Here is a 72,089-nt window from a genome sequence, read left to right as displayed (position 1 = left end):
ACTGTCCAATGAGGTTTGAGGCTTTTGTTTGGGTCTGAGCAGATAAAATGTTTCTGTACATATCATAATTCATCATCAATGAAGCGAGCCAGTTCTTGTGGCGGTCATACATGCCCAAGCCATTTAATGTACTTTTTCATTAGCTTTTTCATGAGTTTGCATCTTGCAGTGAACCCTCTGAAGTCATCCTGGTGTAGTCTTCTCTTTATGGTAGTTTTTGGCACATGCCTACATCCTGGAAAATGCTCTTGATTTATTTCACAGTTGAAAATGGGCTTTTCTTCACAATTGAAAGTATTTGGTCAGAGTGGCCCACTACAGTGGACTTCTGTGGTCTACCAGGTTGTTGAGCTCACCAGTGCATTATTGCTTCCTAACAGTGTATCAGACAGTTGATTTTGACACACCTAATGCTTTGGCTATGTCTCTGATAGATGTATTCTGAATTTTCAGCCTCATAATGGCATTGACACTTCTTTGCTCCTCATGTTGAGAGGCAACAGTGACATAAAAACAAACGCCTCACCTAGAATCAACTCTAGTGCCTTTTTTTTTTTTAGCTTTTTTGTGCATGAACTAATGATGCAAAGGCACTTAGTTGGCCAACAAATATCCGTACAGCTAATTGTCCCAGTTCTTTTGCTCCCCTGTAATTGGTGGGTGCTGGTAAAAAAAGGCTTCAATTCTTACATGATCATCTTATATGGATGTAAATTACCTCAAATTATTCATTGCTTTATTGCAAAAATAATGTGCTGGAGAGCAGAGCCAAAACAACTAAAATTGTGGCACTGTCCCAATACTTTTGTATTTAAGTGTATTTGAGCTTTGCTCGTACATCTTGACTAAGACTTTTGAAAACCAGGCTTAAACTTTGTGTCAAGAAAGACATGTGTGAGTGAGAACAGATTATAAGTACAAAATGAAAAGACGTTGATGCTTTTATTTATGTAACATTTAAACATTCTTTAATTAAAAACTGCTGAGGTGTGGCTGGTATCAGGCGAAATGGTCAATGGTGTTGTTCAACAGGGGAGTTGCACATTTCTCATTTTTAAATGGAAAGATACAGTAGATTTACTAGTATATTTGCTTGTTTGAGATAAAGCCAGCGATAGGACTGAAACTTCATAACCATCTGTTATGAATCTCCTGTTGCAAAGAAGACTGTAAAATCAGAGGAAAGCCAGAGAAAGACATTCCCTGTCCATAAATTCAGGCGCTTGTCAAATAAATCTAAATGGCACTTGGCAATATCTATGAATCACTCGGTGAAGTGTATCGCTGTGAACACACTGCTTCCATGGCTAACAGCGGCAGTCAGCGGCAGCAGTGGGCGGGGCTTGGGCTCTCTGGTCACGCCTCCTGGGAGGGAAGGAAAAAAAAAAAACTGGAAACAGCCCAAGATGCATCACAATCTTATCAACTAAGGATGAAACGCAGTACAGTACGCAGAAGTGTCCCGGGGTCCTGTACCCAGACTAGGTTGAACATGGTCTCATAAGCACCTTTATGTGCAGTTTGGGGTCAGTAATGACAGACCTGCTGTTATGATACTCTGGGTTCCACCTGGCGTTGACTTCACCTTCCTTTCCTCTTGTCATAAGTGCCACAAGCTCGTATGACCCCTGACCCCCAGCGACTGAGTGCTACTGCTGAGTGAGTCCAGTGCACACGTGGCAGTTCTGGCCCCTCAACGCTGATCTCAGATCAGTTTGGCCTTTTGTCTCATTAGTGACAGGTATAGATATGTACAGAGAGCCTGATCTCAAATCAGTTTGGCCTTTTGTCTCATTAGTGACAGGTATAGGATATGTACAGAGAGCCTGATCTCAAATCAGTTTGGCCTTTTGTCTCATTAGTGACAGGTATAGGATATGTACAGAGAGCCGGATTTCAGATCAGCGCTCCTAATCCGTGTCTCACAGGGCTCTTTGCTCTCCTGTAGGCACCAAAGGCTTATTTCCCTGACATTTGAAGCCTGCATCTGACAGCAGACGAAACGGCTTCATAATGCAAGCAGATGACATACCAATGCAGTCATATAATATGTGCTCTTGAGTTTTCACTGACACATGAGCAAACCCTGAGGCTGCACTGTAATAATTGCCTTGTTGTTGACCTGGAAAGAAAAAAAAAATGGTGGTGGGGAGAGAAGAGTGGCTGTGACTTGGCTCTTCCCTAAGAGTGGCCCTATATCTCTTCCCTCAGTGTGACCCTATGGCTCTTCCCTCAGAGTGACCCTATGGCTCTTCCCTCAGAGTGGCCCTATATCACTTTCCTCAGAGTGGCGCTACGTTTCTTCCCTCAGAGTGGCTGTGATTTGGCTGTTCTCTAAGAGAGGCCCTATGGCTCTTCCCTCAGTGTGACCTTATGTCTCTTCCCTAAGAGTGGCTGTGATTAGCTCTTCCCTCTGTGTGGCCCGATCTCTATTCTCTAAGAGTGGCCCGATCTCTATTCTCTAAGAGTGGCCCAATCTCTATTCTCTAAGAGTAGCCCTATGCCTCTTCCCTAAGAGTGGCCCTATGTCTCTTCCCTCAGAGTGGCCCGATCTCTCTGCTTTCAGAGTGGCCCAATATCTCTTCTCTCAGAGTGTCCCTATGTCTCTTCCCAAAGAGTGGCCCTATGTATCTTCCCTAAGAGTGGCCCTATGTATCTTCCCTCAGTGTGGCCCTATGTCTCTTTCCGCAGAGTGGCCCTATGTCTCTTCCCTCAGCGTGGCCCTATGTTTCTTCCCTCAGTGTGGCCCTATGTCTCTTCCCTCAGAGTGGCCCTATATCTCTTCCCTCTGTGTGACCCTATATCTCTTCCCTCAGTGTGGCCCTATATGTGACAGGTGCTGGTGTTTTGGTCCTCAAGTAGGGCAAGGTCATTTTTCAGTTTTTTACAGATTATGAAAATTCAGATTATAAACTTTCAAATGATGTGTCATACATTGAAATAGTTGAAGAAGATATGCTTATTTGAATGTTGGTACTCCTAAAATCAAGTAGCAGAGAAAATCCCCTTGAAAGATCTTGAACTTTTCACACTTCTCACAGGGAGATAATGGGTGGGAACAATAGCTAGTTAACTCCACCCCAACCCCTCCCCCGCTAGAGTACCTGTAAATCCTTGTCCATTTAGGGATTACCCTATTTAAAGCTTTATAACTCCAGATGTGAACACCACAGAGACTAGAAAAATGTCTTAAATGAAGCAAAACATTTGTACCATTATAATACTAGCTTAGATTACTTTATATTCATAATTTTGTAAGAAATAAAATCTAAAATGAATTTGCTCCTTTTTTAGTTCGCAATGAAATACTGTGTGATTGCGGGTTAAAGTATACATGTCCTGGATCAAAAACTTCTTGACCACAAGTTCATAAAATCTAAGGGTGGATATGTAGAACTACTAAAGATCTATGAAGCAAAAACTAAGCAGTGTACCCAGCATCTCCAAATCTACCCAAAATGTCTATAGCTAAGGGTCCAGAAACAAATCCAAAATCTCTCCAAAATAATGGAATATAATGCTTTTTGTCCATTGTAAAGCATATGAGCCCCTTATGAAGGTTTAAGATGAAACATAGATATAATTTAAACATTACATAATATCACTAACCTATTTAAAGACACTCAATTTCTAAAATAACGTATATAACCGAAATATTTTGAGCAGTAATACTTACATAGCAATGATGAAATCTTATCTATGTTCAGTAGATGGAGACAGACAGTAAATCAATGACAGTTCTATCCGCTTCTGTTTTGCTCCAGAAAACGATGTCAGATAGGTCTATCAGCAAACATATGGCTTAGCTATGCCCAGAAGTCCTCAATAATAATGGTATTTTCCAAGGAATTACGAAAAATCGTTGACAATGTTTCGTTAGGTGCAACGTCTTTTAATGCTACCATATATAGAGCGAATGCCATGGTAAGAAAATGTTCGGTTACGCTAACCCAGGGGTCCTCAATCTCATCCAGAAAGGGCCGGTGTGGGTGCAGGCTTTTGTTCCAACTCGGCAGTTACACACCTGATTCTACTAATCAAGGTGCTTAGCAAAGATTCCGAGGGGTTGATTAGTAGAATCAGGTGTGTAATTGCTTGGTTGGAACAAAAGCCTGCACCCACACCGGCCTTTTCTGGATAAGATTGAGGACCCCTGTGCTAACCTATAAAACGCTATTCCAAAAGCAAAATTAGATATGTTATACATCGTTAGAAAGCTTATACTCTCACCTACTGATTGAGCATCCGCCATTGTAGCAACCTCACAGAGTAAACAAACATAGGCTACTACCACACGGCTTTATTTATGGGCGGTGCCTTGACTGAAACAAAGTGACAATAGCCAACAAAATCAAACATGCTAATTAAACTGCACCCCCATCACGCCTCCAAAACCCGGCTGTAAGAATCACTAAAACAAGCCGACTTTGCTGACAAATTATAAGTATTTAGTGACCCTAAAAATGTTGTTTATTCTATTGAGTGACTTCTTCAACACTTTAACTTTCGTAATATTCCCTCAGTGTGTCCGTATGGCTCTTCTTCACAGCGCCCCTATTTCTTTCCCCTCACAGGGGCCCTATGGATGCGGGTAATGAACAAAGGACCAGAGACGTTGGCAGCAGCCCCACGGCCATGTTCTGCATCACATCATTATTTATAATGGCCATTGTCACCGGAGAGAAGCAGCACACACTTTCTCCTGAGCCTGGAGCAAAGCTTTTTTGCACATATTCTTTCTCACATGGGAACAGGCAGATATTCTCAGTACAGCTGAATCACTCATAGTGGGAGGGAGTACAAAACATGTGTCATTGCTCTTTGAATCATAACATATTTTAACTTCAGAGCGCACATGGTATTCTACTGTTGTGTAATATTCCAGCAGAAGTTTATTCACTTACTATTCATTTAAAAGGCAGAATGGCTATAAAGTAAAACATTATGGAGAGACAAAACAGATATATTATGTCTTACGAACATGACATATCCAAAGAGCAACTATCACAGTAAAAAATGGGTACATTTCTTTCCATTAAGATAAGAGCTTATACACAGCGTGTTTAGTCAATGTTTAAACACTTGTGTTATGAAAGAACTGCCAAAGTCAAGTGGTGACATCACTCTCCGGGATGGGTTGTCCCTCAATTTATGTGTGCAATAAATCAGACATGGCACCCTTCCTAGCACTGGGCCAATAACAGGTCACCGCAGACCGCACCACCCTGGCCTAAACTCTCTCACACCCCTTCCTACAGCTAAGGAGTCTCCCCATTGTTCTGTGGAGTGTGAGCATTCCAAGCCGGCCCTCTTCTTTACTGTTTTTTTTTTCTTCTCTTTTTTTTTGATGAACGCGCACCAGATGTGTGCTTTGAACCTCGTCATGCCCGGCCGGTCTTCTCGTGTGAATTCCATGCCCCTTTGACGGGATATCAGGCAGACGGCGGTCGATGATTGGAAACACAGCACTGTTCTGGCATTGCATGTTAGAGGCTGCTCAATGGCTGCGATTCTAACCGCATATGTCTTTAACTTTGACTGGTAAATAAATGCAAATGTTTGTTTTCTTCAGTTTGTGGAGTTCAGAAAAATTGTCTTGCCATTCTGCATTCTTGCCATTGAATTGTCTGTTAAACCTAAGGTTGTTTGGCTGGGATTTAATCAATATAGGCAGGCTTCATAATTTTTCTTCACAAACCAGGGCCGGTTTTAGCCTGCTAAGTGGCGTCTCTAGGGTTGGTGTCACCCAGCGCGGTGGACCGGGGGGGGGGGGGGTGGGGGGTGCTGTTGGATGCTGTTGACGAGGGGGGGGGGTGTTTGTGAGGAATTGCGTGTTATGCATTCAAATACATTCAAATGACAAAGCGCTTCTCGTCGTATTAATACCGTTAATTAAATCAACTGGCAGTACACTGCATCAGAGAAACTAGCTGTTTCAACCCGTGGCTGCCCACCCAGTCAGAAGTTACGATACTGGTATTTTCTGTGCTATTTTTCCATTGGCTGAACAAAAAAAAACATTTCTTAACTTTTGACTGGGTGGGCAAGGCGCACGTTTGGGTGGGCCCACCCGGGTGGGCCCACCCCTGCCCATAGTCACCGCCGGCCGTGTCACAAACTCAGTTTGGCTAGTGTTTTTTCGATTGCAGAACTTGCCAAAAACTGTTTGTGAAGAAAAAAATGTTTGTGTTTTTTAAGTCAAAGTCAAGGACAAGTGTTGGTCGAATTCTGGATAAAGTGCCAGCATTGCGTCCATTTGCAGCATCCACATCAGAACCGGTCACGCCATCTTCCTGCCTGTCATGGTGCCAGTGAAGCATACTGAATTGTGTGACTGCAATATAATCATCCTGCATTGTGTAACTGCAGTACAGTCATCCTGCATTGTGTAGCTACAGTACAGTCATCCTGCATTGTGCACCTGCAGTACAGTCATCCTGCATTGTGTAACTGCAGTACAGTCATCCTGCATTGTGTAGCTGTAGTCATCCTGCACTGTGTAGCTGCAGTCATCCTGCATTGTGTAGCTGCAGTCATCCTGCATTGTGTAGCTGTAGTACAGTCATTCTGCATTGTGTAGTTGCAGTACAGTCATCCTGCATTGTGTAGCTGCAGTACAGTCACCCTGCATTGTGTAGCTGCAGTACAGTCACCCTGCATTGTGTAGCTGCAGTCATCCTGCATTGTGTAACTGCAGTCATCCTGCATTGTGTAACTGCAGTACAGTCATCCTGCATTGTGTAACTGCAGTACAGTCATCCTGCATTGTGTAGCTGCAGTACAGTCATCCTGCATTGTGTAGCTGCAGTACAGTCATCAAGCATTGTGTACCTGCAGTCATCCTGCATTGTGTAGCTGCAGTACAGTCATGCTGCATTGTGTAACTGCAGTACAGTCATCCTGCATTGTGTACCTGCAGTCATCCTGCATTGTGTAGCTGCAGTACAGTCATCCTGCATTGTGTAACTGCAGTCATCCTGCATTGTGTAGCTGCAGTACAGTCATCCTGCATTGTGTACCTGCAGTCATCTTGCATTGTGTAGCTGCAGTACAGTCATCCTGCATTGTGTAGCTGCAGTACAGTCATCCTGCATTGTGTAGCTGCAGCTGTTTCTTCAGCTGCTCATCACATTGTTGAATAGCTGCAGGTATTGTTTCAGCAGTGGTCATTATTAATCCATCATCCCTTGTTTTGTCTGCTGTATCCTATAAAAAAGAACATAGCCTGTTCTAATTAGTAGCCCCATTGTACTGTTAGTGCTACACCACAGATCCTTTTATAAATCTTTTCCTTTTCTTCAGATCAGGCCGTGGGAACACATTAGGAGATGCAACTCAGCTCAACCACATCAATTCTCCGCGATCAGATCCATACTGCACCGAATATGCTTTCGGGGGGGGGGGGGGAAACTTAATCCATCACTGGGACATCTGCTCTGTGTCACCCGTGTTATGACTGAAACAAAGTCATATGGCAGATTTTCCAAGGTCTAATAAATTGGGTTTTATTTTGTTTCTGTGACCTACGACACTGAAGCAGAGCGAGGCTCCATCTCCCGCTCTGCTGGGAAAGAGGACTGCTGATCTTTCCCAGGTCCTGCTGTGGGTCTGTATGCGGTGGCAGGTCCTGCTGTGGGTCTGTATGCGGTGGCAGGTCCTGCTGTGGGTCTGTATGCGGTGGCAGGTCGTGCTGTGGGTCTGTATGCGGTGGCAGGTCCTGCTGTGGGTCTGTATGCGGTGGCAGGTCCTGCTGTGGGTCTGTATGCGGACGCAGGTCCTGCTGTGGGTCTGTATGCGGTGGCAGGTCCTGCTGTGGGTCTGTATGCGGTGGCAGGTCCTGCTGTGGGTCTGTATGCGGTGGCAGGTCCTGCTGTGGGTCTGTATGCGGTGGCAGGTCCTGCTGTGGGTCTGTATGCGGACGCAGGTCCTGCTGTGGGTCTGTATGCGGTGGCAGGTCCTGCTGTGGGTCTGTATGCGGTGGCAGGTCCTGCTGTGGGTCTGTATGCGGTGGCATGTTCTGCTGTGGGTCCCGTATGTCGGTGGCAGGTCCTGCTGTGGGTCTATATGCGGTGGCAGGTCCTGCTGTGGGTCTGTATGCGGTGGCAGGTCCTGCTGTGGGTCTGTATGCGGTGGCAGGTCCTGCTGTGGGTCTGTATGCGGTGGCAGGTCCTGCTGTGGGTCTGTATGCGGTGGCAGGTCCTGCTGTGGGTCTGTATGCGGTGGCAGGTCCTGCTGTGGGTCTGTATGCGGACGCAGGTCCTGCTGTGCGTCTGTATGCGGTGGCAGGTCCTGCTGTGGGTCTGTATGCGGACGCAGATCCTGCTGTGGGTCTGTATGCGGTGGCAGGTCCTGCTGTGGGTCTGTATGCGGACGCAGGTCCTGTTGTGGGTCTGTATGCTGTGGCAGGTCCTGCTGTGGGTCTGTATGCAGTCGCAGGTCTTGCTGTGGGTCTGTATCCTACCGGCATAATCCTTCTTTTACATGTTATTCATTTTCTTTTTGTCGGGGAACTTCACTCTATGGCGTGAGTGAACATTATGAATTTGCTTCACACTCTGGCATGTACATATGTGAAAAGGGTGGTATATGAGGTTCTAGTGTTGTATTTTTGTGTACCTTCGAGAAAAATGCTATAAACATGACTAACCATGACTAAATATGGACAGTCAGCTTTGTGAGCGCAGTTAAAGCACACACAAACACAGGCTGACTGCTTGACCATCAGCACAGCCGAAGTTCATGCGTTCCTCCAAAAGGCACATCTTGTGTGCCGAAACCATGCCCATACCACAGAACAATAACATAATGTACTGTTTGGGGAATGTACTGTAGAGTGCACACGGCATGTGTGTGTGTGTGTGTGTGTGTGTGTCTGTGATTCTGCTGTCTGGACACTCAAAATAAATATGGGTAAAAAATTAATTCTGTTCTGACGTATTTTTGCTTTGTTCCTTAAATATCTGGGTGTACCTTTAAATGAGCTCATATCCTGTACAGGTGCATTTTGGACCTCAGTTCTGATTGATCCACATAACACTGTCGTAGCCCTGTTAGCTGCTAGCTAACCCAGCAGGACCGAGATGAGCTCTACCCCTGTTAGTTTAGGATCTAAATGATGGCACATCCAATACCTCTTGCTGCACCTTCATAGTCTGCCCATGTCCAGGAAAACCTGCAGTGTTGCTGTTCTGTTAGGTCCACACTATTGGTTGTAGTTTGGGACCCTTATGTAATATCTCTTTTGTGCAACCCAGTATACATGTACTGCATATGATCTCCTTGGAAACAAGAAGCAATCTCAGTGTCAACAGATGTACGGAAAACTTGGTCTAATGGCAGTGTCATAAGATACACGACACTACAGCGTGCGTCATCTCTTCCCTTCACTCATAATTAAAAGTGAAAAAACATTAGCATGTAAACACTAGAAAGGATGAAGTCCCCATGAACCACAAATATACCCTCGGCATATAGGTTATTCCTGGCCGGCACGGTGTGTGAACTTGTAATGGCGGAAGGGCCTTAGGGAGCCGTGAAGCACTTAGTAAGCGGCTTAATGCAGGGTTTAGGAGCCGGAAGGCTGGATGTATGGACAGCTGTGGCCTACGTACGCTCGCTGTGGTGTTTAGCCACAGTATCAGGGTAACTGCTCTCATTTCACTGACACACGAAGCAAAGCCACAGCAATAATTCCTTAAGGAGATGCAATATCGGGTCAGTAATGTTTGTTTACTCACTTGGCCGATGTTGCTGATATGAAACAAAAACAAACATTTTGCTTTCGTTGCCTTTCTCCTGGGAATTTTTTTAATTAGCCTTCTGGCAAATGCCCAGCTTGTGTATTTACATGCAATCGCAAATACTGCTCTTCATGAAAAAAAGAAAAAACTAAAAAATACATAATATCTGTACATAAATAAAAACACTAAAACTCACCCTGGAACTATAAAAAACTTTCCAAATGTAGCTTAGGTGATGAATTATTATTATTATTATTTTTGCCATGCAGTAAATGAGATTAAAGGAAATGGCTATACCATCTACAGTTTAACAAGAAGACCTAGATAGTAAATGATTAAATATGGTACAGATGCTCTTTCTCCATTTGAACTGTTATCTTGTATTTCTGGAGAGGAGGTTTTACAGCCTTATATGTTAGTCTCTAAAGCTGAGGTGGAGGGGGCGGGCGGGAGGGTGGGGAGGTGGAGGGGTTGGAGGGATCTGGGTCGGGCATGGTGGCAGGGGCGAGGGGGGTTGGAGGGGTCGGGTGGGTGGGGGGGCGAGGTGGTTGGAGGGATCGGCGGCAGGTCGGCGGGGTTGGGATTCCTGAGCAGGCACTACAGGCCGGTGATTTCTCACAATCACAGGAAGGCTGGGCCGAGCCTATGGCCTTCTTGCTTCACTTTAACTCAACAGAAATTTCCTCTCCTGATATGTATCTGCTGCAGACGCTGCTGGGGAGTCTGCCGGACATCGCATTCCCAGCCTGTTTACAGAGCGAGGGAAAAAACCCCCCGCTTGTTTACCTCTCTAGTGTACGGACGACACATCCTCATGTCCAAATGGGTCCGGCTGTCCAGGGATTTGTGATTGGTGTTATTCATGTATGTGGATGCTTGTGACTGAAGAACTATAGTTAAATGATCAATGCGACTTTCAGTGAAAAGTAGCTTAATTTACAAATGTTTGTATACTGTGTGAGCAGGAAAAATGATGGAAATATCCGTGTAAATGTTCATCTTTGCACCTCCAACTGTGGAGCTTACCTAATGACCACAGGAATCAGGCAACAGTATTCATTTCTGTTACAGAGAGAGTTTTAGAAAATTCCTTGACAAACTCAAAATTTCGCCCTCGCAGGAACTTTCACTGAGTCACTACTCTTTCTGGTTTGTCACCACTGACAGATATGCATTAACATCAAAGCAGACTCATGTACCATATAGAGCAGATATGAAAAATAAAAAAAAGGCAGTTATGGCTTTTTTTACGTTGCATGTCTCTGTGTCCTGGAGTGTATTTGTTTGCTCTGTATGTATGTGCTGATTGTGACTGGTTTCAGGTTTATTCCAGGAAGCATTAGCTGTGTCGCTCATGGGGTCTGCTCTGCTGACAAGCTCTTTGTGAATGATCTTTGGCACGGAAGTGGAGCTCCAGCAATTTTAAGAGGACTTTGCTGTTGGGTGTCAAGTTAGTTATGCATCCGGTGCCCTGTGCGTGTTTTTATACACTGTGTGGGACAGTTCACATGCGCGCACACACACACGCACGGACACTCATACACACACGTACGCACTCAAGTACACACACATGCGCACACACATGCACACACGCACGTGCGCATGCACTCACGCACACACTTATGCACACACACACACCCACTCACGCACACACACACAGACACACGCACGCACTTACACACATGCATGCATTTAAGCACATATGTATGCACATAGACGCACACACATTTGCACACACAGGCACACATACACACATACACACACACGCGTACACACACTGGTTACTGCAGTACAGTGCTGCCTGTTGCCATACACCTTTTTTTAGCACGTTGTGAGGACGCCTGTTTTAGCACGTTGTGAGGACGTCACTCCTGTGTAGCCTGACGCACATTAGCTGCCATTGGAATCACACTTGGCGAGATGTGGGCAGATGTGAGACTGGCTGGCCGCACTGGGAACGGCAGAGCACGCAAGGCTGGGTACATGTGTCAGAAAATGGTCCCTCATTTATTTTCAGATCACAGCAGTGCCAGCGTATTTTTGGGGTGGTAGTGTAGTATAACAGTTGGGGCCCTGGCTTATAACTTAGAGGCTGCAGATTTAATTCCCAAGTGGGGGCACTGCAGTTGCGCCCTTAAACAAGGTACTAAGCTTGAAATACCTGAAGTAAACTGTGTGACACTGGGGGAGAGCTTTTACTACATGCCTAAAAGTAAAGCTTTATGTAGTGAGCTGCATAATGTTGGGGACAAAGACATATTTTTTCTTTATTTGGCTCAGTACTCCACAATTTTATTTTATATTTGTAATCAAACAATTCACATGTGGTTAAAGTGCACATTATTTAATACACATTCTGTATTAAAGGGTATTTTTTTATGTACTTTGGTTTTCCCGTGTTGAAATTACAGCACGTTTTATACATAGCCCCCCATTTCAGGGTACCATAATGTTTGAGACATATTAATATTATGTAAATGAAAGTAGTCCTGTTTAATACTTTTTACATATCCTTTGTATGCAATGATTGCTTGAAGTCTGTGACCCATAAACATCACAAGAGGTTGGGTATCTTATTTGGTGATGCTCTGACAGGCCTTTACTGCAGCCATCTTAAGCTCCTGCTTGTTTCAGGTGCTAATTGCCTAGTTTGCTCTTCATCAAATGAAATGCATGTTCAGTTGGACTCAGATTAGGTCAGTTGACATACCCAGTCAACTTTCCAGTTTTTAGCTTTGGAAAACTCCTTTGTTGCTTTAGCAGTATGTTTGGATGGCACTTCAATGAGTTTGGAGGCATTTGGTTGAACTTGAGCAGAAAAGATGCATCTGAACACTTCAGAATTCATTCTGCTGCTGCTGTCAGCAGTTCCATCATCACTGAAGAGAAGTGAGATAGTACCCGTGGCAGCCATACATGCCTAAACCATGTAACTCCCACCACCATGTTTCACAGATGAGCAAAGGTGCTCTGGATCTTGAGCAGTTCCTTCGGTCATTTTTCTCTTGCCACCACTCTGATACAAGTGAATCTTGGTCTCATCTGTCCTCTAGACCTGTTTTCTGGGGCCGTATGTATCAAGCCGCTCAAAGTAAAAAATTAGTCTCAAGTGTAACTTAAGTCTAAGAATGGGTGACTTTTACTCCTACACTCAGATTTAAGAATAAAAGTGATTTAACAAATTTCTCTTGACTTAAGAATACTCTTAACCTGTCAGGTGTTTAAGAGACCTCTGGGGCTCTCTTAATTTGGCTAGGAGTAGGCAAGATGGCTGAGCTGCGAGGACGGAGACGCGCACGCACCTTCCGAGACAGGAAGAATGTTTTACAAATGTTTGATGATGCACAGTTAATCAAACGTTATCGCTTAGATCATCAGGGAATCATCTTTGTCACCGATCTTGTGCGGGATGTAATATCACCATCAACTTTGAGAAGTAGTAATTACGGCAGAGATGCAAGGCATTTTAACGCTGGGCTTCCTAGCCACAGGAAAAATGCAGTTATGCAATGCTGATGATTTGGGACCATCACAATCCACCATCAGCAGGGTAGTGGCAAAAACTGTGTCAGCCCTTGCAGCACCTCACATAGTGAGGAGGTTTATAGAATTTCCAGCCTCTCCTCCGTTAATCTGCCAGAAGCAAGCTGCATTTATGCGTCTAGCGGGCTTCCCGGGGTTGGTTGGAGTAATTGATGGCACCCACATCCGTATAATTGCTCCCAGCGTAGATGAAGAGACTTTTGTAAACAGGAAGAGGTACCACAGCATCAACACCCAGGTAGTCTTTGACGCAGATTACAACATTTTAGATGTTGTGTCCAAGTGGCCAGGATCTACCCATGACGCACGCATCCTGAATGAAAGTGGATTGCAACGGCTGTTTGACAGGAACATTGTTCCACCCGGGTGCCATCTCCTTGGAGATAAAGGCTACCCAAAACGACGCTGGCTTCTCACACCATTCCCAAGACCACAACCAGGGGCCCAAGAAAATTACAACAGGTACAAATTAACTAAGCCTGTGAATTATAATAATGAATCATCTCACCATTATAGAGTTATTTTTGACGGTCATCTAAACATAATTGGACTTTTCAGGGCTCACCAATGCACCCGAAGCGTTGTAGAGGGGCATCATGCGGCCAATGGAAACTCCGGTTCCATGTCCTTCATGGGGAAATCCGCCAAACACCACAGAAGGCCAGCGATATTATAATGGCATGTGCAGTCTCGCATAACATATGCATAATGTGCAACATTCCTCTCCCCCCTGATGAGGGAGATCATAATAATGATGATGATGATAATGATGATGATGACAACCACCCTCCTAGCATCCCATTTGCCTCTGATGCCACTGTGTTTAGGCAGCACTTTGCCAACTTTCATTTTGGGTAAGAAATACATTTTTATTTTGCTCCTGTCACACTCCCGCCCCCAATCTATTGATTATAAGTGCTGAGTGGATTTTAAAAAAAAAGACAGCAATAGGCAAGATTTCATCTTTTTTTATTTTTAGTTCATAATAATGCTCCTTCAGCCTTAAAACCTTTATGCTCATCCGCAGCTCTTCTCTCTGCAGTGCATCCATGTCCCCCACCTCGTCCGGCTTGAGCCGTGGAGTGGCAGTGGCCAGTGGGGGCTCAGGGAGCAGGGGCTCTGGGCCTGCTGCTGGAGAGGGAATGCCAGATGGGCCTGGAAGCAGTGCTGTTGCAGCTGGGAGTTCCTCTACAGGCAGCTCATGAGGGGACGAGATGGTGTTTTCATCTGCATTACTGAAAAACAGAATTCATTTTGTTAAGTTAGTTGATTCTTGTGAATATGCATTTGTATCAATAAAATAAGTATTGAGTATTGAGCTACAGTTCTTTTATAATAGCATGCCAACCTTACTACGGTCTGCAGTTTGAGTAGTGCAGCATCCTGACAGTCGCCCCCTCCACTGATTGTGGCATCTTCTCTGAGGATGCGGAGAACTACTTCTGCCACTGCACTTAAAGGTTTAGGCCTCCACCTGAATAAAAAAAATATAACTACATTAATGTTCACCAGCAATATGTAACAAACGTGTGTCATAAGTAAGTAGATCAATAAATAAATAAACAAATAGATACATAACTAACGTAGACTACGAACCAGTGCCAGATGTTGCCTTCTTGAAAGTGGAGATTTCCTGATGCGCTTTTGACAAAACATTGTGCCATTTCTTTTTGCATTCCTCCGAATGCTGGAGGAGAAGCTCGCATTAATGCTGTCTGCGATCTGCTTCCAAACTTCCTTTTTGTGTCGACTTGTAAGTGTGGGGCTTAATTTTCCCTTAATTATTTCCTTCTTTGCCTCCACCTCCTCTACCAACATCACCGTTTTTTCCACAGTCCAATTCGGCTTTCTTTTCACATCCATTTTGCTTAGACTAACATTAGACAACAAGGGAGCTTTCATAATGAGGGTGTGTTTAACTTTATTGAAAACTTCTGTTGACCCATCAGTAGAACACAGATTTCCCAAAAGCTGATTGGTTCTTGTCTCTTAGCAATTTCGGCAATTGATGACATCATCTTAATCCTTTTGTTTGCAGAACCTGTGATTGTCGCAGAAACACACTTTGCGTTACTCTTGAGAATGTCTCAAGACTTACCTATGAGAAAGTGTGAGCTGCTTGATAACTATGTTTTACCGACCACTTTAAGCGAAGAATGATTTCACTCCAAAGTAAGCTCTTATGAGATTCTTAAGTGTAATTATTAAGATGTTTGATACATATGGCCCCTGAACTGCAGGCTCTTTTTGGTACTTCTTAGCAAGCTGTAACCTGGCCGTCCTGTTCTCCCAGCTCACTGGTGATGTGTGAGGAGCAGGGGGTCACAGCCGAGGGGTTTTGAATGTCAGCACCTGTGCTTGGTTTGTCCAGGGTGCTACTCATGAGAAACTGTGGTGGCGCAACTTCTCAGCACCCTACTCCCAGCACAATGGAGCTTTCTTACTCAGTACAGCACAATGGGGTTTTCTTACTCAGTACTGCACAATGGGGTTTTCTTACTTAGTACTGCACACTTGGGCTTTCGCACTTAGTGCAGCACAATGGGGGTTTCTCACTTAGTGCAGCACAATGGGGGTTTCTCACTTAGTGCAGCACAATGGGGGTTTCTCACTTAGTGCAGCACAATGGGGGTTTCTCACTTAGGGCAGCACAATTGGGCTTTCTTAGCTAGTACTGAACAATGGGGCTTTCTTAGCTAGTACTGTACAACATGACCTTCTTCTCCCCTGCTTAAAATTCCAGCTAAAACCAGCTGGGATTCTAAGCTGGTTCAAGATGGTTTCAGCTTTCAGGTTTTTTTTCAGGTTTTCAACGCTTCTAGCTGGTCATAGCTAGTCTGTAGCTGGTCAAAGCTGCTCTCTAGCTGGACGAAGCTGGTCAAAGCTGGTTAAGCTAGTGGAGTAAGCCGGTGGTCAAACTGGTGGACTAGCTCATTATATAGACTGGTTAGCTGGTGAAGACCTGGTTGATCAGATTAAAGTATCAAAAACAGAGCATTCACTAGGATGACCAGCATAGGTTGGTTTAATTTTCAGCAAGGTAGTACAGCACAACAGGACTTTCTTAAATTGTCGAGCCATGGTGTAAAATGATCACCTGTTTATATGCTTATATCCACTTTAGGCAAAAGGTAACTTCATGAGAAGACTTGTTGATCCTGTAAATGACTCCTGTGCTGTTTCTACTCAGGAAACATTCAAGGCACCTTGCTCACATACTTTAGAAGTTCTTGGTAAGCTAATCAACTGCACCCCAAGAAGGAAGTGGACCATTACCGGAGTCCACAGGAAGACAGCAAATGCTTTGTTTATAGCGTTTTATGCTTTTATCATTCTCCGATACCGTAAAATATTATCATGCATTGCACATGAAAATAATTACTTCTGTATTACATTGAGCGTAGTCAAATCTTTTGCAAAATCTTTAAGCATAGTCCAGTATTTCGCTCATAGCAATGCCTTAATCACATTAATTTGTGCAAGTTAAGCTAACTATTGTAATTGACATTCTAAGCCCATATTTATTACTTCTAGCTCTGGTTTCATAAAGCGAACATAATTGAGAATGTTTATTTACATTGGCCCGATGCTGGCCTGATATGCTGACTGTGTTTGTAAACATGCAGCCATCTTAAGGAACTGCAGTGGCACATAATTGAGAATGTGTATTTACATTGGCCCGACGCTGGCCTGAAATGCTGACTGTGTTTGTGAACATGCAGCCATCTTAAGAAACTGTAGTGGCACATAATTGAGAATGTGTATTTACATTGGCCCGACGCTGGCCTGATATGCTGACTGTGTTTGTAAACATGCAGCCATCTTAAGGAACTGCAGTGGCACATAACTGAGCTGGCGGAGGTCCTAAAGCCACACGGCACTATCAGTGCACTCACTGCGACTGTTTTATTAACGGGAGAACCTCCCTTTCCCACATTTCCTCTTTCACCACAGGCAGGGGCGATTAGATAGGAAAGCACTCGGCTAGGCGCCTTCCCATCCTGTGTTATGCTGCCCCGAAGAGAATGCAGCGGGTGGAGCCCTTAGCCAAACACCTCAGCCTTCATCCCCCGACTGTTCCTCCTCTGCTGCTGTGGGGCCAGAACACTTCATCATCATCCTCACCATCACCATCATCAACGTTACAGATGAATCCATTGGATTGCTGTACATATTTTTACATATGGCATCAACGATGCCATATGTAAAAAGTCTGGACGAGGTTTCCACACCTGTTTAACTGTGCTGCAAGCCCATTGGTTCCTGCATACCGTGTCACAGCAGAATCATCATCACTAATAATTAGGGCCACCAGCAGAGGTGGGGGACTCGAGTCGCATGACTTGACTCGAGTCAGACTCGAGTCGCAAATTTGAGGACTTGCGACTTGCTTGACTAACGTTGATAAAAGACTCGACTTGACTTTGACTTGGTATTCATGACTTGAGACTTGACTTTGACTTGAGGCAGATGACTCAAAAGGACTTGACAGTTTTTATTAAGCTGAATAGCCTATTTGCAGTTTTCCCATGGCGTGCAGGACTGCCTGCCACCGTGGGCTATGCGTGGCAAATTGTGGTCACTCACACACACGGACGACCTGAGAGGGACGTTTGGTAGGACGCATGCGCAGGTGGTGCTTCGTTTAGTAGGACGCATGCGCAGGTGCATCTCCCAAAATTACTACTTCGAACGGCATGATGTTTTAAAGCACAGCTTTATCGCCTAACGTTACTTTAGCTAACCCTTTAGTTAACCTAGTTAGCGTGTACCACCGATACAGATGTATGGACACACGGAGGACAACAAATAACGTTACAGGTTAACGTTGAGGACATGCCATAGCTAGCTAGCTATATAGTTAGCCAAGTTTTACTCATGACACTTTGTACAGATGCGCCGTGGGTCTGGACGGTTTCGTGCTTGTTCTAGATATTGAGCATGAACAGTTACCGTTTTGGGTGACTTTTAGTGCAGTGCACGCAACCCAGGCTTAAAAGACAGTGTCTAGCAGGACCTAGAAAACAAGGCAAGACAGGATCGAGCTGAAAGCATGTTGAAAGGATTCTCCCATACCTGCGTTGATTTTCTCTCGAGCCTTATATTACCAGACAGAGCTTCATCATTCTGTTCATGGTCCCTCACTAGTTCAAAGTCAGTGTAACTCAACCACAGCAGAATGGTCTCTCCCTGATCAACTGTGTGACAAAGGCTATCCTGCGAGATCAGGCAAACCAGATGGTATTTTTCCTTGATGAGGATTAAAATTTCAGTGTTCTAAATTAATGGATGTATTAGTCTACACAATCTACAGCAGAAAATAGTAATCATCAGATAGAATACTACGTTTTGTTTTTGCGCAATTTGAACAATTGCCTATACAGTAGGTACTCACGTGTGCCGCATAATAAATACAAAGTGGGAAACTGTTGCGTGTATAATAATCTATTTCGGCATTCAAAGGGTCTTAGATACAGATTTAAAAACGGCCATGATCATCCAGACATGCTAGTCACCCTCCACACCATAATATCAGTCATTTCAACTCTAGTTTAACGTCACTCACTATCCTCTATGTTGAAAACCGTCAATGGAAGTCCTAATTAAAGGAAAAAATGACAAAATGCTTAGAGATGAAATAGCATACCAATATTATATGGTATCATATATGTCTGTTTTAATGTAATAAGTGATTTTAAAATGTCAGTAGTGTTACCTAATGTAACCAGAGCAGCCTATATTTTTAGGAAGGAGGTTGAAAAGAAAAACAGACCTGCAGCTCACAAAGGTAGCAATAACTAGTGATTGGTGGACACAAACTATATTACAGTCATATTCCCATTAAGTTAGTGAAGACCAACAGAAACAGAAATTTCTCAAGTATCAACAACTACCAGACATTTACAGTATCTATACCAATTGGTCCCATCATCATGTTTTGTCTGAGATAACAATCTATTTCATTTTATCAACAAAACTATTTTGTTAAATATTTTTTGCCCAAACTAATATAAATATAGTACTGATAATTATTTTAACAACATGTATTTTGCGCTCAAAATGAAGAAGTATCGATAAGAGTATTGATAAGTATTGGTATCGATAAGCAGTATCAATAGTGGTATTGGTATTGATAAAATCCTAACCATACCCATCCCCAGTTGTAGAGACTATCTGACTACCTAACTAACAGGTGCAGATTCCTCATGACATGGCGTGCCATTGTACCTCTTCTCTCTTGTTTTAAGCGCTTCTTTCATGCTGACTTGACTTGTGACTTGCTTGGCCTGAGCAATGACTTGACTTGTTTTACTTGACGTTTAGCAGTGACTCGACTTGACTTGCTTAAGTCTAAACACAGTGACTTGGGACTTGCTTGGAACTTGAAGGTTAACACTGAGACTTGCTTGTGACTTGCACATTTGTGACTTACTTCCCACCTCTGTCCACCAGTTTGTCTCCCCTTGATTTTTCACATTGTACTCCAGTTATCTGGCTACTGTGATAGACTCTTTGTCAAGCCCATTATCACATTTGCACCACACCAATCATCATAAAATAATTGCCACAAATTAAAGACAGATCTCAACAAGCGACGCTCACGTGTTAAATTCAGTTTAATTACTGACTATTATGGACATGTTATATGGGCAGTATTTTTAAATGATGTATAGGGACATAACAGATTTTGTTAGATACAGTGGCAAGTGCCCACATTAAAAATGAATGCTGTTATATAACTTTTAACTTGCACAAATACATTTAAAAAAAAAAAAAAAAAAAACTTAATTCATGATTAAGCTAATTAACTAATCATGATCTTCAATCATTAAGTAGAATCAGGTGTGTTATTGCGCTATACAAATACAAAATAAAATAAATAAATAAAATAAATTGCTGGGCGAATACTTTTTGGATTAGATTAGACATCTCTGCTCTATATGGATGCATAACTGATAAATTTCTTTGCCACTCAAGTACTGCATGCATGCTGCAGGAGGTCTGCCCGCACGCTACAGGAGGTCTGCACGCATACTACAGGAGGTCTGCCCGCACGCTACAGGAGGTCTGCACGCATACTACAGGAGGTCTGCCCGCACGCTACAGGAGGTCTGCATGCATGCTGCAGGAGGTCTGCACGCACGCTACAGGAGGTCTGCATGCATACTACAGGAGGTCTGCCCGCACGCTACAGGAGGTCTGCCCGCACGCTACAGGAGGTCTGCATGCATACTACAGGAGGTCTGCCCGCACGCTACAGGAGGTCTGCCTGCACGCTACAGGAGGTCTGCACGCATACTACAGGAGGTCTGCCCGCACGCTACAGGAGGTCTGCCCGCACGCTGCAGGAGGTCTGCATGCATACTACAGGAGGTCTGCCCGCACGCTACAGGAGGTCTGCACGCACGCTACAGGAGGTCTGCATGCATGCTGCAGGAGGTCTGCACGCATACTACAGGAGGTCTGCCCGCACGCTACAGGAGGTCTGCACGCATACTACAGGAGGTCTGCCCGCACGCTACAGGAGGTCTGCCCGCACGATGCAGGAGGTCTGCATCCATGCTGCAGGAGGTCTGCCCGCACGCTACAGGAGGTCTGCACATATGCTACAGGGCTACATTTAGTTGATTTAGCTGGCTAGCTGGATGATTGTGTCAAGGATGTATATAAATGGAGCAGTTTTAAATAAGTATGACACCTGACCGCATTCCGTACCATGGCAAACACGGTGTTTCATTTATTCCATATTCTGCCATTTATTAAAAATTATTTGTAATTTTTAATATTTATTTTATGACATGGGCTATGTCAGTTGGTAGTGTATTGTAATTAGTTTCGACAGCTTTGATTGCTAATATGAAGATAGCATGAGGCCATTTTATAGGGCCAGCTTGTTAGCCAGTTATTACCACCAGTCTGTTTAGAAAATCTGGAAAGACCAGAGTTTTTCTGCAATGTAACGTCAGCTCCCGGGAGAGTCAGAGGCAAGGGCTAGCTCATCATTCTGTACTTGGAATAAAGTCTCTACTTCGTAATCGGGGATTTTTGGGCTCCCCTCCAGAGACGGCGTGTGACTCTTGCCCTGCGTGTGACGGTCGCAGATGAGGTTATTAAAAGAACAGGCTGTAGCCGTCTTTCGCAATGAGGAAGCGTCTCATCCACTCTGTCCGAAAGCAACCGAAAGGTTTCCATTGTTTACTGAGAAACCACTGCCATGGCGGTAAACACAGCCGACCTGGCCTACATGCAGCGGTGTTTGCGGTATTTCTGCAGCGTCTGCACGCAGTCGGGGATTGCACACATCGAGTAAGAGCTGAGCAGCGCTGGTGGGAATCAGTTAACAGCACCTGGGGGTAGGAGAGTGGGTCATTGTGAGGTAGGGGGTGACAATGTTCTCAATAGTAGTAAGTAGTCTGCCATCACCCTACACACAACAGGGCCCCGTCAGCATCCACAGTCTCAACTTTCTGCGACTTGACATTCAGCGCTGTTACAGTTAAAACGGACTTCAGCGTTTGTGTTATCATGAATGTAACCCTGATGTGGCAAAGGAAGGCCATTTTATAATGCGTGCTCAACAAGCAACGGCTACGAAGACGGGACACGGCTCATTTCAATCTGACACAATACCAATCATTTCCGTTCACCCATGGCCAGGCGTATGAAGTATTGATCACTGATTATTAACAATTGATTGCTCCCAAGCTATTTTTAGGCAATAAATTACATACATCATTTTGGTCATAATAATGAATAGTGTGACAAAATAAATGCATTTACAGTTGAGACCAAAAGTTTACATACAGCTAGGCTAAAGACATTCAAACTCAATTTTTCAGTACACCACACATTTCTTGTTACCATACATTTACTGTGTTAAGTCAATGAGGGTATTTACTTTATTTCCATAAGAGATTTTCAGCTGGTCAAAAGTTTACATACACTTTGTTAGTATTTGGTCGCATTGCCATTTAATTGCTTAACTTAAATCAAACACTTGGGGTAGCCTTCCCCAAGCTTCTCCCAATACTTTGCCAGAATCTTTGCCCATTCCTCAGACAGAACTGGTGTAACTCAGTAACGTTTGCGGGTTTCCTTGCTCAGCCATACTTTTTCAGTTCAGTCCACAATTTTTCTATGTGATTCAGGTCAGGGCTTTGTGATGGCTACTCCAATACTATCACTTTGTTGTCTTTAAGCCATTTTGTTACTTTGGAGGTATGCTTAGAATCATTGTCCTGCTGGGAGACCCAGTTGCAACCACGTTTTAACTTTCTAGCTGATGTCTTGAGGTGTAGCTTCAGTATTTCTAGATAATCCTCCTTCCTCATGATGCCATCTGTGTTCTGAAGTGCACCAGTCCCTTTTCCAGAAAAACACCCCCACAACATGATGCTGCCGCCCTCATGCTTCACAATTGGGATGGTGTTCTTCGGATTAATAGCCTCACCCTTTTTCCTCCATACATAGTGCTGATCATTATGGTCAAACAGTTCAATTTTTGTTTCCTCTGACCAGAGAACACTCCTCCAAATGGTTAAGTCTTCATGGAGCAACATAGCCCAGGAGGTAAGTCTGGCAGTCGGAGGGTTGCCGGTTCGACCCCCTCCGTGGGCGTGTCGATGTGTCCCTGAGCAAGACACCTAACCCCTAAATGCTCTGGTGAATGAGAGGTTTCAATTGTAAAGTGCTTTGGAGAAAAGCGCTATATAAAATGCAGTCCATTCATCCTGGTGATCACCTGCAAACTTCATCCTGGCTTTTTTATGCCGGTCTTGGAGTAGGGGCTTCTTCCTTGTGTGACAGCATGTCAGGCCATGACCATGTAGGATTCTCTTAATGGTGGATATAGATACTTTGGTACCTGATGCATCCAGCTCCTTCACCAGTTCCTTTGTTGTTGTCTTGGGGTTCATTTGAACCTTTTAGCCAAAGTTCACTCCTTCCTGAACAATGCAGTGTCTGTGTGATCCCAAGTTTTTTTTATATTTGCATAAAATTGTTTGTACAGATGCTTGTGGTACCTTCAGTTGTTTGAAAATTGCCCCTAAGGAAGAACCGGACTTGTGGAGGTCCACAGTTATATCTCTGAGGTTTTGGCTGAGTTGCTTGGATTTTTCGATGGTATCAAGGGCAAAAAAGCAGTGGCTCTGAAGGTAGGCCTTTAATACAGCCACAGGTGCCAATTAACAGAAGCCTCTGAAAAGTCATTACTTCAATTTCTGGAATCTTCCAGACTGTTTAAAGAGACAGTCAACTTGGTGTATGTAAACGTTTGACCCACTGGAATTCTGATATAGTGAATTAAAGCTGAAATAAAACTGTCTATCGATTGTTTTAAAAATACCTTGATGGACAAAGTAGATTTCCTAATTGACTTGCCAAAAGAAATGTATGGTAACATGAAATGTGCAGAGTTGTGGAAAAACCGAGTTTGAATATCTTTAGCCTAGGTGTACGTAAACTTTTGGCCTCAACTGTAAATGTTGGCTTGCAATTTAATTGCTCATTCTGTAATCTAATGATAAATTATATCCCCATGCATCGTTTGTGCGGTTCAGCTAGCGGGTCTATATTGGTCTGCTAGCGGCCCGTCATGGGCAAAGCTTGAGTCTGTCCCCATGACAGATGGTCTGTTTTGCAAATGGCCTCTACAGCATTCCAGCAGCTCGTGCAGAGTAGCAGAGATGTGGTTAAGCTGATAAATGCATAGTAGCTGGGGAAAGAGTATCTGGGGGAAGAGGAGCTGGGGATGAAGAGTAGCTGGGGGAAGAGTAGCTGAGGATGAAGAGTAGCTGGGGAGAAAGTATCTAGGGACGGAGTATCTGGGGAAAGAGTAGCTGGGGGAAGAGTATCTAGAGAAAGAGTAGCTGGGGATGAAGAGTAGCTGGGGAAATAGTATCTGGGGAAAGAATATCCGGAGATGAAGAGTAGCTATGGATGAAGAGTAGCTGTAGGGAAGCATAAATGGGGAAGAAGTAGCTGGGGGAAGAGAAGCTGGAGAAAGAGTAGCTGGGGATGAAGAGTAGCAGGGGAAAGAGTAGCTGGGGATGAAGGGTAGCTGGAGACAGAGTAGCTGGGGTAAAGAGTAGCTGGGGAAAAAGTATCTGGAGAAAGAGTAGCAGGGGGAAGAGTAGCTGGGGATAAGGAGTAGCTGGGGAAAGAGTAGCTGGAGATGTAGAGTAGCTGGGGATGAATAGTAGATCTTGGTGTTACCTTTGATCCAGATCTTGCATTATCAAATTAATATTACATATTAAAAACATCTCTAGGGTTGCTTTTTATCACTTGAGAAATATCTCAAAAATTCAGAAAATACCGTCCTTACATGATGCAGAAACGCTAGTTCATGCTTTTGTTACTTCAAGATTAGATTACTGCAATGCTTTTTTGTCTGGATGTGCAAATTCCTCTCTGAAAGGGCTCCAGCTAATTCAAAATGCAGCAGCTCGTATTCTCAACAGAGCAAGGAGATTCGAGCACATCAGCCCAGTGTTAGCATCGCTTCACTGGTTGCCAGTTAAATTCTGAATAGACTATAAGATACTACTTCTTACCTTTAAAGCCTTACATGGGCTTGCCCCTTTGTACTTAAATGATTTACTTCTTCCTTATATTCCCTCACGAACGCTCTGTTCGCAGGGTGCAGGCCTCCTTGCTATTCCTATAATAGCTAAAAGTACCATAGGTGGTAGAGCCTTCTCCTATCGTGCTCCCCTCCTGTGGAACAAGTTGCCTGCCCATGTTCGGGGCGCAGACACTATCATCTTATTTAAAGCTAGGCTCAAAACATATCTTTTTAGTCTCTCCTATATTTGAGGGGCAGGAGTGGGTGGTGGGCATAGCTATAGAGTCTCTGGTGGACTGAGCGGTTAGTGCTGTCACTGGATCATCACTGGTAGTGCTGTGTTAAGCTGAACCAGTCATGGTCTGGTGATGACTGTCTTAAGCCTGCCCTCATGGCTGCATTGGCCCCTGCCTCTGTTTCCCTTAGCTATGCTGCCATAGGCTTATTCTGCCGGGGTTTTCCTTATCGCACGCATGCACCTCTGTCTCTTCTGCTCTGCTTGCTAATCTACCTTTTGAACCTCCTAACAATGTTTTTTTCTCATTTTCCTTGACTCTGGGCACCTGCCTGCAGCTCTAGCCCAAGTTTGCTGAGCACCACCCCCGGGCCCGGAGCTCCAGCCCTAGAACGGCGAGACCAGCTGGGCACCCCCGCCTCCTGCCACTATCCATAACAAACCGGTGCCTCAGTCCCGGGCCCAGTGCTCACCCAGGGGGCTCCAGTCCCAGGCCCAGTGCTCACCCAGGGGGCCCCAGTCCCAGTGCTCACCCAGGGGGCCCCAGTCCCAGCGCTCACCCAGAAGGCCCCAGTCCCAGGCCCAGTGCTCACCCAGGGGGCCCCAGTCTCGGACCCAGTGCTCACCCAGGGGGCCCCGGGCCCTGTTACTCAGAACAACAACAAAAAAAAGCAATTGATCAACTAAAGCAGTTGGTTGCACAGTTAATTCAGGTCACCTGATTCCTTGGGTCTGAATCAATCACTGATGTAAAAATAAAAAAAACCCAGAAAAAACAGCAGACTCTGTGGCCCACCAGGACCAGAATTATCGCTGTAGTAAAAAGAAAAATGATCTGTATAAGGGAGGTTTTTGTTTTAGCCCAGCGCTAAGACCTTTGATTCTACTTACAATCTTGATTGAAGGTAATGATTAGTTAATTAGTTGAATCAAGAAGTTATTTTGTATTGAAATTTTCTGTGCAAGTTAAATGTTGTAGTGCAGTTATGTTACTGCATTACAGGGCTTATTATGATACTGGCAGGGGTCTTGGCTCCAGTCCCTCTCCAGTTGGCCTGGCATAGGCACTTGCAGGGAACAGCCTGTGATTGGCCAGGCATGTTGAGAGGCGGCTGTGACGGACAGGGACCAGGCAGAGCAGAGATGTGGAGTGCATGATTGAGCTGATGTCTGGCGCTGGTGCTAATGGATTTGGCCTGTCATGTCTGTTTAACATTCGTCGATAAGGAAGCAGGTGATGATGGCCGATTGAGCAGACCAGCAGAGTGTAATTTCCCTCCAGAAACAGAGCCATGCATGAGCTAGATTATTACCAACTTATTTTGTTCAAATTCATTTTATTTAGAAAAATTCTCTCTCTTTCTTGTTTTTCTTATTTTATTAATTTTGAACAACAAGATTAATTTCCTTGTTTAAGTATTGCTGTTTTTTTATTCTGTTATTTCATTTTATTGTTTTTAATTATTATTTAACAAGCCAAGCCCTTGCACTGTTGGTTGCAAGGTTGCAATTACAATGGCTAATAAGAATAATATGCAACCTGAGCTGTGATGGAGAGATTGCAGTACCCATCTTAGTGGGATACTCAGTTGAGGAGGAGAAAGAGTCTGGAAAGTGTTCGGGTGGCGTCTGGCTCCTGGTGGAAAGCTTTTCCGTTTCTGCCTCTCCGCATTGGATCAAATCTGGGCCCCCTGGGTGAGCACTGGGCCTGGGACTGGAGCCCCTGGGTGAGCACTGGGCCTGGGACTGAGGCCCCTGGGTGAGCACTGGGCCTGGGGCGCCCTGGGTGAGCACTGGGCCCGAGACTGGGGCCCCCTGGGTGAGCACTGGGCCCGGGACTGAGGCCCCCTGGGTGAGCACTGGGCCTGGGGCCCCCTGGGTGAGCACTGGGCCCGAGACTGGGGCCCCCTGGGTGAGCACTGGGCCCGGGACTGAGGCCCTTGGGTGAGCACTGGGCCTGGGGCCCCCTGGGTGAGCACTGGGCCCGAGACTGGGGCCCCCTGGGTGAGCACTGGGCCTGGGACTGGGGCCTTCTGGGTGAGCGCTGGGCCTGGGACTGGGGCCCCTGGGTGAGCACTGGGACTGGGACTGGAGCCCCTGGGTGAGCACTGGGCCCGGGACTGGAGCCTCTGGGTGAGCGCTGGGCCTGGGGCCCCCTGGGTGAGCACTGGGACTGGGATTGGGGCCCCTGGGTGAGTGCTGGGACTGGGGCCCCCTGGGTAAGCGCTGGGCCCGGGACTGGGGCCCCTGGGTGAGCACTGGGCCTGGGACTGGGGCCCCTGGGTGAGCACTGGGCCTGGGACTGGAGCCCCTGGGTGAGCACTGGGCCTGGGACTGGGGCCCCTGGGTGAGCACTGGGCCTGGGGCCCCCTGGGTGAGCACTGGGCCTGGGACTGGAACCCCTGGGTGAGCACTGGGCCTGGGACTGGAGCCCCTGGGTAAGCACTGGGCCTGGGACTGGGGCCCCTGGGTGAGCACTGGGCCTGGGATTGGGGCCCCTGGGTGAGCGCTGGGCCTGGGACTGGGGCCCCTGGGTGAGCACTGGGCCTGGGACTGGGGCCCCTGGGTGAGCACTGGGCCTGGGACTGGAGCCCCTGGGTGAGCACTGGGCCTGGGATTGGGGCCCCTGGGTGAGTGCTGGGACTGGGGCCCCCTGGGTAAGCGCTGGGCCCGGGACTGGGGCCCCTGGGTGAGCACTGGGCCTGGGACTGGGGCCCCTGGGTGAGCACTGGGCCTGGGACTGGGGCCCCTGGGTGAGCACTGGGCCTGGGACTGGGGCCCCTGGGTGAGCACTGGGCCTGGGGCCCCCTGGGTGAGCACTGGGCCTGGGGCCCCCTGGGTGAGCACTGGGCCTGGGGCCCCCTGGGTGAGCACTGGGCCCGGGACTGGGGCCCCTGGGTGAGCACTGGGCCTGGGACTGGAACCCCTGGGTGAGCACTGGGCCTGGGACTGGAGCCCCTGGGTAAGCACTGGGCCTGGGACTGGAGCCCCTGGGTGAGCACTGGGCCTGGGATTGGGGCCCCTGGGTGAGTGCTGGGACTGGGGCCCCCTGGGTAAGCGCTGGGCCCGGGACTGGGGCCCCTGGGTGAGCACTGGGCCTGGGACTGGGGCCCCTGGGTGAGCACTGGGCCTGGGACTGGAGCCCCTGGGTGAGCACTGGGCCTGGGACTGGGGCCCCTGGGTGAGTGCTGGGACTGGGGCCCCCTGGGTAAGCGCTGGGCCCGGGACTGGGGCCCCTGGGTGAGCACTGGGCCTAGGACTGGGGCCCCTGGGTGAGCACTGGGCCTGGGACTGGAGCCCCTGGGTGAGCACTGGGCCTGGGACTGGGGCCCCTGGGTGAGCACTGGGCCTGGGGCCCCTGGGTGAGCACTGGCCTGGGGCCCCCTGGGTGAGCACTGGGCCTGGGGCCCCCTGGGTGAGCACTGGGACTAGAGCCCCCTGGGTGAGCATTGGGCCTGGGACTGGAACCCCTGGGTGAGCACTGGGCCTGGGACTGGAGCCCCTGGGTAAGCACTGGGCCTGGGACTGGAGCCCCTGGGTGAGCACTGGGCCTGGGATTGGGGCCCCTGGGTTAGTGCTGGGACTGGGGCCCCCTGGGTAAGCGCTGGGCCCGGGACTGGGGCCCCTGGGTGAGCACTGGGCCTCGGACTGGGGCCCCTGGGTGAGCACTGGGCCTGGGACTGGAGCCCCTGTGTGAGCACTGGGCCTGGGACTGGGGCCCCTGGGTGAGCACTGGGCCTGGGGCCCCCTGGGTGAGCACTGGGCCTGGGGCCCCCTGGGTGAGCACTGGGACTAGAGCCCCCTGGGTGAGCATTGGGCCTGGGACTGGAACCCCTGGGTGAGCACTGGGCCTGGGACTGGAGCCCCTGGGTAAGCACTGGGCCTGGGACTGGGGTCCCTGGGTGAGCACTGGGCCTGGGATTGGGGCCCCTGGGTGAGCACTGGGCCTGGGACAGGGGCCCCTGGGTGAACATTGGGCCTGGGGCCCCCTGGGTGAGGACTGGGCCTGGGACCTTCTGGGTGAGCACTGGGACTGGGGCCCCTGGATGAGCACTGGGCCTGGGACTGGGGCCCCTGGGTGAGCACTGGGCCTGGGCCTGGGGCCCCCTGGGTTTGCCCTGGGCCTGGTAACCTGACCTCAGAAGAGGGAAGAGGTGTTCCTATTTGTCCCGGGCATCTTCTAGGGCTGGCTGACCGGCAAACGCTTCTAAAGAAGTGTTATTTTAATAGGAACATTTCACTCTGAGGTGCCCTGAGTTGTTTGTTCATTCATTTATTTATTTAATTCTCCATGTTACCTCACAGAAAGGCGAGTTTATTAACTGTATATTTTTCTGAGCAGATGGTAGGCGAGCCTAGCCATGATTGCAATAATGTGTACATTGCAATGTGCCTATCTTTATAAAACATCTGATAAGTATACCTCATTGATGGCAGTACGATAATACTGTCTTACCTGATGCATGATCACTCATACCAGTTTGAGCAGCAATGTTTTATTGGCTCAGCCTTTACTGAACGGCACGTCTCTTTCAGTTAGAACACAAACTTTTACTTTCCTAGGTGTGTGTTTTGTGTGCACGTGTTTGCACGTGCCTGTGCCTGTGTGTGTGTGCGCGCGCGTGCAAGTACCTGTGCATGTGCTTGTGTGTGTGTGTGTGTGTCCACGCACATGCCTGTGTATATGTGTATGTTTGTGTCATGTAGGGTTATCTGCTGAAAGAAGAGCGAGACTTTATTTTCAAAAATAATCTTTGATACTTCAGTACATTTTCATTTTGAATACAGAAATCACAAATATTACTCTTTTTTTTAACCTTTTCTCCCAAAGCATTGCTAAAGGAAATTTTCACCTGGGTGTACTACTCTTAAATAAAACCTTACAACTTTCTGGCAACACACAGCATAGAGCTTGTGGCATTATTTGAAGGGCACATGTGTGCCATCAAGACTGTATCAAAATTTTGGAAATATGGAAAGAATTAACTAGTGGCATTGCTGGCCAGAAAGGAGTCTGTTGCCGGCGCTGACCTCAAATTTGCGCCGTGTTTGTGGCCCATTTTTTAATAAATTGTGGATATTTGCTTTGTTACCATTCTGTGGACAGCAGCGTCCATACCACTAGGGGGCAGGAGGGATAGGGCTACAAAAAATGTATATTTTCTGGTCTAGTTAAACAAAAGTTAATGACAAAATACAATTATAAAATAAATAATTCTCATAAATAATTATTGTATAAATATTTGATTCCAATGAAATGTACTGTTTGTGACACTCAAATTCAAAGCAGTTTAAAATGTTTCTCAGGCTCTGTTTCTGTAGGACATCGCTATGACTCTTGCAAAAACACTGTCAAAAAGCAAAAGTGCAGAAGTGCACGGGGTTGTGTCGTTTCAGTAGACCACAATATGACACAAATGCATAGAAATAATCCCACGAAAGCCAATTTGAACATCAACTGAACTGCAACACTTTAAAAAGTGACCACTAGTTTGTTTCAGGAAAATTCTGAAAAGCACTTTTAAGCAAAATAATGCATCTTCTTTCAACATATGGTGTGTATTACCATCACATTTTAGCTGGCTGTTGATTACGCAAGAAGCATAAATAAGCAGGAAGGATGATAAATGATAGCAAAGCACTATACAGAGCAGCAGACTGCTCTCTTGGCTCTGATTCTGATTGGTTTCAATTCATGCTCTTTGATTCTGAGTAAGAGAGCCAGATGTCCAAACAGACTTCACCATTAGGACAGATTCCAATAAATAATGCCTCAGTAAAATGCACCAGACTGTCAGATCTGTGCATTTGTACTTTACAGAGAGATTACCCAATAAAAAGGAATACAAATTGAAACACATAAATGCTATGTTATAAATTCGAGACATCTCACTGGCTATTAGGCATGAGGCCCGAAATGACTTAAACTTATATTACCACATAAATCCCCATGGCTGCTGTAGGTATTGGATTGTCACATTTCTACCTTTACTAATTAAAAATGAGTGATCAACTGTGACCCTCATAAATGCAATTAGCTGAGGTAATACTGAGGAGGGAATGAGACAGGGACTGAATGTCAAACACAAAATGGCTGCATCAGTATCCCCCTGGTACACTGCACACCAAGTGAGTCTTTTTATTTTACACATTTTACAACACATTCATAACAGGCATAAAAACAAGAAGACACTGTGTTGCATTCCAGAGTCCACTTGTGTTACAATAGCCAGGTGTACGCTATTGGGCATAACGCTAAGCCACTTCAACAATGACCACAACCATGAGACAAGACATGAGACAATCAAAGTGATATGTAAACAGACAACCAAGCGTTTACTGTACAGCAAAGCAGGGATGTGTATCTATTTTAAAGCTGTTAAAAGCACATACACCAGCTCAGCGCAGGTTGCAGAGTCTCACAGAGCAGCCAGGGGGGAGATGGAACACATGGCGGAGTGGAACATGGTCCTCGGTTCAGAAGTCCGGACACAAGATTTGCCAAATGCTTTTCTGAGGGCAAACATTCCACCAGAAAAGTGTACTTCACTAATTCTAAATTACGAGCATTAAAAAAATAAAAAAATTTAAAAAAGCATGTAAGAAATGCCAGAGCTGGTCAAATCAGGTGACTACATGCCTGTGGTCACTGAGGAGTCAACAGATGGCACAGGCTATTATTAGCACATTATGCGTGTTCCACAAGGAAAATCAATTAAATCCAATTTAAAAGTTATTCTTGCCATCACTGACAATGCACGCTACAGGCTGGAAGCATACAATGGCACATTTAATGGCTTGACGCCAAATGCAGCTTGTGTAATACACGCATGGTGCCATTTTGGCTAGTTCACAAATTCATCAGGCTAGTCTAAAAGGTTTCCAAGAAGAATGGGTTTTAGCGCCTCCGCTCCGAAAGTGTGGTTGAAATGATCCACTGTTCAAAAGTCAAGACGTTAGATTACCTGAAACATGATAAGGCTGAAGACTGAACTGAAAAATGAATACCAAATACTGGCTTAACAGACATACAGTGCAGTCAAATTAGTAAATATTACATCAAAACATTAAAAGAAGTTGCTTAGAAATTCCAAAAGAAACAACCAAATTATTAGCATACAAACAAGGCACCGAGTTGGTACTGGGTTCTGGGATAGAGACAAAGCAATTGTTACTAATATCATACAGACGGCAAAACAAGAATTGTCCTTCCAAAGCAACTCTTCTCCTTTCGACATGTTTACACTCAGCACTGCCAAATAATGATGGAGGAGACTGTTAAACAACTGATTGTAATCAAATTTAATCACAAATTTTAAATCCTGCATTTAGTTGAGTTTTTAGACTTTCATTTTTTAAGCTGATAACACTGTTAATTGTTTTTATGATTAATCTTATTTACCTTTTTTTTTTTTGGTCCAGGTACTATAGTTGCCCTTTTTGTGTGAAGTCCTGCTTCCTATTGCTTGGAAAGACAGACAAAATACATTACAAATGCGTGTCTCTGATTCTATGGACTGAAAGCAGCATGTACTTATTAGTGACAACTGATGTAGATTAAAGAGGACGGGAAATATGATAACTGACTTGCCAGAAGGCGAGGTAGGCCGTCAGGCAAACTATTTGAGTTGAGTCCCTGTTTATAAATGCTGTTATTCTGTGCATTTATTTTTAAAGCTCAAACATAGGCTTGTTCTGTATACCTGTGAAAAGTGGTGTTACACTGTAAAGACCATAGGACACCATGATTAACACTAGAATGGGAAAGCCAGATTTATGATGTACTGTACAACAGGAAATTCCACAAAGGAGAAGGCTTTGCTTTGAAGCAGTGATCTTTTCACAGGTACTCACATACAGTCGGAATAAAAAGCTGGGAAAGGTCTGGGTAGTCCATAGAGAGCGAGAAACTGTGGCAGTGGAGTGTTTGTTAACGTGAGAGAATCTGTATCCTAGATTCAACCTTTATTCTTCCTTATCTTCCACCCCCCAAGCCCCCCAACCCCTCTGACCTGTACTCATGTGTAAAATTAAAGGCAGATACTGGCTGAGAGCAGCTCCGGTTGACTCTGTCTGGGGTGGAGATCTGCCGCTCTGGCTCGGTCCGAGCGGATCTGCCACTCTGGCTCGGTCCGAGCGGATCTGCCGCTCTGGCTCGGGCCGAGCGGATCTGCCGCACTGGCTCGGTCCGAGCGGTGACACGCTGATTTCCGTCTCTCCCCGGGGCGGCGCTGCGGCTTTTTCCGCTGGAGAATTCCTGGATGTTCTGTGCACTGCGAGCAGCGGGACAGGAAGAGGGGCATCCGGTCCATTTTGGGAAGCCGTGCCCAGGGAGAGGTACCACGTTCTGGCCTTTTCATGATGAGCAGGAATGGCTCTTTGTGTTTGCTTCTCATTTTAATTTTTTTCTTTTTTTTTGGGGGGGGGGGTGGTGGGAAGGTGAACATAACACTAGAATCCAAATTATATCAAAATTTACAGTCGGGATTTAAATAAATCTTATTTTTTGTGTGATGAATTTTTTTAATCAACATGAACAAAAGTTAACCTGTTTTTCACTCTTCCCCACCAATCAGGGATTGATTTACACCTATGACATCAGATGAATGGAATCCCTGGCCAATCAGTGACGTTAATCAATCATTAAATGAACTAGGTTGAATAGAAAGTTATCAGTACTATTGTGTCAAGGGCCAGATTTGAGAATCTGTGCTCTAGAACAGGGAGTGGAGAACCCCTTGCGCTGTTTTTTTCCAACCGTTACTGCATATATGTAGTAAAACATCCAGTGTGAAATCAACTGTGACTGGGCACATACGGTCCCTATTGAATTCATATGTATACTATCAGAGTTTAACTAGCACTGAACATTTTACTGTGCATGCCGTATATATCCTTTAACAAACCTGACCAGTCTTTTCCCGTGAACACATTTAAAAACAGAAGTTAATCACCTTTATGAATTGAAACATCAAAGGCATATCTTTGGTGGGGTTTCTTTGTGTTCACTCACTGTTACAAGTAAGAATATGGCTATATTCTTTCCTACACCCCATTAAAATTGGGATTATGAGAACCACTGTAATGTTTGAAGTAATAATCCTTTTCTGTTAGGGTGTCAATGAACACTGCATTTTTTGGAAAGTTCTGTTTGTGGAATCCTGCTTTGTGTTCCACTGCACCTGAACAGTAGAAGTGCTGCATGTCCTACAGCTTCTCCATGGAAACGACCTCATGGTCACATGAGCAACGTGGCTCAAAGGTGATCTGTGAAGTTCAATACTAAGTAACTACAGCAGGTGTGCTTTTTATGTTGTTGGATACCTTGTACATGATATTATTTTCAAAGCATTAAAACATGTATTAATTTTATTTTGCCAAGCCTTATAACAGCAACGAGATTCAGACGGGGTAGAAAACTCACACCAAGTGCGGTTGTCAAGCAGTTGAATTCATTGAGGCCTGATTGGTCAAAGGAAAAACCAGAAAAACACTTCCTGATGAGCAGCAAATGTCCTGCTCTCCTCTCTAAAATGGAGACAGGAAGGGAAAGAGCTTAAGGGAGTGAGCAGGGAAGAGGCGCATCTGCGTCAGGCTGTGAGGTGGGTCCACTCTATTTTCTGGGAGTCTTCACTGCAGCTTTACAGCACCACACCACTCATATGCTGTTATAATTTTTATTTCAGTGCTGCCATTATCCATACACTTTTAGCATTAAAAGCTGCTTCTGAAGAGCAGGGGTATGTGGTAGTGTAGTATAACACTGCTTTCTGTACACTACTCCTCAACTCCTGGTCTAGCAATAATTCTTCTTCCCTTTTTTTTCTTCTTCTTCTTATTATTGTTGTTGTTATTATTATTATTATTATAACACAAGCCACTGATAATCTAAGATCCTCTAGAACTTCTGGAAGTTCTTAATTTGCAGTTGAATTCAGAAAAACCTTAGATAACCCAAGATGCATCAGATGCGTGAATCGATAAAATGGGGTACTACTTGGTTTGTAACTACGCTGAAACTACCACAGCTACAGCCAAAATAAATAAATAAATAAATAAATGAGCCAGTCAAAGGTTTTCACTATAAAGAGTCTGTTGGGGACAAATCTCAAAAAGACCCCATTGTTTCTAGAGATATCGCTATAGGGGATTCCCTGGTGATTGTTTCTCTATAAGGGATTCCCTAATGATTACTTCACTATATGGGATTCCCTGATGATTATTTCACTATATGGGATTCCCTGATGATTATTTCACTATATGGGATTCCCTGAGGATTATTTCACTATATGGGATTCCCTGATGATTATTTCACTATATGGGATTCCCTGAGGATTATTTCACTATAAGGGATTCCCTAATGATTACTTCACTATATGGGATTCCCTAATGATTATTTCACTATATGGGATTCCCTGATGATTATTTCACTATATGGGATTCCCTGAGGATTATTTCACTATATGGGATTCCCTGATGATTATTTCACTATATGGGATTCCCTGAGGATTATTTCACTATATGTGATTCCCTGATGATTACTTCACGATATGTGATTCCCTGATGATTACTTCACTATATGGGATTCCCTGATGATTATTTCACTATATGTGATTCCCTGATGATTAAGTCGACGATAATGACTTGCGTCTCTCCTTGCTCTGTTGACCCTTATATGAACGTTTAAATTCTTTAATATCAGCAAGAGCTGCGTTCTTCCCAATGTAAACTGTGTGCATGAGATATGGCACTGCTACTAAACACATTAGCCTGGCAGTATGGCATATACATTATGGGACTGGCTAAGTCTAGGGATAAGGTACTACATGTGCACATGTACTGTACATGCTGCATTCTGTTATACAACTGGATAATATACAAGCTGACCTCATAAAGGGTACGATGAGCAGGTTTTGTAATATGATTGTGTAATTAAACGTGATTCTGAGAGAGTTAGCTGCAATGACTGGCTATGGGACCATTTAGAAAATTAAACGTTGGACAAAATTCTATGAATGTCTATATAACTGGGACAGCTTTACACACAGGTGACTGTCATTCAGTTACACTGCTTAACTGAATAGGTTAAATAACTCAAACAGATGCTGAAACACAAGAAGAAAAGAAAAAACCCCATGAGATGCACGTTTGCTGATAATGATCTATATTTGCAAGATTGCCCACATTCAGTAATAAACAGTTGGCCAGAAATATATGTCAACATCTACAGAATAAAAGACACGTTTTAAATTCACACATTGCGGAGAAGAGTCCAAGCATCAGGATCTGAATAAAATAGAGTACAGTATCATACTGATGTTATTTCAACATCATCTATAAACAGGTTTGCTCTTCGATGAGCTGCAAGGTGTACACAAATGCAAACACCTATGAAAACGTTTCAGAAAAAAAAGCAACATGGTCTACAAGCCTTGTGGTGATATAAAAGTAGATTACACACTTTATCACTAAATTTACCATAAAAATGTAACAATGTTAACTTCAGCTGAATCGGTACACACTGCACTTGTTGCAAGTAGCACTTTCCATTCATATTTCATATCATTAGCTTTTTATTTTCCTTCTTTTGAAAAAAAAAACAAAAAACTAAAAATTGATAATGCCGTTTTCTTAGTCTAACTATGTTAAGTCCTAAATATACAAAAGATTATGACACTTCCTGGAAAGATACCAATGTTGAAAGCCATCGTGCCGAAGCTGATTGGTCTTACAGAGTTGATTACGAAACCCTGCCATCTTTCTGTAATTAAACCCAGTTCACTACACTGAGTCCCCATACAAACATTTGTACAGTAAAGTTTTCCGCATTAGCATCACTCTTAGGCCTGGTGTCTGCCAGTAGGGAGACCCCTCATCTTCTTTTACAGAAAAAAACACACTCCAAAGCACTTCCATTCAGTCTCCCATAGTCTCATAAATAAAAACGATAACTCATACTTGAATGTATTTCTATCTGTATACACATATACGCATACACATATAAATATGTTACACACAAATAACCTTTGCAGTCCTTGATTTACAAACGTATTTACAATTTCTGAGTGTAAGCAGATTTCTTTCCAGCATTTGAACATGAAATGACTTGAATGCTCAAAGAAAAGATTTTCTGAAAGTACTTAATGGAAACAAGATAAATATATGTGCCAGACATAAAAATGACATATATTTATAGGGCATACATCTAAGTCCTGAGGGAATGTAAGAAGATTAATTTCATATTTAAGATTGTAGTTTACAGCCAGCGGTAGAATAAAGTAGGCCAATTGTATCTGAAGGCTGAATGTGCTGTCATGAATATGAAATGATTAAATACAGATATTTTAATTCATCTTCAGTTGAGACCCATCGGCCATCTTTCTTTCCCCCTTGAGCCTGCTCTGCAAGACTTGTCGAATTTACCTCATATACACAGGATCCATGGATACACTGCTAAGGCTAGAAATATCTGTCATGGTTTATGAATATTAACGCAATCATAAATTCAGGGCTTGAATTATGTTAGCTATATTGCAATGTCATTTCACTTCAGCTGAATACATAACATGTGTACCTTTTTTGTAATTGGATGCAAAAATATTTTGAGAAATTCTAATGCCTTAACAATGCCATGGATCTGAAAAATGTAAAACAATGTATTTATTATAGTATGGGAATTAGAAAGAAATCCTTATATTTAGACAAGGTCATAAAAAGGCCTGTCAAAACTGTTTAGAATCAAAAGGGCACCAACTTCTCTTAAAACGGAATAAAACTGGATTCATAAAACATAAATGACTCACCGTAAGGAGGAGCCACATTTCCTAGAAGACTGCAGTGGTAGGCCTTACACATTCAGTACACGTCATACAATTTTTACAATCAAATAAAATCACTTTATAATTACACCACAATGCATTTGTGGAGATTGAGTTTATCTGATGTATCCTGCAGCATCTGATATAGTACTCACCATGTCATCTCTCGTGGAAGATTATTCAGGCTAACATTTCTCCCCACGTAATGATAAAAAAAGTCAAGTACACTTGAAGACTTGTTTTTGCAGTGCTTTGTCTAATATTACATAATCAGAAATCATATAACTCACTGAAAGTGGAAAAAAATAAAATAAGAACTGATTAAGCACAGCATGATAATTGGTCTTGAAGATAAAGGATAATGGGTAATAATGACAGTGAAGACAGTGAGAGGTTATTAAACTGTGTAAGTGTAGATCCAGTGCTTCAAGATGTCTGCCTCCTCTTTCTCTTGGACTCCTCTTCACAGTCCATAGCGGCCATGTTTTTTTTGTTATTATTATTTTATTAAAGCATGAACAAGCATTAGGGGACCAGTCTGAATGTTGGTATCAAGCTCTTGACAAAAGCACTAATGTATTTTTTTCACAAGCAAAATGGTTCCTTTCAAATGAACCTGAAAAGTTGTAATGTGGATGGGTGATGGTGCCTTTTTCATGTTTTTATGAGGAGAGGAGGGTACAGCGCTTTGCTTTGAGACAGACATCCAGAGTGTGTGCATGTTTTTCAGAGATAAGGAGTAAAGGAGCAGCTAATGATGTCTTACAATCCCTACAATCTGCCGGGAAGAATCCTCAGGGATCCCCAGTCAAAATGAAGCGCCCATTTCTATTACAGACAGTGAAACCATTTCTGGCTCATACAGAGTAACGGGGACTTCCTGGTCTGCTGCGTGACATCAGCACGGAACCCTCTGACTTCCTGCGCTGCGGTAGGCCCCTCGGCCAGAGGGGCGGGGCCTCAGGCGAACGGGTGCTCCGTTCTCAGGATGGTGGTCTCGATGTCGTGGCAGCTCTTGCCATTCAAGTGTTCCGAGTGTCCGTCGATGCTGTAGCAGCCCTGCACCTCAGTGATGGAGGAGGCCGTGTAGGAGGTGGACCTGGCGTCCGCGTGGGCAAAGTTTCCCCCAAACTGCATGCGGTACTGGTTCCAGTGTCGCCTCAGTACGCCTTGCACCTGCACCGACAGGGACAGGGACCGTGAGCTTACACTTCAATTCAGGACCTTCCCATTTAACAACAAAGATTTCCAACGGATGTTTTTCTTCAATGACCACGTTTACATGCACACGTTCTGCTGAAGAATGATCCTCATTCCGGTCAGGGTCATATTCCGATTATGCCCTTCACATGCGTTATGAGAGGAGTAGGCCAGTCTTATTCCTGTATACATGATTAATATTCCCTTCACATCAGCCAGTCAATGCTAAAGGACCTACCCATTCTTCCATGTGCATGAAGAGTTAAACATTCACTGGGTGTCAACCACTGACATTGTTTTGTTTATTTTAGGTCTGTCAATATTAACACATTAACCCATGTGATTTATTTGTAATGACTCCTGTGTTAAACACATTTTGGCTGTGGCAGTCCCCGTAAGTGAAGATCTACGGCTGATGACAGGGAGATCTACGGCTGATGACAGCCAGTAGTAGAATGCAGATCTCAGCCCAAAATGGAAGAAGCTTTTAGGCGACAACAACAAGTAGAAGTTGCATGATATTCATCTTAATGATGACACAAGTGATACACATTTTAAAGGAAATCAGGCTTCTGTTTCATTTCTTTTCAAACCAGTAAATTGATAGACAGGGGTAAAAATCCGACATCAATTTTTAATTCCTGTCAGTGATTTCATAAACTCATCATAATCTCATGAATTATTGTCCCACGCTAATGTGGCACCCCTGGGAGGGAGATCCCAGCTGAGCCAAAAGAAACGAAACTCAACGAAACTGCGCTCTCGGTGTTAGCTCCCGATATCGGCCTCGAACTGTGGAGAGCAGCACACCTTTAAGCACCTGGGCTGATTAGTTAACGCAGCCCAGGTGCGTGTGCTCTCTCCCCCAGCCAGCGCAGCCGAAACCAATGCGGACCGAATGCCACAATTTTAATCTCAGGGGCAAAATTACGCTTTAAACTAAGACCGTATGTAATTATACTGAATATTATGTAAAGCAGATTGCTGTTAAACCCTTAAAGCCCAAGGGCCATGAAATTATACGCCAGCGTCTAACAAAAATGTTTTAGATAATTAAATTAACGTCTTAAATGATTGATTCAAGGTGCACTGCTGTAACACCTACACCGCTGTACACCTTAGACTCTTTGCACTTAGAACCCTGTCTCAGCCTGCCTTCATCTGCGTGTTCATACTGTAATTGGCTCCCATTGCCTCAGCAAGATAGAGGAGGAAAGATGATCTGCAGCGGTTTAAGTGCAGTAGTCCTGCCATGCCTCAGAGTTTAATCGTAACCTTTCAGCTATCGAGCAGGGCGCAATGTAATGAAATTTGGTAGATGACAGGTAATTGTATTGACAGAATTAGGCTCCCATTTTGAAAGTGCATGGGAGGCAGGTAAAATGGAAGGCAGTTTTAAGGCGACAGTAGGCTGCACTTTTTGGGCGAGGGCAAATCTATTTAGGGCTACCCAAATAAAGTCAGTTCATGGGAAACAGTGGGAAACTTTGACATTGCATATGAGGTCTAATGAGAGGCCAAAATAGCCAGATTCAATTGAGTCTTTTTAAGCTGTCTGTAAATAGAAAAAACTATTAAGTGTAAAAATGGACTTCTTCAAAAATATGATAAATACATTTCACATAAAAGCATTTTTTTTTACACATTGCAATATTTACCCAGCCTGTGCATGTTTCCCCATTAGGCCTTATCCGTGTTCTTTACCCAGCCTGTGTGTGTGTGTCCATTATATTACATTACTGGCATTTAGCAGATGCGACTTACACAACTTTTACATAGCATTAGGCCCCATTAGGGCTTATCTGTATGGATGCATGCACAGCTTTCAGGCCAGTCCAATACCAACACAACAGGCCAAGTTTCAGAACATCCCTCTGCATCACAACAGCAACTGCTGTGCCCGTGGACGTCTGCCAATATTCAAATAATCTGGAGTGAATATATCTTGGAATTTTCCGGAGGGGAATTTTGTGGTGAACTTTATGCTGGGGACATCAGGACAGTTTTTTTCCATGTTTTTCTTGCGGCTTCCAGGAGAATACTTCTGATGTTGTTTCCCACAATTTTGTCCAAGGTATACAAAAAAGTAAATAAATAAAATATTGAATTAATCAGGTTCACAGGCCATTAACATGAAACAGTGCCCTGTGTAACTCTGAAGTCTTCTGAAGGGTGACATGAGATAAAAAATGAAAGTCCTCTGAACATAGCATAAGTCTAATTCAGCTATCCAGAGCTTCAGAGTAAGACAGGAAACGCTACAACAAACTTTTAAATGTAAAAAGCTGTTAAATCCTGGTGTGCCACACACCCAGTGTAGAGAAGCGGGTGTTTTTCCCTGCTTGGCTGTTCAAGAAGATTGGCTGGCGAGGATTTTAATTAATTTCATTTTGACCCTTAATCTCAGAAATGCTTTCTTCATTTGAACATACAAGATGGATGCTTCCTCACTTATGACTCTGCTTTAAGTCACCTAAATGAATTTGCTGCAGGGAAGCGATGTAATGGTAATCTCTGTATTTGCCTGTGCATTTCACCAGTGTGTATAATCAGCAGCAGGGTGTTATACCGACGTTATCGCCTAACTCCATATTCATGTCTTGTAGGCTTTCGTCATACTGATGCAAGATAATAGCAGTGCTTGTTTCAGTGATGGGAACTGAGACCTATTAAAGACACTAATTGAACACCTTGTTTCCATGCAGTTTTTACAGTGCAGGCCTTCTCCTGTCCGTGTTTTCTTAAACTTTAAATGACTTTGAGAAAGTAACATAATTGGTTGTAAATGTGAGTTAGACTTAGCTGTGTTGGGTTTAAGTGGTTGGTTCCAGCATCTGTGGACTACATAAACCTGCTCCATGGTCAATGCAAGGACATGCCATTCAGGAAATATCTAAAAAAAAACACCTGCCTTGCTTCTTAGCATTTACCTGTTGTCATACATGATCCATGAAATCATAGGCAAGTTAACTTATACAATTTAGCATCACATGTACCTAAACATCCTATATTGGAAATACAACATTGTGTCCTTTTCTAAGCCACACGGAAAAATGTATTCATTGACGCAGTTTACTTGGTGTACAATGATTTCAGCCTTTTGATGTTACATAGATGGTAACACATGGGGATCGTTTTACTTAGTCTCCTAGCAACAAGACCTGATCTCATCTTAGCAAGCTCAGCCTACCTTGATCTCCTTGTAGCACTGACAATTAAATCAGGAAATGGGAACAATTTAATCAAATATTAAATTGAAAATCTTACCTCTCCATTAAAAAAGCAGAAAATGGTGGACACCAGCAGCCCCTGCGAAAGAAAAAGGACAATACTCAGTTAAGATAAGTATCTCCCTCTCAGATCATTTTATCTCCCTTCAACTCCAGACATGACCCCAGAATGCATCTGTGTTCCCAGTGATACAGGTCAGGCACTTCAGCACCTGGCTTGGGGGATTTGGACAGTCAGACTGACCGAGCTGTCAGTCCATGTATTTGACTTTGTCTATTCAGAAAACGCTTTTTATCACTCTAGACTACCTGCAGTCACTGACACTGCACTTAATACTACTACTACTACTACTACTACTACTACTACTACTAATAATAATAATAATATTAATAATAATAATAACAATAATAATAATAATAATGGTAATAATAATAAAGATAAATAGTATGTCCCATACCTGATAATGCATTAAAATATGCATGACGTAATCGTAGACCTCTGAGGAGACGCGTCCATGGGGTTTGTAGGGCAGCAGAACGTACTGGATCCCCAGCAGAGGCACCAGAATGAGAGTGGCTCGGACTGCCTTCATGTAGAGGCTGGATTCCGCCTGGTGCGTCACCTTCAGCTTGGTAATGAGGACACGCACGATGTTCAGCAGGAAAAACAAGTTCACCTGCGGCCAAAATAAAAAGAGTCAACTTCTAAAAACCAAACAACCAGCAAAACCAAACACTTCCACCAATGGAAAAAAGAATGCTACACGATGGCTGTGTAGTGGGATCTACTTCCGTTTACAAAACTAGTGGTTGGTCTGTCTGATTAATTTCACACTTATTGATTATAAACGTAATTTCTGTACCTTCTTGATGATGTCACACTTTTGTATTTCTCAGATTAACACTGATATTCTCCACTTTTGTTAATCGCTCTGGATACAACCGTCCGCTAAGCAGCAGTGTAGTACAATGGGTAAGGAACTGGTCTTGTTACCTGATGGCCACAGGTTCGATTCCTGGGTAGGACCCTAAGCAAGGCACTTAACCTGCATTGCTTTAGTATACATCCAGCTGTATAAATCAATGCAATGTGAAAGTTGTATAAGTTGCTCTGTATAAGAGCATCTGCTAAATGCCTGTAATGTAATGAAATGTAATGCTAAGTGAATGAAATGTAATGTAACAGGCTAGAAGAAGGCCAACCACCCCAGTAATAATAACGAGCCAGGCTGATAACTGGACCCTTCTGATGCAGGAATAAGAGTGCTCTGAGGAGGCCATAATGAAGCTCTGTGATCTGCACTGACGGGCAGGCCAGGGCTTTTCATTCAGCCGCGGACAGGGAGCGAGCGAGGCCTGGAGGCCCATTAACCAGAGAGCTGTTAAACGAGCTCGGGGCGGAGCAAGCGCCTGGAGAATCCCCGCAATAATGCGCAGCGCTCGCGAGGGCCTTCCGATCACCAGGCTCGGCCTTACCAACAATGCAGCGCAGATGGGTCCGTGGATAATATACAGCAGAGACGTGTTCGAACTGATCCAGCAACTACAGGTGGAAAAGACACACAAGGATTTTTCAGAACATTCTCTGAGATCTTTTGTTTTGATATTGTGGCAGGACCATTCCTTCATGTAATACTGCAAGCCTTAAGATAGCTGGATAATATTATAAAATTTAGCATGTTTCCAGGAATTCCTACTGCTTAAAAAAACTTGCCTAATTGTGATAATGCCCACAGAGTCTATTAAGCCCTGTATCTGGGACAAACTTTTAACTGACAAATGGTAAAAAAATAAGATTATAGTCAAATAAACAGGAAGACTCAGCTCCATTGCCACATACAGAGAAGCTACATTTAACTTCAGTCCCTGTCACTACAACACAAAACCTTGAACATGAGAAAACCCCAGCAACGTACTTATCATTGTAGTAGTAACTGCGGGCGATTGCATGAATGGAAGCCGGTATCAATGGGAATCCTGAGGAGAAAGAAGTAAAATAACCCATGTGACCATGATATCAAAGGGTGACCATGATAGGATCATAGTAAATTGTACAAGGAGAACTAGGATCATGATATTGCAATAGTGACCTGCACTATAATGAGTCAAACATACGTACCCCATCCCAGAAGATAGTACCACATTAAGTGCTGCTTTTCGGCAAACACTGCCACAACGATGAGCGTGTGCAGGTAGATCCCCTCACACAGCATCCAGAAGTAGTTACAGCCAAAAAGGTAGAGATGAATGAACTGGGACACTTTGCAGCTCACCTGCGATGACAACATCACAGGAAAGAGTTTATGGTCAGCACATAATACTGACCAGCTTTGATGAAACAAAGGATGAAACGCACAATCATTTAAACAGCATTGAGCTCACAGTAAACACTATATTATACTGGTTTAGTAAATACTGACATACTTATAGAGTTCTGCTACCCTAAATACTGATATTTTCACAGGGTTCTGCTACACAAAACACTGATATACTCACAGTTCTGCTACACCAAACACTGATATACTCACAGGGTTCTGCTACACTAAACACTGATATACTCACAGGGTACTGTTACACACAACACTTATATACTCACAGTTCTGCTATACTAAACACTGACATACTCACAGTTCTGCTACACTAAACACTGATAAACTCACAGGGTTCTGTAACACTCAACACTGATATACTCACAGTTCTGCTACACTAAACACTGACATACTCACAGGGTTCTGTTACACTCAACACTGATATACTCACAGTTCTGCTACACTAAACACTGATATACTCACAGTTCTGCTATACTCAACACTGACATACTCACAGGGTTCTGTTACACTCAACACTGATATACTCACAGGGCTATTCTACACTATACACTGCCATACTCACAGGGCTATACTACACTATACACTGGCATACTCACAGGGCTATACTACACTATACACTGCCATACTAACAGGGCTATTCTACACTATACACTGCCATACTCACAGGGCTATTCTACACTATACACTGCCATACTAACAGGGCTATTCTACACTATACACTGCCATACTCACAGGGCTAAACTACACTATACACTGCCACACTCACAGGGTTCTGCTACACTATACACTGCCATACTCACAGGGCTATACTACACTATACACTGCCATACTCACAGGGCTATACTACATTATACACTGCCATACTCACAGGGTTCTGCTACACTATACACTGCCATACTCACAGGGCTATTCTACACTATACACTTCCATACTCACAGGGCTATACTACACTATACACTGCCATACTCACAGGGTTCTGCTGCACCAGCTCCTGGTTGTTAGCAACTGCGGTCAGTAAAATAATGGTGATGATTGAGTTTAACACAAAGGAGAAGAACAGGTTCTTGTGCAGCGTTATCCTCTGGCAACTTAAGCTGCTGATAGAAAGAGCCAAGATAATAATGTTACAATGAATGTAGGAACCAATACATTACATTACATTACATTATAGGCATTTAGCAGACGCTCTTATCCAGAGCGACGTACAACAAGTGCATTGGTTCATGATGTAGAGGTGCAAAAGAAACACTAGAGTATAATAATCGAAGATTAAACTCAAATATGTATAGATCAGGGGTGGGCAACTCCAGTCCTGGAGGGCCAGTGTGTGAGTAAATTTTTTTCCACCAATTACCCTGGCTAAATGAGCTGGCTGCACGCATCAACACCAGTTCACTTCTAGATTAGAGCACAGTAAAACCTTTCATATAGGGACACAAGAACAGTCTTCTGCTTTCATGTGCTTATCAAACCATGTTGCCGCAATGTCAGATGGTGTAAATGTCTGGGCTAACTAAATAATTAAGGCCAGAAGTTGGCATGAAAACCAGAAACAGACACGGCCCTCATTGCCCACCTCTGGTATACATGCATATTCACTACAATCGTGTTCATGCACTATGAAACAAATTTGATATGACCTGTCTGATGAGCCGTGTATTTAAAAACAAGTTTTAACTAGTACCAGAAATATATACTACACACGAATATCAGATTATTATTATTATTATTATTATTATTATTATTAATAATAATAATAATAATAATAATAATAATAATAATAATAATAATAATGTCTTTCAATGCTGGTTTTTACTCCTGCTGACCTACACATTACACAATAAGTGATAATGAATGACCTAGAGAGTAACTGACAATGAATGACCTCATACAGACTTACACAGAGACTGATAATGAATGACCTCACACAGACCTACACAGTTACTTATAATGAATGACCTCACACAGATTTACACAGTAACTGATAATGAATGACCTCACACAGACCTACACAGTAACTGATAATGAATGACCTCACACAGACCTACACAGTGACTGATAATGAGTAGAAAGATTGCTGCTATTATTTACTTACTTGAAATGGAAAAATATTCCCAGTGAAATAAACAATGCAATCAAAGACAATCCCTGGCCAATTAGGGTTAAGTAGAACAAGTTCATCGCTGTCTGCAAGGGAACGGAAAATACAAATCTCTTAAGTTTCCATAAGCACAAATATTTAACTGACCTCAGGTTGATCCAGGACAGGTTACTACGTAACTATTCATCAAACATCAATGTAAACCATAATTTACCTGACACAGATACACTTAAATAGCATATAATATAATATAATATAATATAATATAATATAATATAATATAATATAATATAATATAATATAATATATAAAAGCACTTATGAATAAACTGAAAAATACTCATACCACTCTGCCTTCATTTGTGTGTTCATTGCATCTGGTGTAGTTTGTCCACGTTCTGTTACTCTGTGGATGTGAAAACCAGCGGCCATTTTCATTGCAAATCTTCGTCACCTTCTCTGTTGGAAAGAAACAGGACCTGTGAGCAGAGCTGTAAGCAAATTCGTCACCTGCACCGTTCCATCCACCGGCGGTGCTGCATCCTGCACTATTGATTCGCTGCTCATACTGCGTGTCCGAAATCACGTCAAATCTGGGTTTTTAAAAAAAAGAGACAGTCTGCCCTCTTTGTATTTCTCGCTTTATTCAGAAAGTTTGAAGGCAGAGAATTCAAAAGGGTCACAGCTGATAAAGTACCGCGGTGTGCAGCGCTCTCCTGGAGGGGTGGGGGGGTCCGCGTTGGCTTGAGATTCGGCCACCCCACACGACTCGCTAAATGAATCTTCTTTTGACTTCAGCATGATGAATGGGCCTCTAGAGTTATCAGCCCACATCGTTTCTAAGCAAGCAGTGTTGAGAAGTTTGGTAAGTGGACATTATCGCACCGATACTGAAATGTACACTCATGTCGGTGTTCCAAGGTCAAATTAAAAATGGAAATATTCTAGCAATGTCAAGCCTCATTTTCCTAAAGTAAGATGAAAATAATATTCCATTGCTACAAGGCCAATGTAGCAAAGTAAACATTGGCACCTATGAGAGAGACATTGGCATTTGCAGGTGAGTCATCATTTTACTGAAAGGGGACACAAAAAAAAGAAACCTTCAGCTTGGTTGTGTCAAAGGTTTTTTTTGCAGAGAAATAATAAATAAATTAAATGAACAAATGAAGGTGAAGTCTACAGACCCTGAGCAATCACCTGTTTCTCGCATTTAAAGCCACATTAAGCCACAAAACACAGACGTGTAACTCAAGTCTTCCGAATTCAAAAACACTAAACTGGTAAACTGGCACCACTTCAAAACATGAGGGTTGGAGATCTGAAGACAGTGTGTCTATTCAAGTTCACTTCTGATTGGCAGCCAATTAAACACATGCAGTGCTGATTGGTTAATATAGAAATTGACAGATTGCTTGCGTAAGTGAAATGGTCTCCAAAACACTGATTTCCCTGTTGTGGGTAATGTTACTCTCATGATAGATACAAAGCTAATTTAAAATTTTATTAAAATTGGATAAATATCATAGTTATTATTTTCTTTATTTCTTAAACCCATGTTTTGTGCATTAGTGATACTGCATGAAGGTTAGCTGGTCTGGGAACGCGGACAGCCAGGTTTGAGCGGCTCCGCTGGATTGGCTTACACTCTCTCATGCTGCAAGTCACTCCGGGAGAGGGATTCTGCTTTAAGAATGGTGTATGATGTAATGCAAGGTGTGTTTTATGAACCAGATGCTCAGAACAGGGCAGAGACTCACCGTAAGGGTCAAAGTCCTGGAAGTAGTCGGGACAGTGCTGTTCGGAGGTAATCCCCGCCTCTGTGTCGTCCCAGCACAGCCACCCGTCCCAGGTCCGATTGCACATGGGACCTTTAAAAACACCCCACAAATGCATCCTGTTTAAACTGCAGCATGCACACGCTCACAGAAAGTCAGACAAAAACTAAACAATGGGCTCTGTTTCCGGGCAGGCGCATGGTAAAGTGGTATTTCCCTCACGTATTCTGACCTGCCTGAGTGGTTTGGTAATTCTGTGATTCGCTGTGTGCTAAAGTGGCAGGGGAGCCACTGCTGGGGGTGTAATGTCACTTAGTACAGTGCGATTCTAAAGCAGCTCATCTGAATCTTCAGGTCAGTCTAGTCTGCCATTTGGGTCCTCCGCCACCCACCTGCTCAGACCACATCTACAGTGTAAAGCACAGGCCATTGCACAGCGAGCACATCTACAGTGTAAGCACAGGCCATCGCACAGCCAGCGATCACATTTACAGTGTAAAGCACAGGCCATCGCACAGCGGGCACATCTCCAGTGTAAAGCACAGGCCATCGCACAGCAAGCGAGCACATTTACAGCGTAAAGTACAGGCCATCGCACAGCCAGCGAGCACATCTACAGTGTAAATCACAGGCCATCGGACAGCCAGCAAGCACATCTACAGTGTAAATCACAGGCCATCGTACAGCCAGCGGGCACATCTACAGTGTAAAGCACAGGCCATCGCACAGCCAGCGAGCACATCTACAGTGTCAGCACAGGCCATCAGACAGCCAAGGAGCACATCTACAGTGTAAAGCACAGGCCATCGTACAGCAAGCACATCTACAGTGTAAAGCACAGGCCATCACACAGCCGGCACATCTACAGTGTAAATCACAGGCCATCGTACAGCAAGCACATCTACAGTGTAAATCACAGGCCATCGCACAGCGAGCACATCTACAGTGTATAGCACAGGGCATCGTACAGCGAGCACATTTACAGTGTAAAGCACAGGCCATCGCACAGCGGGCACATCTACAGTGTAAATCATAGGCCATCGCACAGCGAGCACATTTACAGTGTAAAGCACAGGCCATCGCACAGCGAGCACATCTACAGTGTAAATCACAGGCCATCGCACAGCGAGCACATTTACAGTGTAAAGCACAGGCCATCGCACAGCAGGCACATCTACAGTGTAAAGCACAGGCCATTGGACAGCCAGCGAGCACATCTACAGTGTAAATCACAGGCCATTGGACAGCCAGCAAGCACATCTACAGTGGTAAAGCACAGGCCTCGCACAGCCAGCGAGCACATCTACAGTGTAAGCACAGGCCATCGGACAGCCAGCGGGCACATCTACAGTGTAAAGCACAGGCCATCATACAGCAAGCACATCTACAGTGTAAAGCACAGGCCATCATACAGCAAGCACATCTACAGTGTAAAGCACAGGGCATCGTACGGCCAGCGAGCACATCTACAGTGTAAATCACAAGCCATCGGACAGCCAGCAAGTACATCTACAGTGTAAAGCACAGGCCATCATACAGCAAGCACATCTACAGTGTAAATTACAGGCCATCGGACAGCCAGCAAGTACATCTACAGTGTAAAGCACAGGCCATCATACAGCAAGCACATCTACAGTGTAAAATACAGGCCATCGCACAGCCAGCGGGCACATCTACAGTGTAAGGCACAGGCCATCGTACAGCCAGTGAGCACATCGACAGTGTAAAGCACAGGCCATCGGACAGCCAGGGAGCACATCTACAGTGTAAAGCACAGGCCATCGCACAGCCAGCAAGCACATCTACAGTGTAAAGCACAGGCCATCGCACAGCCAGCGAGCACATCTACAGTGTAAAGCACAGGCCATCGTACAGCCAGCGGGCACATCTACAGTGTAAAGCACAGGCCATCGCACAGCGGGCACATGTACAGTGTAAAGCACAGGTCATCGCACAGCGGGCACATCTACAGTGTAAAGCACAGGTCATCGCACAGCGGGCACATCTACAGTGTAAAGCACAGGCCATTGTACAGCGGGCACATCTACAGTGTAAAGCACAGGCCATTGTACAGCGGGCACATCTACAATGTAAAGCACAGGCCATTGTACAGCGGGCACATCTACAGTGTAAAGCACAGGCCATCGTACAGTGGGTTTCTAAATTTGGGGCTTTCCCACACAATGCGCGTATGATCCTAGCCTATTCAAAAGCCAATCAACAGTCTTCATGGATCGATGCTGTCTATTTTGACTTTTATATAATTTCCGCAAAGCAGGAAAAATACATAGTTTAGAGTTATTTTTCATTGTCTCTCTTTTTGGCATAATAAATGTAATATGTAATAAACGTAATATCAACATGAAACAAAAATATAGAAATAATTAGCATTCGAGTTAAACAAATAACAATCATTACAAATTCCTATATATGTTAGTTCATACCAACATAATTGAGTTATCTAATGTATCTTACTGGTGGTAATTTTACTCTTGATTAGAGATCTATGGTGCAATAGCGAGAGTTTTAAGACTAGTTGGTGTCCTTCGTTTGTGGATCTAGACTTCTGTGTTTGGAAGGGCTGTTTGGAACCAAGCCCACTGCCCATTCAGATAGTCAGTTTGTCTGCAGCTTTAGGATGTGGTCAATCATGTGCTGTGCTTGCGTTCACATGCTGGGCTGTCTCTGCACAAAACAGGATGCCTGGGACACCAGCGTTCTGGGCTGGCCCTTCGTTGAAGCCCCGCACCCCCCACTCCACAGTAATTCCTTCATCTCCAGTCCGAACAGATCGACCAAATGCCTAAATTAGCCTACCCGTCTGGAAGTCTATCACATGACAATGGAACACCAACTTTTTAACTCCGGAGGAGTTAAAATCAAAGAGGAAGAAGTACCTTATGTATAGGTAAGGTGTAGGAATGTAATGGGCTTTTTTGTTAAAGAGTTCAAATTGCAAATAAAACAGTGTCACTGAATGTGATTAGTGACAAACTGTCTGACCAGTACAGAGTACAGAGCATTTCTTCTTCTTGCATTGGCTTATTTCTGCACCATAGTTTGTGCCTTTAGCTGGCTGATGTCAAAATGAGCATCACAAATAAAGATGTCTCCTTACCAACCATCGACACCATGCAAGACATTTATTTGGATAAAAATCACTCAGAGAATTACAGTTAAAAGGGTAACAGCCGCCAATGAGCAGTGTACAAATAAATGCAGTTAACCCAAACATAAATCAGGCTGTTCTACAGGAACGCTTAGCAGGGACACAAGCCTAACTGTGCACAAGTATCTCATATATCACTTCATTATTAGGTAACATCACTCCACAGATTACAATATTTGCAGCTGTAGAATTATAGGGTAGCAGCAACACAATTAAATGGGGAATTAGCATATATATTGGAAGCAGATTGCACTGCTTGTAAGGGATGCTAACTGACATCTCTGATCTTATTCCTCCATTTTCTCAGTCACACTAATGCTGGCTGGTACCAATGATGAATAAACGGTATGAGCTGGATGCAGCCCATACATAATCTCACTGTCCATGGTTCATCTGTCAAGATATGCAGCGATCCTTATATTTTAAAACAAATGCTTCAGCAAGGCACATTTTCACATTCAGTTTAAACACCTAAGCCATTCTGTCATTCGTTTCTCAACACTGAGGTATCAACACTGAGATCTGCATTTTGTATTTTAACCATGTTTCTGGAAAAAAAAACTATTGAGTGAGTGAGTTGATTGAGTACAGGTTGAAGTTAAAGACACATGTTGGTTCAATCCTGGCCTCAGTATGAACGAGTTATGGGCATTTTCATGGGGCGGCAGTGTAGCACAGTGGGTAAGGAACAGGGCTTATAACCAAAAGGTCATACGTTCAATTCCTGGGTAGGACACTGCCGTTGTACCCTTGAGCAAGGTACTTAACCTGCATTGCTTCAGTATACACTATATCCAGCTGTATAAATGGATACAATGTAAAAGTTATATAAGTCGATCTCGATAAGAGCGCCTGCTAAATGCCTGTATTGTAATGTTATGATGCATGACATCGAATGAAAAATAAAAATCCATCCAACTACGTTACCTTTCTTGTTGCGGTTGGGATCCTTCATGATTTTCTGGTAGCACTCAAATTGGGCAGTCACGATCTTATTCCTCGTAACGCCGATGTCGTGGTAACCATTCTGCAATTCCTTAGAAGTTTCGTTCTCTTCAGCGTGAACAACGCCAAAATGCTACAAAAAAGACACACAAAGCAGTCACATATCTGAATTAAAACTTCTCTGTATCATAAGACTGAAATCAATCTTAGGTTTTCCCCCAGATTTGAGAACCAAATAAAAATTGTAAGTCAAATAAGAGCAATAATAACGCTTCAAAAATAATGTTTGAAAAAGACACTCATTCAGTGATGCCTAATTACTAGAAAGCTAATACACAGAATAACCCATTGTGAGGACTAAATGAAAGCCTTCATATGATTATTTTGCAGGTATATTGTCATTGGCATATTGTCAAGAGAAGTTGGGGCTTATTTTGATAGTGAAATTAAGAAGCTGTGGTGTGGCCTATTGTTTGATGTGAGCTCAACCTCGTTTGTTTAGCCTCAGAGTCAGGACAAATACTACAGTAGCCAGTGAGTTTGTTGCTAAATTTGAAGCCCCTATAGACAATTTAAACAGCACATCCAGCACATCCTTATTTGGCAAACAGGAAATGGCTGCAGCATGGAACGGCTTGTACAAATGGTCCAAGAGATCCACCATTTATCAGTCAGGACACCACTTCCTGCTGAAAGAGGAATTTTATCATGGAATATATAACAGCGTGTGTACTGTTTATTCACACACACACACACACACACATACACACATACATACAGTACAAAAGTGTGCATACGTATTTGGACAGTGACACATTTTTATGTTTCGGCTGATACTTCATCACACTGGATTTGAGACGTGACTGTGAATATGAGATTAAAGCGCAGACTGTCAGCTTCAATTTGAGAGTATTTACATCCATATCAGGTGATCCGTGTAGTAATTACAGCCCTTTTTATACATAATCCCCCATTTTAGGAGAGTAAAAGCAATTGGACAAATTAACATAATCTGAAACAAAGTCATCATATTTAGTATTCGGTTGCAAATCCTTCGTATTTGATAACTGCCTGAAGTCTGTGACCCACAGACATCATCAGGTGCTGAGTATCCTCTCTGGTCATGCTCTGCCAGGCCTGTGCTACGGCCATCTTTAGTTTTTGTTTGCCTTTGGGGTACGTTGCATCAGTCGGGTCTTCAGCGAGTGAAATGCATGTTCATTTGGCTTCAAAGATGGTTCATTGACCTAGCCAGTCAATTACATTCCACCTTTTGGCCCTGAAATTGCTTAGTTACAGTATGTTTGAGGTCATTGTCCAGCTGCAAGGTGAAGCACTGTCCAAACAACTGAGCAGATGTTTCTGCACACTTCAGAGTTCGTCCTGCTGCCATCAGCAGTCACATCACCAATGAAGACAAGTGAGCCAGTTCCAGGGGAAGCCATACATGCCCAAACCACAACACTACTTTGGATCAAGAGCACTTCCTTCCTTTCTCCACACTTTCTTCTTTCCATCACATTCGTACAGGTTATTACGTGCCTTGTTTGTCCATGAGACTGCTCCGGAGCTCCACAATGTCTTTTAATGTCATTTTTAGTGAACTCTACCCTGCCCATTCTGTTCAGAAGCTTGCCGGGGGTTTGCATCTTGTGGCAAACCCTCTGAGAATATGCTGGTGTAGTCTTCTCTTTATGGTAAACCCTCTGAGAATATGCTGGTGTAGTCATCTCTTTATGGTAGTTTTTGATACATCTGTGCCCATATCCTGGAGTGTGTTCTTGATCTGTTCTTGACCTGTTCAGTTAAAAAAGGGGGTTTGTTTCAACCTGGCTGTCTCCTATTGCTGAGCTCAGCAGTGAGTTCTTGCTTCCTAATGTATCAAACAGCTTGATTTGGACACAACCAGTGTTTTGGCTGTGTCATTGTATGTTCTGATTTTCAGCCTCAAGATGGCCTGCTTTACTAGCATTGACACTCATTTGGTCCTCATGTTGACAGGAACAAATGCTAATTCCAAACCTAGAATCAACTCCAGACATTTCGTTAGCTTTCATGTGCATGAACTAATTATTAAAGACACACAGCTGGCCAAGAAACAACTGAGCAGGCAATTGTCCAATAATTTGCTGCCCAAAATTGGGGGATTATGTATAAAAAGGGCTGTAGTACACAGATCACCCCATATGGGTGTAGATGCCCTCAAATGAAAGCTGACAGTCTGCACTTTAATTTCCTATTCATTGATTTATTTAAAATTCAATTAAAATTGGGTCACTGTCTAAAAATGTACACACTGCACTGCATATACTCTATATACTGCATATCTAATTGTGTGTGTGTGTGTATATATATATATATATATATATATATATATATATATATATATATTATATGTATATATATATTATATAATTCTATACCATTTAATATATCATATTCATGTATTATTCCCTTTCAAGCAATGTCTCAGAAAATGTCATAAAATAAAAATCGATCAAGAATTCAACATAAACTTAGTGAAAGTCGTATGATATACATTTCACCATTTATGAGGTCTAATCTCTAACTTGGAAAACGTACCCAGAATGAAAACAGAAAGAGTTTGACTGAATCTGTAAATAGGCAGGAAGGGTTATGGGAGGTCTGTGGAAACACAAGGGGACCATCTGTTGCACAAGTTTCTCTGCCAAGCACTCCAACGCATTTCAAAAATAAATGAATCAAGAGCTTATTCTGTACAAAACAATTTTTACATTTCATCCATTGTCCTAGTTATTTTCAAATTAAATTTCCACTCCAGAAACACAGAACATGGTGTGAAATGACGAGATCCTATGATGACTGATGATCACTTATAAATGCAAAGTGCATACAGATGTAACCAATCCCAAGGTGTTTCCTGAATAGAGAATTTCAAGGCAACATGTTACATATTAGATATTATTCAGAATTTGGTCCAACTTCTTGGACAGTTTGCAAGGTAGACACAAAAGACAACTCCATACCATCTGGCACTGTCCTGATGTGTGTTTTATGCAGGTTTTCAAAATTCTGAATAGCTCCCAAGATATTTAACTTTATTATTTGAAAAATTACTCCCATAGAGAATGATTGTCAGAAATTTCACAACGCAGTTTCTGTGAGATGGTAACATCAGAGACATGAGGTTTGGCAGTGTGGTCAGGTCAGTCAGCCATTAGATGCTCATTCAATATAACTCCAATTGGCCCCTACGGAGTCTCTCTTTGACACACTTTCTCATAAATTATAGTTTGTTGGCAGACCATTTCAAACCCTGAATTACCTCAATGAAAGCATAAGCCAGCACTTCCTGTTGGGAGTGGTGGAAGCTGAGTAGGCTCGACCAATCACAGTAGTGAGGTGTGCAGGTAAACAGAACCCATGGGACACACCACACGGGTGCTGATGGCCATATGGATAGTACTCAAGGGAAATGGCTGAATTGCCTGAAAAAACACCAAAAAAACCCTCTATGGAGGAGCAGAACACCTGCTCCTCTAAAATGGACACGTGGGCGGATCAGCTTGTTGGCATCTTCTGCCCGGTGGCACTCAGGGAGGTCCTTAGCCAGTCGCGAGCAAGCTGTGGGCCGTGTCTGATATATCAAACGTTTGCCGTAATCCAAGAAAATGCATATGCCCCGCCCCTTATCTCAATATAAGGCACTGGATTGGTTTCAAATGGAACACAATGAAAACAAAGCAAATTTGCTAAATAATCCTGTTCAAAATTTCATCTGTTATCTTCTGTAATCTCCATTCGTCTGTGATCTACATTCCATTCTCCTTCGAATAGTTGCCTAATGGACTATAAGCATGGCAGAACTTCCAGAGAGGAAGATCTTGGTTGGATATGGTCTACTACATATGCTGGGGTGCTTCCAATTCACGAGACTATCGCGCCACGCCAGAGGCTAAATCATCATTTTAACTGTGATTTAGCTCATAGGTTCCGAGACTGGCCACTCGGTGACCATCCAATTAAAGTTCTAAATTTTACAATAACCTCCACACCATAAGTGCAATTTCCATGAAACTCAGCACACATTATTTGCTGATACGAAAATTTTTCGAACTACACAACCAGCTAAAAACAAAGTCCTTAGGGTGGATTTTCCAACATTATGATAAAACAAGCACGAAACTGTCCAGACCCACGGCGGTAACTGTATAGCTAGCTAGCTATGGCATGTCCTCACCTCCGTAACGTTATTTGTTGTCCTCCGTGTGTCCATACATCTGTATCGGTGGTATGCGCTAACTAGGTTAACTAAAGTAGGCGGAACGCTAACATATTAGGGTTAGCTAAAGTAACATTAGGCGATAAAGCTGTGCTTAAAAATCTTGTGTCGTTTGAAGTGGTGATTTTTGGAAGATGCACCTGCGCATGCGTCCTACTAAATGAAGCACCACTTGCGCATGTGTCCCACCAAACGACCCTCAAAGGTCATCCATGAGTGAGTGAGTGAGTGACCACAATTTGCCATGCATAGCCCACGGCGGCAGTCTCCTGCGCGCCGTGGCAAAAAAACAGTGGTTTATTATATTCTATTATTCTATTCTATTATTCAAGTCTATTATATTATTTTGTTTGTGGACCAATCTGCACCAAACTTGCTGCATATCTTTATTGAACCATGATACACATATGGTATATAAACTGGACCATTCGGTTAAAAACATAGCCAGCACAGACCTATGAACTTGAATGAGAAAAAAGGATATGGCCGATGACAATACTGTAGCGGTTTGTGCTGTCATCATGAGACATGAATTATCTTGATAACTGAATAACCAAATGAAATGAAAGTGGATCGTGGGACAGAAGTTAGTGAAGATTATCAAGTTTGTTGGAAATCGGTCCAAGTCTGTATGGTGTATGACATAATATAATAATTATTACAAGGACAGCCAACATTGGGATAATCTGAACATAAGGCAATACAAATCTAAATGCAAATCTTGTTCTCCTGCAAAATCAATGGATTCTAACTCAGTAAAAGTTGGGTGAAATGGGTTCCTCAGAATGTCTACTATATGAATCGGACAGGTTTCTGACAATGCATTCACCCAAAGAATTGTGGCAGGGGTTTAACTCCTACACAATTTCGGTTCAGATACCACCTTTCCCTGCTTTTGAGCCCATTTTTGCAGATTTTGACTTCATCTATGATTGCACAGTTGGCGGATTTCCGATTTGGTGTCCTCTTGTCACAGAATCGGCACGACCGAAAAATGTCCAAGAAGCACTTGAGCGGAACGTAAGTAACGAACGTCCGGCCCGTTTGTGTTGTGTGCAACAGGATGTTCATTCTTCAGTCAACACAGAAAACAGATGCGGCTCTTTGTTCTGCAGCAGAAATCAAATATCTGCTTTCCCAAAAATAGCCTTCAAGTACAAATCTGTGCCGCCTCCTGCACAAATGCCAAACGCATTATTTCAACAGAAACCCGTGTATTTGACATCATCGCCAAAAAAGTCACACAAGCAAAAAAGCATTAAAGTGAACAATTCAGTTTCTTTCAACGGTAAAATAATGTTACATAATATATTAGGAATATGAGTAATATCTTGCTGTGTATTAAAGAGCAATAGAATATATGTGAATCTTACCTCTGTGACAGAACACAGTAGTAGGAGAGAAGCAATCCAACAGCCCTCTAGTTTCATCTTTGGCATTTCAAAGTGTCCACAGCGGCAAAGACCGATGATCTGTAATAACAAAGTAAATTGTTCAAGACATCCAACATCCATTTAAATGTGCAGTGTGTAGAAAATCAGCCTGTACAACCAGTAAAAGGATACTCATCTGGAATTAAATGAGAATATGACATTCATTTATTAGCATTTAGCTAAAAGGCAGATGCAAGCAGCACATTTTAATTGTGGTTTGAGATCCTCAGTATCCAAGCAATAGGAAAGCACCCAGGTCTACAGGAACCAAGTGCATCTCTTCACCCATCACACCTCCTTGTCATAACGCAAACTGACAGTAGGAAATGGATGAGGGGCCACTCCAATAAAAGCCCATTCGGTTTGATGCAGAGGAATGCTAACGGTGACACGTCCCCTTGGGCAAACTATCATTTAAATGAAGGACGGTCAAACTTTTTTTTGGTAATTTTTGCTAAACGAAGACTCTCGAGGCTTCGCAGCATCCCTGCTTTCCAATGGAAATCTCCAGTCACCAAAAAAAGCTATGCTTATGTTTGCTACATCATTAAAAAAACAGGATGACTGGTTCACTGACTTTTTCTTTGAGGTGGTCAGTATAAATCTCGAGTGAGAGCAGTAAGCAGCAGGGGCAGTGAGTCAGAGGGTGTGGCTGGGGTCCAAGACTGGGGTGGGGTCTGGGGTCCAAGTCTACTCCAAACGAAAGCTGTTAAACTGGGGGGTGGGGCCTGGGGTCCAAGTCTGCTCCAAACGAAAACTGTGTTGTTAAAATGGGGGTGGGGGGGGGGGCGGCTGGGGGCCAAGTCTACTCCAAACGAAAGCTGTGTTAAACTGGCGTGGGTCTGGGTCCAAGTCTGCTCCAAACGAAAGCTGTGTTAAACTGGGGTGGGGTGGTCTGGGGTCCAAGTCTGCTCCAAACGAAAGCTGTGTTAAACTGGGCGGTGGGGTCTGGGGTCCAAGTCTGCTCCAAACGAAAGCTGTGTTAAACTGGGGGGTGGGGGGGCTGGGGGCAAAGTCTGCTCCAAACGAAAGCTGTGTCAGCCAAATTTCTTCCCCATATGTTTTTAAGCTCTTTCATAATTTGTTCCTTAAAGTGAACACAATGCAGGTTTTGCTTGTTATTGGCTTTGTCTTTGTCTACATTATATACCAAATGATTACTGTAGGTTTAGTGGCTATGCGTCCCCACTTTCACCAATTAGGAGCCAATTAATTCGCGTCAGACGTTAATTTGATCAACTCAAAATGGTTGCCTGTATTTATGTAATTGTGCATTGGGCCAAATAAATGGTTAGAGAGGGGAAATAGCATTGAAGATGCAAGTTTGCGATATTCTACTGCGAAGAAAGTAAACTGATACTCAGTAATACATCATTCATAGTTTTGGTAGGTGCAATTATGTGCATTAAGTTTATATGAAGGAAATAACCAGAGAGAGAGAGAGAGAGAAAGAGAGAGAGGACAATAATAGAATTGGATATGAATAAAATTAAATTTGAATTGAAAAACTTTGATTTAACACATCAAAGCAGAAAAAAAGAAAGGTTCCATGTCCACACGTTCAAACCTTTGCACAAAAACAAGCGGAGGGCCCTTCCTGCTGTCCCCCTCTTCCAGACGAGCAGAGCAGCCTCATTAATCCGGCCAGCTTTTTATCAAAGCCGCTGCCGCTGCCAGCTTCCTCCATTTCCCCATCGTGACCGGCGCGCGGAAAAACCTCTGCCTGTCCAGCTCACATCAACACATCACATTTAAATCCAGGCTGCAGCACATTGCGTATAATGCAGCCCAAAGCCCAAAAACAAATATTTGAACTGCAGTGCATTTTAGCCATAAACATGTGCAAACGCTCACTTGGAGAGGTCCAAACCATCCATAATTACTGTGGCAGTTAACGCCAGGAGGGCCGGAGGAGTCACTGCTTGGACGGGACTCGCTTCGCTACGCTGATCAGTTGAAAGAAAAGGTTCCATTCAATCCGTAGTGGGGGCAGGTTGATGTAATTGGTCAGGGTCAAACTGACCGGACTGCACATATGCATTCAATTAAAGGTGGGGGAGGGGGGGGGGAACCCCAATTTAGCCTTGTGATTCGGTGGAGTTTGTCCTTGCCGTCGCCCCTGGTGATAAAACCCCCGTGTTTTCAGACCAGCTCGTGGAGAAACATGCTTAGCAGCTGTGCGTAGCTGTGTGTAGCTGCAGAAGCTGAAGCACAGGCCCTGGTTATCAGGTCTATTGTCTTTAGATTGAGCACGGTAAACATCCTACAGGGATCACAGGAAGTCTGCCCTCTGCTTTTCCACTTCCTCTCTGGCCTTCAGGAACATACTTCCTATTTTGACAGAAGGGTGTTACATTATACCATATTTCCACAGCATTAATCCACTGAGCACGCAGTCACACAATGTTCACAGCCAAATCAGACTGATGGAGACCCACGTATCCCCTGGTACATACAGCCTCTCACAGGAGTTCTGTTTCTTCAGAACAAGCTTCTGCTGCTGTAGTGCATTTAAGCCCTGGTCACATTTCTAAAATGGGAAATTTACCTTTAATTTTCCTGTATCACACTCTCAGATCTGATATTACTGTATCACACTCAGATCTGATATTACTGTATCACACTCTCAGATCTGATATTACTGTATCACACTCAGATCTGATATTACTGTATCACACTCTCAGATCTGATATTACTGTATCACACTCAGATCTAATATTACTGTATCACACTCAGATCTGATATTACTGTATCACACTCAGATCTCATATTACTGTATCACACTCTCAGATCTCATATTACTGTATCACACTCTGATATTACTGCATCACACTCTCAGATCTGATATTACTGTATTACTCTCAGATCTGACATTACTGTATCACTCTCTCAGATCTGATATTACTGTATCACACTCTCAGATCTGATATTACTGTATCACTCTCAGATCTGATATTACTGTTTTACTCACAGATCTGATATTACTGTATCACTCTCAGATCTGATATTACTGTATCACACTCAGATCTGATATTACTGTATCACACTCTCAGATCTGATATTACTGCATCATTCTCAGATCTGATATTACTGTATCACACTCAGCTCTGATATTACTGTATCACACTCAGATCTGATATTACTGTATCACATACTCAGATCTGATATTACTGCATCACTCTCAGATCTGATATTACTGTATCACACTCTCAGATCTGATATTACTGCATCATTCTCAGATCTGATATTACTGTATCACTCTCAGATCTAAAATTGCTGTATCACACTCAGATCTGATATTACTGTATCACACTCAGATCTGATATTACTGTATCACACTCTCAGATCTGATATTACTGTATCACACTCTGATATTACTGAATCACACTCTCAGATCTGATATTACTGTATTACTCTCAGATCTGACATTACTGTATCACATACTCAGATCTGATATTACTGTATCACACTCTCAGATCTGATATTACTGCATCACTCTCAGATCAGATATTACTGTATCACACTCTCAGATCTGATATTACTGTATCACACTCAGATCTGATATTACTGTATCACAGTCAGATCTGGTATTACTGTATCACACTCTCAGATCTGATATTACTGTATCACACTCTCAGATCTGATATTACTGAATCACACTCTCAGATCTGATATTACTGTATTACTCTCAGATCTGACATTACTGTATCACATACTCAGATCTGATATTACTGTATCACACTCTCAGATCTGATATTACTGCATCACTCTCAGATCAGATATTACTGTATCACACTCTCAGATCTGATATTACTGCATCATTCTCAGATCTGATATTACTGTATCACTCTCAGATCTAAAATTGCTGTATCACACTCTCAGATCTGATATTACTGTATCACTCTCAGATCTGATATTACTGTATCACAGTCAGATCTGGTATTACTGTATCACTCTCAGATCTGATATTACTGTATCACACTCTGATATTACTGCATCACTCTCTCAGATCTGATATTATTGTATCAGATCTTATATTACTGTATCACTCTCATATCTAATATTGCTGTATCACTCTCTCAGATCTGATATTACTGTATCACACTATGATATTACTGTATCACTTTCAGGTCTGATATTACTGTATCACTCTCTCAGATCTGATATTACTGTATCACACTATCAGGTCTCAGTAGGACACCATACAGGCACAACACGGCACTGACACCCAATCAATCTACTGTCAATGTTGAGATGTAAATGAATATCCAAATATTCTTACACACGTTAAATTTAAAATTTGTATAAGGTGAACAAATAACAATAATTGAAGTAATTTTCCATAAAATTATTAATGTGTAATTTTGTCAAAAGTGTTGTTTTAAACATATGAAAAATGTTGCCGTCACACCTCCCAAGCACAAACAGGCTGGTCTGGGCTTGAGAAAAAACAAGTGAGCAATGCTTGGCAATGGTAATGTTTATGTTAGGTGCTCTGCTAGCCAAAATGAAGCAAAGCCCCCAGGCCTGTGATCATAGCACATCACAGAGTCATTTCACACACACAGCGGGGACAAACAGCTATCGCATGTAATCATATGCAAAGCATCCTTCTGTCATCTCAACAGTCATGCAATGTTAACATTTATCTGAACTCATAAGTATTTACCTTTTCAAGTGGCAACCACCAGAATCAAATAATATTAAATTTAAAATTATAATGCCGTTAAGTTCAGCTGAATTCTGACTAGACAAAATCATTTCTTCCACAAAATCAAACTACATATTTAAGGATAAACAAACAAATAAATAAATAAATAGTGCTGAAAGGCACTCAAATCCCAGCTGCTTCAGTAAGCCAGCTTCAGAGCATTAAAGTTGCATAATTACAAGAGTGCACGCCCTGCAGACTGTACCAGAAGAGTGCACGCCCTGCAGACTGTACCAGAAGAGTGCACGCCCTGCAGACTGTACCAGAAGAGTGCACACCCTGCAGACTGTACCAGAAGAGTGCACGCCCTGCAGACTGTACCAGAAGAGTGCACGCCCTGCAGACTGTACCAGAAGAGTGCACACCCTGCAGACTGTACCAGAAGAGTGCACACCCTGCAGACTGTACCAGAAGAGTGCACACCCTGCAGACTGTACCAGAAGAGTGCACATCCTGCAGACTGTACCAGAAGAGTGTACATCCTGCAGACTGTACCAGAAGAGTGCACACCCTGCAGACTGTACCAGAAGAGTGCACACCCTGCAGACTGTACCAGAAGAGTGCACACCCTGCAGACTGTACCAGAAGAGTGTACATCCTGCAGACTGTACCAGAAGAGTGTACATCCTGCAGACTGTACCAGAAGAGTGCACATCCTGCAGACTGTACCAGAAGAGTGCACATCCTGCAGACTGTACCAGAAGAGTGTACATCCTGCAGACTGTACCAGAAGAGTGCACATCCTGCAGACTGTAACAGAACAGTGCATGCCCTGCAAACTGAACCAGAACAGTGCACGCCCTGCAGACTATACCAGAAAAGTGCACGCCCTGCAGATTGTACTAGAAGCAAGAGTGACATTAAGAGGAATTATGTTTTATTCTGACAATATGACAAATTATTCTGCTGAGCAGCTTTTACGGCAAACCACAGATGAATCAGGTAAGTTCATGATTATGACAGCCTATGCTCTTCTCATAGTAATAATAATAATAATAATAATAATAATAATAATAATAATAATCAACAGCAACAGGTTGAGAAGCACAAAAGCATTCTCAACTCTCACCTGTGGGTGATGCCGGATATGGACAGCAGGGTAGCATGGTGGTTAGGGAAATGGGCTTGCATCTGAGCTGGGTGCTGTGGTTGTACCTTTCAACCGGGTACTTACTTCATTAAACAACTAGTGCTATAAATAGAATTTTACATAATTAATGTAAGCTGCATGTGTATGTTGCTCTGGATAAGAGCAACTGCGAAATGTAAATGTCACCAAGCAACTGAACGCATGTGTCCAAGGAGTCCCCCAATCACATCCTCACATAACGTTAACCCAATCACATCCTCATATAAAGTTAACCAAATCAAATCCTCACATAACCCTAACCGAATCACATCCTCACATAACACTAACCCAATCACATCCTCACATAACCCAAACTAATTCACATACTTACATAACCCAATCACATCCTCACATAACCCTAACCAAATCACATCCTCACATAACCCTAACCCAATCACATTCTCACATAACCCTAACCCAATCACATCCTCACATAAAGTTAACCCAATCACATCCTCATATAACGTTAACCAAATCACATCCTCACATAACCCTAACCCCGCCGCTCTCAGACTCTGGGCCGTGGCTTCTCTGTGGGATATCATCATCGAGTGTCTCTGCCTTGGCAGGATCAGATGGTGGAAAACACTGAAAAGGCTCTGTCCATGTGCAGCAGGGAGGTCCAACTCAACTGTGGAAAAGCCCCTCCCGTCCCACCCGCACAGGCCCATGGGAATGGGTGGAGAATTAACGCCATGTGCGAGAGAAAAGATAAGATCCAGACGCAGCACCGCCACCCACCAACACCCCCCCCCCCCCCGCCCCCCTGCACCTTATCACCCGCCCAGTCAAACATGTATGCTGCTAGTCAAGACCACACAGCAAAATGAAGGCTACACAAGGCTCCGTTTTAAAAAGTCAGGACCTGAGACCACAGTAAGATCGAAGCGCTCATTAGGGGAATGTCTTTCAGTAAAAATGCACTTGTACATCACAGTTCCAGGAATGTGTGCCATTCAGACTCATTTACAACCCCCCCCCCCCCCAAGTCTGTGACCCATGACCGCCAAGGGCTGGTGAGCTCCAGCTGCACAGTTTCCTGTCACATGGACCGCGGTATAAAGCTGACATTGCTCATTTTCTGACAGGGCCGGGTGACGGATTGCATCTCTTGCACTTTGAAGACCGGTGGGCCTAAAATGAAGGTCTTCTGAATAAATAAATATATAAAAATGATATCAGTACTCGGACTGTTTTTTGCGCTAATGGATGTCACTGACTGACTTGTGTGTGCCACTGGATCAGACAGGCCATCTTGTACCAAGTAAGATCAACTGAAGCCACAATTCTGTTGGGCTCAATGCCCAATACTCTCAAATCAGGTCCTCAAGGCCAGAAATGTTCTACCTGACAATTATATTAATGTCACTATGTGTCACTGTTACTACAGGCTTCAGTCTGACATTACCAATCAAAAATACATGAAGCTATATGCAACGGCAAACTGAGGATGGGGGCATGTGCACTGCTCTACCCAAACAGTGCCATTTTTCCCCCTGTATATGAAGGAGCATCCAATAAGGAAACCCCCAGTGTGCCAGGGCTTGCCAGTGCATGTGCCAGGGTGCGTACCATTGTGTATGTCAGTGCGCCAGGGTGTGTACCAGTGTGCCAGGGTGTGTGCCAGCAGGTGTGCCAGGGTGTGTACCAGTGTGCCAGGGTGTGTGCCAGCAGGTGTGCCAGGGTGTGTACCAGTGTGCCAGGGTGTGTGCCAGCAGGTGTGCCAGGGTGTGTACCAGTGTGCCAGGGTGTGTGCCAGCAGGTCTGTCAGGGCATGTGCCAGTGTGTATGTCAGTGTGCCAGGGTGTGTACCAGTGTGCCAGGGTGTGTGCCAGCAGGTGTGCCAGGGTGTGTACCAGTGTGCCAGGGTGCGTGCCAGCAGGTGTGTCAGGGCATGTGCCAGTGTGTATGTTAGTGTGCCAGTGTGCCAGGGCGTGTGCCAGTGCGCCAGGCTGTATGTCAGTGTGTCAGGGCATGTGCCAGTGTGTATGTTAGTGTGCCAGGGTGTGTGCCAGTGTGCCAGAGCGTGTGCCAGTGTGCCAGGCTGTATGTCAGTGTGTCAGGGCCTGTGCCAGTGTGTGTGTCAGTGTGCCGGGCCTGTGCCAGCAGGTGTGCCAGTGTGACTGTAGAACTAGCATGGGCTGTGTTTTCCCAGCACTGTGGGTTATTGATAACTCATATTGTCTGCGTGTATAATGCTATCATCTTCCTGCTGCCCTGAATAGCACAGCGTTAAGAATATACTGCCAATGCAGTGGATCTCAGCTGTTACTTCTCAAGAGGTTTGACTGCCTGGATATTTTAAAGACCACATGCTACACCCCCACAAGGACCTATTAAGCTTCTTCCTTTGATTTATTCCAAACAGAAATATCCAGAACCATGGAAAATGACCCCCTCCACACACATGCACACACACACACACACACACACACACACAGATACAACACACACTCTCTCACACACATACACAGATACAACACACACACACACTCACACATGCACACACAGTATCTGTTGTTCAGGCACACACAAAGGACAGAAAGACAGATGCAGACTCAGACACCTAAAGGACACTAAAACTCATTGCAACCGGCTCATCTAAACAGTGGTGCTCCTAAAGTTCAGCCTCCTTCCCCATGTCCATCTGTAAACAGAGAACTCTCACGCACAAACACATGCATGCAAGGTCTATTCCGATAGACATTAACACTGTAAAAATACCTTGAGGGTACTGGTGCAGCCATGTTTAGGAGCACCCCCCACCCCCCGCCCTGCTGCGGCCAAATCAGAGTGTGTTTACAGGCCCAGTTCTAATCCCGTCCTGCTCTCAGATACACTCAGCGTTGGAATGGGAGCCTCTGGCTCAGGAATAACCCCGCGGCCCGGGTCAAATTCACCGCTGTTTTTAGACCGTTCCTGAGAGAACCCCCGGGGGGGTGGGGGGTGGGGGGGGAAACAAGCTCCCAAGTGCTGAATATCTGCTCAACCTCCGTCTCGCATCAAAAACACACACACATTTTCCACATTCTCCTTTTCTGCTTGCATTTTATACACAGCATTTGCAGACAGAACCAAAGCAATATGAATATACAACACGAATATGTATTCAACTTATGGCCTGTGAAACAGCCAACAGCGTGTCAGATCACATTGAACTGATGCACCATTTTAATTCTGTGCTGAAATTAAACAAGGATTTACATTTCTAAAAACTGCTGAGGACAGGGGAATTGTCGGAGATAAAAAGGAGAAAAAACAGGGCTGAAGCATGATAACTTGCTGCCCTTCCTGTACAGAGCAGGGTGTGGTCACAGATGTGTCTCTCCCTGGAGCCAGTCTTCCCCCGAACCCAACCCCAAGGGCAGGAAGTCCCTGTCAGCCAGAGACAGTTTGTTTAACACACATCCACTTGGAAACTGTGACTGATTTTTCCACTGTTCAAACATCCTTCACAAAGACGTTCTGTTTTCGGGGGGGGGGGGGGGGGCACTCCACTTTAACAAAACTAAATAAATAAAAATATTTTTCCACCAAGGAGAACAAAGAATACAAAGAATAGAGCATTATAGTGACATTTCCTTAAAAAAAAAAACTGCATTTCACTAAATCAAACAGTTTCAAATTCCAGCCCTTAACTAAGCTCAAATTAGCCAGTGCCTCAGTAAAAAAAATGATGTACAGTGTCCAGGCTACCATAGAGTCTATGGGAATGCCCATAACCGCTCCAGCTTCCGGAAATGAGTGTGAATAACTAATGTTTGTAATGGTGATTAAAAAGATATTCAATGACCAGCGCAATACACTTGAATGCGCGTCCAGCGTAGTAAAAACGGCCAGAGGAAATCAGATCTACCTGTGAGACTGAAATTGGCTTAACGGCTGAATCATGGCTGCCTTGTGTCGGCTACCTCTATTCATGCCAGGAGAGGGAAAAGGTAACACAACCTGCTAGTGTTGGTCCGGTCTCTAATTTAACAGAGGTTATTACTGGGACAGGAAGTCACCTGGTGCTCCAGGTGTAGCCTACGTCCGTTTATAAATGAAAGGCAACGCTACAGGCTAAGGACTTCGGCTCCCGTAGACTGATCTGGTGCCTCCTTTTTAATAATGCAATTTCCTGTTTGTGAAGCGCCATTTAATAACAGCTGAAAAAAAGAGCTCAACTGTGTTTTACAACATATTCAGAGATAATTCAACATTGACAATCCCTTAGATTCAAGTAAAACCACTTAGTCAGTTTACATGAAATTCAATTAAACCGAACTTTGTTTTGAATTTAATCAGACGCACCTTAAAGCTTTTTAAGACAAAAAACAAAACCAAGCTGTAAAAATAGTGGGCTGAAAATTGCGGAGGTAAAAGGTTTTTAAGAGCAAGTGAGTTTACCCTGTATCCCTGTCTTCAATTTAACAATCTGTCTTATAACAATTATTTAATTGTAATGATTTTTTTTTCTCGTAAATTATGAAATCTGATTAAACCACTAAAATAAGTTAAGTCGTTTTTAAAAATTATATTACAGAACGGTTAAATTCATTTTCAAGTAGCAACAAATCTGACGCAATTTGTAGTATTCCTCTGGTAGAAATAACAGTGAACTGAATTTTGCGCGACAATGTGCAGCCTAAGCAGAGCTTTTAGCATAAAAAAGTTTTTTAAATGGTCCGACCGATTAATCAAAAGCGTATTTGCAAATAATTTTAATTAATTCTAACGGCTTGAACCTATTATTACTGCCATGTTGAGACGGTATGTTGAACGGTACCTCTAATTGAGAAAAAGCAACAGATACATCGGAATGGTTTGACCGAATTGCATAAACCCTTAAACAGTCTTTAAAGTTGTGTTTGGTTGAATCCAGCCCAGTGTTTATGAATCCAAACAAGATCAGAATTACTCTAAAATTCAATTAACGACGACTATTTTGTTGTGCACTGTAAACCGAGCAAAAACTGTGGGTTTTGGTTAAAACTCAATTCTAAACTAAATGTAGGTAGCTCATACAATAGCCTACTTGCCACTGCAGACGTACGGCGATAAGTCATGTAGCCTATTTAATAAAATATACACAGTGGAACCAGCCAGAAAGAACAGTTTATGAAACATTCGGAACCCGCGTCAGATTCAGCGGCCCTCCCCGCGCCCGCGGCACATTTCGCACCATGGTGACCGCCACAGATCGGCCAGCGATGCAGCTGCATCAACCGAAGCAGCTTTGTTCCAGCTGATATAAGGCCTCTCTCTCGTCACCGGTCGCCCCAATACATGCCTGGGTGCATACATTACGCGTGGCCATTAACGACTACCCCCCCCCCCCCCAGGCCAGCCCCCCAAAAAAGAAAATATCCGCGATACTGTCAATTCCCTCGACGACACTGCACCACTAAATAGCAAAGCAGACTTCTTTAGACAGTCAGTGAGTAATGGGTCTATTTAGTCTATTTATGGAGAAGGCAGGCATAAAGGCATGTTCTCTGAAGAGATGGATCTTCTCCGCGGACACTCGGGGAGACGGCCCTCCGCCCCTGCATCCCTAGACCATGCCATGGAGAACTTGTTATGCGTGCGCGCAAATGCACCGTACCGACAGGGCAGCCTGCATGACGGCTGAACAAATTTCAGAATAACAACACTCCCCTCTGTGTGTGTCCCCGTGCATAGCTGACCTAATTGAATTAGCAGAGAACACGGAGAATTTAACATCTTTGCTGTCGAACAAGTAGAAGTACAGTGGTTTTGTGGAAACGCGTGGGCTCGGGAATATTGTAATACCAGTCTTTCAGAACCTTCCCTTTGGCGGGCGGATGACCTCTTCGCGCCTCGCGCCTCTAACATCGAAACACTTCTCATTGCATCACAGTGCGATCTGCCAATTCTGAAGAGATCTTCCCTTCGGCTCCCCCACATTTCATAATGCACAATCTGCATCTTACGTAACCACGCAGATAACAAAACAACAACCACATGTGTCTAGTGTGTCTAACGGCTCTCATGAGTAGCTTCTCATGCTGATTAACAAATAATGCAGTTTGCGGAATTCCATTGCGCAATGGCACTGTATTGTTGTGTGATATAGTAGGACTTGTCCAGGTAAGTGCTAGGTGCCAACAGGTAACACACACATGGTCATAACACGCGTACGGAACGAACGCACACACGTGCGCGCGCACACACTTACACACGCATATATATATATATATATATATATATATATATATATATATATATATGTGCAGTTAATATTTCGCTAAGATTTTCGCTAAGACATTACTACATCTGATGCAACTGAAATATGCTGCAAGTTGTGAAATTCTTTCAGCCAAATGAGGTCCCTGGACAATAAGCTACTGGCCGCCGCTTCCCAGGAAACTGATCTCCGTGTTAAATAAATAAATAAATAAATAAATAAGGCTTATGTGTATCCTTCGCAGCTGGTTGGTTCTTAAGTCAAATCGCATAGGACACCAGTTTAATTACTGAAATTCGCACAACGCACGGACTGACATTAGTTCAGCTACACGACTGGAAAATTGAATGGCCATCATTAAATCTCTTTTAAAAATGTATTTAAGAACCATATACAAACGGTAACATTTATTTCAGCTACTAGAAGAGCAGTTATCAACGTCCTTCCCTGTAAATAACACTCGCGAACCCAATTTGGTGAAAGCGGATATAGGGTGATTCTTCACCCTTTAAAAACAGCAAACACGCTGCACAGAGGGCGGCTGGAGACGGGGAGCAGTAAAATATAAGGTTACATTGTGTATGAGGGAGATACTCAACATCACTGCAAAACTGACAATGAGGTAACAACATGTTTGGAACTGCAGAACGTCATTCGTCTGAAAGACAGGCTGTTCGGCGAGACCAGACCAGAACACAGTCGTTCCTTTTTGCAGTGCTATTGCAGTAAGCACCCAAGCTCATATCCTACAACTTAGTGAGTTTTAAGCAAATTCTGGCTGGATGATTGCTCGCAAAATCTCATGGCATTGTAATCACGGCCAATAGTTCAACAAAATGACTATTCAATCTAATGTCTCCAATACAACGACAGCGCTATGTGCGAGCTTTCATAGACTGCCGCCGAAAAAGGACACCAATTCTGATTTCAGAGACGAGACCGATATCTGCCTCTCATATCAGCTATCTTATCTCTTGTCGCTATATTCACCGTGCATTATGCTATGTGAACATCTTTCGATCTGAGTGTAGAAAACACTACGCAATAGCAGAATAAATATCCCTTACCTGATAGAGAAAAGGCCGAAAAAAACTGTGTATACACGCTCAAGCAGTTCTCTCTCGATGGACAGTGGTTGGTGTCCCTAACATGCAGAAGAAACGAATCCCCCTTTCCACAGCGTAGTGTCTGAAGCGCGTATGGAACAATGACGCACACTGAATCCAGGACACAATGAAATGTTGGTGAAGTTGGAGCTACAGTCAGACTATAAGTGATCCACTACCGTGGCTTCCTGTTACATCACAAATTACCCCGCCTTGGGAGAACACGACCGTCTCCTCTTGGACCGGTTTCCCAATTACGTTTACGCCCCAGACTAAAGGAAGCTTTCACTTCGCCACCCACAAAGACATCTTAATTCGATACTCTTAATCAGAATGCAGTTACTGGGCTCTTTGCTCACAAAACGACGGAAGCAAAGATTTAGAGAATGGAAAGCAAACGAAGATTTCTTCGAGAACATCGAGATGCGATTTCAAATCCCACCATCCTAAATTTGAGATACGATTAGAAAAGGACATGAATTTGTAATTCCAACCTGGTTACATTTATTTCGTGTTAACTGCCGATCATACGTCAGAAACACGTGCTCTTACATTCGAAATTAAATAGTGTTTAGATTCTCTCGTATAGTATCTATAAT

At 43.7% G+C, this 72,089-nt stretch overlaps 2 protein-coding genes and 1 long non-coding RNA gene across 5 annotated transcripts; 1 reads left to right on the top strand and 2 right to left on the bottom strand.

Annotated features, from left to right (window-relative positions):
* Positions 1–11,861: 11,861 nt before the first annotated feature.
* Positions 11,862–14,601, top strand: LOC135241209 (uncharacterized). Of its 2 annotated transcripts, XR_010325938.1 has the most exons (3): positions 11,862–13,745; positions 13,842–14,137; positions 14,326–14,601. It is a non-coding gene; the product is annotated as an uncharacterized LOC135241209 (long non-coding RNA). The 2 variants fall into 2 exon arrangements; XR_010325937.1 differs by having other exon boundaries at positions 11,862–14,137.
* Positions 14,602–25,537: 10,936 nt separating this feature from the next.
* LOC135241249 (basic proline-rich protein-like) lies at positions 25,538–29,562 on the bottom strand. The gene is made up of 5 exons (XM_064311469.1): positions 29,544–29,562; positions 29,030–29,219; positions 26,656–28,862; positions 26,106–26,199; positions 25,538–25,730 (listed from the first exon to the last, which is right to left on the bottom strand). The coding sequence occupies exons 1-5, from the start codon at positions 29,560–29,562 to the stop codon at positions 25,538–25,540; spliced, it is 2,703 nt and encodes a 900-aa protein (XP_064167539.1).
* Positions 29,563–36,234: 6,672 nt separating this feature from the next.
* Positions 36,235–71,685, bottom strand: calcrla (calcitonin receptor-like a). 2 transcript variants are annotated; one of them, XM_064309813.1, is made up of 13 exons: positions 71,452–71,685; positions 58,295–58,393; positions 52,640–52,790; positions 48,526–48,636; positions 47,112–47,224; positions 46,761–46,852; positions 45,636–45,759; positions 44,455–44,608; positions 44,252–44,312; positions 43,812–43,878; positions 42,794–43,012; positions 42,373–42,414; positions 36,235–39,081 (listed from the first exon to the last, which is right to left on the bottom strand). In XM_064309813.1, exons 2-13 carry the CDS (start codon positions 58,358–58,360, stop codon positions 38,866–38,868), a joined length of 1,416 nt encoding a protein of 471 aa, XP_064165883.1. In that variant the 5' UTR covers positions 58,361–58,393; positions 71,452–71,685; the 3' UTR covers positions 36,235–38,865. The 2 variants fall into 2 exon arrangements, with proteins under 2 accessions (XP_064165883.1, XP_064165882.1); XM_064309812.1 differs by having other exon boundaries at positions 45,636–45,762; positions 71,452–71,679.
* Positions 71,686–72,089: the final 404 nt, after the last annotated feature.

Source organism: Anguilla rostrata, chromosome 15 (genome assembly GCF_018555375.3).
Source record: "Anguilla rostrata isolate EN2019 chromosome 15, ASM1855537v3, whole genome shotgun sequence".
NCBI lineage: Eukaryota > Metazoa > Chordata > Actinopteri > Anguilliformes > Anguillidae > Anguilla > Anguilla rostrata.
The sequence above is the reverse complement of the archived record's forward strand: the minus strand, read 5'-3'. Positions and strand labels throughout refer to the sequence as shown.

Excerpts from the sequence above, each read along its gene's own strand:
- calcrla (XM_064309812.1), bottom strand. The coding sequence starts at position 58,360 with ATGCCAAAGATGAAACTAGAGGGCTGTTGGATTGCTTCTCTCCTACTA. Across the intron at positions 45,763-46,760 it reads GGAATATTTTTCCATTTCAA|CAGCTTAAGTTGCCAGAGGA; the intron begins GTAAGTAAATAA and ends TCTTTCTATCAG. Across the intron at positions 42,415-42,793 it reads ATATTTTAATGCATTATCAG|GGGCTGCTGGTGTCCACCAT; the intron begins GTATGGGACATA and ends TTTCTTTCGCAG.
- LOC135241249 (XM_064311469.1), bottom strand. Across the intron at positions 26,200-26,655 it reads TGAGTATCCCACTAAGATGG|CCGCCTCTCAACATGCCTGG; the intron begins GTACTGCAATCT and ends TGTCCGTCACAG. Across the intron at positions 25,731-26,105 it reads TGGAGCCAAGACCCCTGCCA|GGCCCGGGGCCCCCTGGGTG; the intron begins GTATCATAATAA and ends TCTGAGTAACAG.